Below are 71,201 nucleotides of genomic sequence, written 5' to 3' on the forward strand. Positions count from 1 at the left end.
TGGGCACCAGAGATTAAGTTCAGTTTATCTGGCTGGGTGGCAAGCTCCTTTGCCCACTGAGCCATCTCTTCAGTCATTTATTTATTTATTTTGATTTTGAGACAAAGATTTACCATGTAGTCCTGGGCTGCCCCGAAATTCTGTATGCACACTAGACATCCTCATGCTTGCAGAGATCCACCTACCTCTACTGGGATTAAAGTTGAGCACCACCATGCTCAGCTTTGATTTCGTTTTAAATTGAGTGTATTTATTTATTTTGTACATGCATGAGACATTCTGTGCATGGAAGAGTCGGTCGGCTTTTTTCGTTTTATCACATGGTTCCTGCGATGCAACCCTCATTGCCAAATTTGGTGGCAGGTGACTGAACACCCTGAACTATATCTTATCTCTCTGACCCTGTTTCAGTGGAGGTGAGGGTAGGATTGAGACAAGTTTCAGACATCCCAAATTGGCCTTGAACTTGCTCTACAGCTAAAGCAGATCTTGGGCTTCCTGAACGGCCTCCTCTTTCTGAGCACTGAGATCACAGGCAACACACCATGTGCACTTTATGTAACAGAGATTCAACCCAGGGCTTTGTGTGTGCTAGACAAACACTCTACCAACTGAATTATAGTCCCAGGAACGAGATTTATTTTTTTAATACTATCTTATTTTATGTATGTAGGTGGTGTTTTGCTGCATGTATGTCTGTGCACCACGTGCCTGGCTGATGCCTTCAGAGGCCAAGAGAGCCCCTGAAATTGGAGTTATAGATGGTTGTGAGCTGCTGCATGAGTGCTGAGGATCAAACCTAGGTTCTCTGGAAGAGCAGCCAGTACTTTTAACTGCTAAGAAAAGTGAACAGGAGGACACCAGGTCCAGGAATGAGGAAAGGGAAAGAATTTCAGAGAGGGTCCAATATGGGCATTGGGTAGCATGTGAGAAGTAACAAACCATACCTGACAACTATGAAGGTGTTCCATGCATACATGCATGTACACATGCATGTACACATGCATATATACATATATACATGTGTGTGTGTGTGTGTGTGTGTACTTGAACTCACAGAGACACGACTGTCTCTGCCATTGCCTGTTTTGTTTTTTTAATCTTGAACTTTCAATCCATCTGCCTCCACCTGCTAGGATTACAGTTGTCATCCCCATCCCCATACTTACTTTTTTTTTTTTTTTTTTTTGGAGAGAGAGAGTTTGTTTATTTTTGCTTTATTTATATGGATGTTCTGCCTGTATGTATGTCTGTGCACTATATGTGCGATACACACAGAAGTCAGAAAAGGACATTTTGGGTCCTCTGGAACTAGAGTTACATATGGTTGTGAACTATTGTGTGGGTGCTGGGACTCCGAGCTGGATTCTTCAGCAGAGCAGCCATGGCTCTTAACCACTGAGCCAGCTTCACCATCCTATGTTCTGCATGGTTTGCTAGGAATTAACCAGGGCTTCATATAGATGAGGTAATACGTTTCTTGATCATTGGAATTTCAGGAGTTCCCCATGACTGTCTTCAAAAGTGCATTTTACTTTTTTTTTTTTTTTTTTTTTTTTGAGACAGGGTTTCTCTGTGTAGCACTGGCTGTCCTGGAACTCATTCTGTAGACCAGACTGGCCTCGAACTCAGAAATTTGCCTGCCTCTGCCTCCCGAGTGCTGGGATCAAAGACGTGCGCCACCACTGCCCGGCTCAAAAGAGCATTTTAAAAACATTTGTTGTCAGTCACTTCCTGCCTAAAGAGGAAGCAGAAGGGTCCTCCCATCATGGACAGGAAGAAAAGTCTGGGCCAGGGCCATGAAAAGTGCAGGCCTGCTGGTTGAAGGTAGTTTGGTACAGGATAAAGAGCCATAGCTTTAAGAAATATGGCTTGTGCTAGAGCCAGGGATCTGAGCTTGATTCCCAGAACCCACATAGTAGAGAGAACTGACTTTCAGGCTGTCCTCTGACCTCGATACACGTGTGGCAAATGCATACCATCACATGCACGAAGTAAGTAAGATTCAATTTTGTTTTATTACTAATGCTGATCATGTGTGTGTCTGGGTATGGGTTTATGCATGTGAGTGCAATTGTCTTTGGAGACAAGAAGTTCAAATACCCTAGAGTTGGAGCTACTGGTAGTTGTAAGAAGTTCTGGGAATCCAACTCAGGTCCTCTGCAAGAACACTAGGTGTTCTTAACTCTGAGTCACTTCTCCAGTGCCAATAAGATGTAATTTTTTTTTTCAAAACAGGATCTGTAGCTTTGATTTTCCTAGAATTGGCTCTGTAGACCAGGCTGGCCTCTCCTACTGAGTGCTGGGATTAAAGGTGTGTACCACCACTGCTGGGCATAATTTTTTTACAATGGGGGTTGTACAACATGATAGGGGTGGGGCTTGGATTTCCTCCTGGGCTTATAGCAGAGGAGGAACTTGAGCTGCACCTGCCCAAGCTGATTAAAGAGACAGAGTTGAGTCGGTTGACAGATAGCTGACTCAGCACATTGCAGTGACTCAGCCTACCTCCTTCTTATGCAACATTTTTTTTTCTTTCTTTGTCCAACCTTTACTCCTTCCTTATTTCTCCCCTGCAATACACACGGCCAGGAGTCTCCTAGATCCCAGTTCTAATCTGAGCTCTTAATGCCTACACAGTGAGTTCCAGGCCACTCAAGGGTACATACTGAGACCTTGTCTCAACATACACCCTCATAAAAAGAGAAGACAGCCACAAAGTTCAGGATTCTATTTATATGGAATACTATACTGAGGGCTGAGAGAGAGATGGCGCACAGCCACACCTGATGACTTGAGTTTGATTCCAAACCTACGTGGTAGAGGAGAACTGACTCCTACAAGTGGTCCTCTGACCTCCGCACAGATGCTGTGCATGCCCCACAACCATAGGAACAAATACAATTATAGAAAATAAATGTCCAGAGCAAGCAAAGCCACAAATGCAGGGAGCTGGTGGCAGGGATAGGAACAAGATCCCTTTTTCAGGATAATGGAATGTCTTGGAGCTAGAGAGGTCATAATTACTCACAACTGAGAATATATTAAGTGGCACTGAATTGCAAACATCAAAATCTCAAATATGTAAATTTATATAATATAAATTATACCTCAACTTAAAAATAATCAAGAATTAGGTGTGAGCCGGGCGTGGTGGCGTACACCTTTAATCCCAGCACTCGGGAGGCAGAGGCAGGTGGATTTCTGAGTTCGAGGGTAGCCTCGTCTACAAAGTGAGTTCCAGGACAGCCAGGGCTATACAGAGAAACCCTGTCTCGAAAAACCAAAAAAAAAAAAAAAAAAAAAAAAAAAGAATTAGGTGTGGTGGTGCACAGTTATAAACCCAGAACTCAGGAGGCCAAAGCAGTTGGATCTCTACGAGTTTGAGGCCAGTCTGATCTGCACAGCTAGTCCCTGGCCAGCTATGTGTGTGTGTGTGTGTGTGTGTGTGTGTGTGTATATATATATATATATATAAAATATTTTCTTCATTTACAGTTCAAATGCTATCCGGAAAGTCCCCTATACCCTCACCCCACTGAGAGTTCTACATCTTGAGTTGAAGGCAGCAGAAGGAGACTACACACTACGGGCAAAGCATGAGCATAGGAGACCTCAAAAATGGCCCCACAGTGACACACTTCCTCAAACCAACAAGGCCACACATGTCCTAATGGTGCCACTCCTTATGAACCAAACACTCAAATACATGAATAGGGGGCTATTCCTATTCAAACCACTACACTGCGCTTGGCAGCACATGCCTACAGTCTCAGTATTAGGGAGTTGGAGGTATGTTCAAGAACTCAAGGTCAGTCCGGACTACACTCTGAGTTCAAGGGGAGTCCAAGCTGCATGCAAAGACCCTGTGCCAAAACAAGGGGAGTGGCTGATTTGGTAGAGTCGATATACTCGAGGCCCTAGGCAACATCACAGCACTATAAAATAAATAAACAGAGCCGGGCGTGGTGGCGCACGCCTTTAATCCCAGCACTCGGGAGGCAGAGGCAGGCGGATTTCTGAGTTCGAGGCCAGCCTGGTCTACAAAGTGAGTGCCAGGGCAGCCAGGGCTACACAGAGAAACCCTGTCTCGAAAAACCAAAAAAAAAAAAAAAAAACAAAAAACAAAAAAACAAAAAAACAACAACAACAACAAAAAAAACCAGAATATTGAGAAAAGAGGAAGAAAACTTCACCAACTCAGCCCAAGCCATGAAAGTTTAATACCACCGATACTAGGAAAAGATGGCAGGTACCCTGATAATATGCCCTGGGAAGGATGCAGGGATTCTGCCAAAGACGCATGAAGTTAATCTTGTAGAACTTGCAGGTCATTGGTCCGAGAGGCACTCTTTCAAACAACTGACCTCAAACTAAGGCAGAGGTGAAGATCTGGGAATCCAGTCCTTGGTCCACAAAGAAGCTATAAGGGATGTTATTCGGAATAACCATAAAATGTTGAGTACAAACTTGGGTGAGGACTGGGGATGTGGTTACATGGTAGAGTGTCTCCCTTATACACTGGAAACCCCAGGTTCTGGCCCCAGCATCACAAAAACCATGGAAGCACATACCCATAATTCTAGCACTGGGGAGGCAAAGCCAGAAAGATTGGGACTTCTAGGTCATTCTGGTTTCAGTAAGTTCAAGGCCAGTCTGGGTTGCATGAGACTCTGCCTGAAAAGGAGAGGCCCCCAAAGTAGGATAACAACAAAGTGGGCCTGAAAGACTGTTCAGTTGTTAAGAGAGCATGGGGCAGCATCACGAGGATCCGATTTCAGATTCCAGTTGTCTCATGTAACAAGCTGGCTATTCCACAAATGACCATAACTCCAGCTTTGAGGGGTGCAGTGCCTTCCCTGGTCTGTGTATATGCATGTACTCACACTAGCATGCACACACACACACAGAAACACACACACACACACAGAAACACACACACACACACAGAAACACACACACAGAAACACACACACACAAATAAATCTTTAAAAAGTGTATCCGTGGCTGTCCTGGAATTTGCTAGGTAGACCAAGCTGGCCTTGAATTCACAGATCTGTCTGCTTTTGCCTCTGGAGACCGTGTGAACCATGACACCTTCCCCAATTAATAAAAATACACTTATTTATTATGTATCCAGTTGGGGGGGGTGGTGGCAGGGAGGGGAGATGGGTCCTCTACAATGTAGAGATCAGAGGACAACTTGTGGAAGTTGGTTCTGTCCTCCCACTACAGGAGTGTCTGTGTATGCCCTTCCAGGATTATATGGGTCCTCTGTTCCAGTCCTTTGGTCTCCTAGTGATGGAGATGTTCAAGAATGGCACCCTTCACCCGACTCTTGAGATTTCCCCTGAATGCACCTCTAGAGCTTCCATTCTCACTTCAGACAGAGGGAGCGTTCAGAAGCCTTTGCAGGTCTCCTGGATGTAAAACTCAGTGAGTGGCAACGAAATGATAGGCCTCATGGTAAAACCATGTAGAGTGTGGGATGTGCTAGGAGCTGGTGTGGATTTTTTTTTTTTTTACAAAGTATTTTATCTTATTTATTGTGCGTATAAGCGTGTGTGTGTGTGTGTGTGTGTGTGTGTGCGCGCGCGTGTGAGTGCGCGTGCAAGCATTCGAGCACAGTGTGTGTAGGAGTGCATGTGTATCACCGGGTACATGTGGCAGTCAGAAGACAATGTATGTATGTGTTGGTTTTTTAATTTTAGCATGGGAGGCCCAGGAATTGAACTCGGGTGTCTGTGATTGGCAGCAAGCACCTTTCCCTCTTCGGTAGACCTTTGTGATCGTCACATTGTAGGAGAGCTGCACACAGGTACATGAGACTCATCCACGAAACTCCTGGCCAGATTGTAAATGCTGCCCGCCCGGGTTTGGGGCGCAGTTGGAGCCTGAGTTTTGAGGTGATTGATGTTTCGTGTCCCCATGAAACTTCTATACGGTTTGCATGGGTGCGGCTACGTTCGTTCATGGGCCTCTCTACACCCAGGTTTAGAGGGTTTGGAGTTAGGGGTGTTTGCGTTTGTGTCATGGCTGTGTGTGTGAGCCCTGGCTTTGGTTCTGTGCTGGAGGATAAAGATGGATGTGCTCACGAGCTGGATACCTGTCACCTCACGCAGGTTAAGCCCGCATCTCTGTGGCAGACCTGAGTGTACCGTGGTCTGCAAGTCCCAGGCTTGGCGGGTAGAAGGGTCGGACCCCAGGAGGCCGGGCAGGGGGCGGGGGCGCTCAGAGCCGGCCCCGGGGCGGGGCGAGCCGCCCAGGCCTGGGGGCGGGGCAGTCCGACAGCCTCACTTCGGCGAAGTTGGCGGCGCGGAGGCTGGCCCGGGACGTGCCCGGAGCCCTGGGAAAGAGGGAGGAGGGAGGAGGGAGGGTCGTGGCCGGCCGCCATGGGGCTGGGGGCCCGGGGCCGCCGCCGCCGTCGTCGCCTGATGGCCCTGCCACCGCCACCACCGCCCATGCGGGCGCTGCCCCTGCTGCTGCTGCTAGCGGGGCTGGGGGCTGCAGGTGAGGGATCAGGGACTCGGAGGGTGGGACTGGGGTTGCAGGGGCGGGGAAGCAAAAAAAAATTATATATATATATATATATATATATTCTCCTAAGTTTGGAATTTAGAGGACCTGCCCCCCAGGATTAAAGCCGGGGCAGAGATGCAGCAGCTGGGGGTGTGTATCAGTCATGGGGTTCGCACAGATTCATGATGGGAAGGCAGGATCCTAGAGGCCCAAGGAATCGAGACCCTTGAATGAATCAGGAGTCCAAGAGTAGGAGCTGGAGTTGTGGGAATCTGGGGTTGAAATTCGGAGGCGAGGTGTACCAAAAGTTTCAGGCTCACCCCATCCTACTTCTGCCTGGAGTCCTGAGAAGGTTAGGATGGGGGCTCAAGGACCCCCAAGGCCTAGGACCCCTTGCACAAAAGCGCCTCCCCTATCCCGGGCGGGCCGTGAAGGGGGGGGGGGGTAAGGAGGGGGCGCGGAGTTCTCAGAGCTCTGAACTCGGAGAAAACGTCTCATGTTGGAGAGCTGCAAGACCCGGCGCTGGAGCGCGAGAAGCAGGAGCTGGAGCCCTTGTGAAGCCCGCGCCCCCTCCCCCGCGTGCTGCCCGATCCCTCTTCAGGCCGCCGGGATCCCGCAGTCTCGGGACCCCGCCTCTGTGCCGGGAGGAGAAGGGGCGAGGTCCACGTGCTCATCTCTGGCTTCTGGGCCCCCTCCCTGTGGCCGGAGCCCCTCCCCAGCATGCCTGGGCCCCCCTCCCCTCTTCCTCCACTCTGAGCTCCCCTCCCCCGCTCGGGACAATGGCTTCGCCGTCTAGACACCCCCTCCCCCCGGCCGGCCTCACGCTTTCTTTGCCAGACAAAGCGGGACCCACGGAGGGCCTGAGCGGGGACTGAGGGGGCGCCCCCACCCCTGCCCCGGGAGGCCTGATTAGCGGGGGAGGGGCATAGGCAGTTGGCTGTGGCCAGGGGTTCTAGGGCTCCTATGGTGGGACTCAGTGCTGGGCCGGGTGAGAGTTGCATAGAGAGTGGCTTAGCCTCTAGGCTCAACTAGGCAGGACTGGGCAGGAGCCACCGCCCCCGCGGGGCCAGTGCAGACTCATGGCCTGTCACACATAGAAAGGGAAAAAATGCATGTGCACAGGTTTAGTGCAGCCATAGATGCACACTTGGCACACACAAGACACACCTATGTGTTTGCTGCTCACATGTTGATGTGCATTCAGGCAGAGGTCACCCAAGACCTGCTAGGCATTCATGTTCAAGGTCACATTTATAGCTGCCAATCCATGACCCATACAAGCACACCAGTGGTCACACAGCTGTATGCTTGAATACTGCTGTTCATATAGATGGATGCACAGTGCATGCAGCTTGTGTGCACATGGTGTACAAAGCTATGCTGTTTGAAGATACCAGCATGGTACCAAGCACATGCACTATTAGTCACTATTAGTCATATAGTGGTCTAATACTCACACAGACTGTCACACAAACTCACAGGCATATGTACATACATACATACATACATACATACATACATACATACACAAACACACACACACATACACACACGGCTCACATGGTTGTGTCTCTACCCCCCCCCCCAATACAGCTTCTAGTGTGATGTCACAAAATTGAATAGGTTCTTCATTCTTAACTCATCCTTCTACTGTCTCTCTGGTTTTTGATTTTTGGTTTTCTCCTTTCAGTTTCTGTCTGTCCCTGTTTCTCAATTCTCCCCCAATCCCCTTTCCTTCTCTCTCTGAGGAGCAAAACTTCTACAGGGGCCCACACCTGTCTGAGCACATAATTCTCCACCAGCTCAGACCTGGCCACACCTCTCACCATCTGGCAAGACTGCCACACCCAAAGCGGGATACAACCCGGAGGGATGGGGACACTGGACAGGGCGGCACATATCTTGCACCAGTTCTCTCCCTTAAACTCCATAGCCCAACCATCTAGTACCCCAAACCATCTCTCTATGGCTGCTGTGGGTTCCTCCTAGGTGTATGCTTTGCCTACTCTTTCAAGAGCTAGCAGGGGTTACAGTAGACACAGGCTCAACACTGCCTGCCTTCTCCATCTACCCAAGACATGGGCTTGAAGCTGCAGATCCCCTTTAACACTCAGCATCTTTCTTCACTTCCTACTCTGTGCCTTTTCTCTGATGTGCACATCCTAGTCAAGGCAACTTCCTGAGCCCACACATCTGGCACAAGTCAACTCCTCCTTCTCACCCCTGCCTTGTGGTTCCCAGGGCTTGAGCTGGCAGGGACAGCTGCAGCCCCAACAGCTGGGGCTGGGGTGGGGGGCCGTGGGAACTGTAGATAGGGGGCCTCTTAGTACCCACACAGATACCCTCCTAGCCCAGTGCAGCTGTTGCCTGGCAGACAGGACAGGAGGGTCTGTCCTTATATGATTTGGGGTTCTGTGTGCCTGTCTGACCTCCCCACCTTCTTTTGCCCCCACACAGCACCCCCTTGTCTGGATGGAAGCCCATGTGCAAATGGAGGTCGGTGCACCCACCAGCAGCCCTCCCTGGAGGCTGCTTGCCTGTGAGTGTCTGGCCCAGTGCCATCAGTGGGCCCTGTGTGGGGAGGGAATAGGTCCTCTTCCTCTGCCTCCGAGTCTCCTGGGGGATGCTGGTATCACTTCCTCCATGTGTGTGGCTTCGGTAACCTCTTGTGTTTCCCCATAGGCAATCAGACAGCTTTAAGAGCAGAAGCTCTGGTGTCTCTCTGGCTTGGGTTCAAATCCCACATCATCTTGCTAAGTGTCTGAGACTTAACCAGTTAGTTAAGTCACAGTGCTCTGGAATAAAAAATTGATTTCCAAGGCCAATGACAGTGGCTTGACAGTGACGAGGACATCCATGCCCTCCCATATGTCAGAATACAGGAAGCACCTAGGAGACTTATTTTAGAGCCCGGTTTTATTTTGTTCTAGTTTGTATGACCTTTGGTTAGTCATTTCTCTTTTCTGAACCTCACTGCATCTGTGAAGCAGGAGTGCTTTCCCTGGCCTGTGACTGTGCAGGAAGGGACCCAAGAATTATTTGGGAAATGCAGAAAGTTAGGGAAGAAGAGGAGGGTTTGGGAATGAACTACCAGAGGCAGACAGAACTCTAGATTCTGGGACATCTCGAGCAAGTGCTGGGGACCTTCCCAGCCACTTTTGCATCTACAATGGCTTTTCTTTCATGAGGTTGACTGTAAAGATTTGAAAAGAACCTTTAACTGGGCTTACGCTTGTATTTCCCAGCAGAAGCAGGAGGTCATTCTGTACAGTTCCAGGGCAGTCTGGGCTCTCACAGAGTGAGGTTGTCTCAATGTTTTGTTTTCTAAAGGGGGCTGGGGCAGCTGAGAGCTTAGTAGGTAAAGGCACTTGCTGCCAAACTGGACAACCTGAGTTAAATCCTGGGGACCCAAAAGATGGAAAGAGAGAACTAATCTCGGCAAGTTGTTCTCTGGCCTCTGCATGAATACATACACACACAGATAATGTAATAAAAATTAAAACTATATTAAAAATAAGAGAAACTTTTGAAACCTTTTGACGACTGGAGATGTTCAATGGTGTTTGCCCAGTACATACAAAGCCCTGGGTTGGAGGGAAAGGACCTCAAGGTCTGTGGGCTTATTGGTCTTGTTTTCTTTTTAATAGTAATAGCATTTCATTCAGCAGCTATTAATTAGTTCGTTCATCAGTGTATTCATTTCCTCAATACCGTGTGGGCTAGCCAGTGGATCGGCCTCAAGCTAGGTGGGGCCAGGATGACTTCCGATATAGAAAAAAGAACCTTTAAAATTAAATGGCTGGAATCTCATTTAGCTTTATTGGGGGTCACTGGCCGAGGCTGAGGGTTGGGAGGGCAGAGTGTGTCCTTACTTGGAAGCAGTCGCTTGGAAGGGAGGCTGAGGTTTGGGGCGGGGCGCCTGCGCAGTAGAACTACACGCCTGGACAGCTGCCGACAGGTGAATACGCCTGAGGCTGCCCCGCCCCTCGACAGGTGAATCACCGGCTCACGCGGCCTCCGGGAGCCCGGATCGCGCGGAGTGGAGCTCGCTCAAGGCTCCAGAATAGAGATTTGGGGGGACCTCAGCCTATGTTCTTCTAATCCCAACCCACTCCTTCAGGTTTCTCAAATCCTGCTGTCCTCTTAGGAGTGACCGCTCCCTCCCCAATGACACTCCCCCCCCACCCCCACCCCCACCCCCGCCCCAGTCTTCCGCCCGGGAGAAGGCTTCGGAGTTCTCCGTCGCTTGGTCCTTGTCTGTCTTGCTAGTCCGTTCCCTCCTTGGAAGCTGCTCCCCCGTCCCCCCTCCCGCTCCGCTACGTCTCCCCTAAAGCTAAGGCGGCGAGGCGGGTCCGGGGCTGGAACCGGCCTGACCGGTCGGCGGGGGCGCGAGGCGCAGAGCGTGGGAACCCGCCCGCGGCGCAGGGAGGGTGCCGCGCCCAGCTTGGCGACGATACCCGTGGTCCCCAGCGCTCTGCACGCAGCGCCCCCTCCTGGCGTGTCATCGTCGCTGCCTTGCAGGACTTTGGGTAGGGGGCTGAGAGCATCACCTCCCAGGTTCGAATGTCCACCACACCCTTGCAGGGTTGAGCTTTGACACGTTTATCTAGGAACGGAATTCGGGGCGGGGGTATTGTAGGGTGACGCTAAGAAATGAGTCACCTGCTTTGAGTTCTGCCCTTGGTATTTGAGACTAGACTGAGCTAGGGGATCCTCGCTGGGAGCCGGAAGGGTAGGGTAGAGGAGAGGAGGGTTGAAGTAGGGGTGATGTAAGTTGTGTCTTTGCATAGTTGCATAGCCAGGTTTGTTTGACTACTCCAGTCCCCATCCTTAGCCCTCCTCACCTCTGTCCGTGGAAAGGTTACAAACTTAAGTTGTCTTTTAGTTTTTATTTTCTATCACTCAGGACTTTGTTTTTTTTTTCGAGACAGGGTTTCTCTGTGTAGCCCTGGCTGTCCTGGAACTCACTCTGTAGACACAGGCTGGCCTCGAACTCAGAAACCCGCCTGCCTCTGCCTCCCAAGTGCTGGGATTAAAGGCGTGTGGCACTACTGTCCAGCTACTCAGGACTATCTTGATGGGTTTGGGGAAGGGGCCGCAGGCCTCGGTCCAGATTGAGGGCTGAGGTGCCCATCCAAGCCCCACCCGATCCATGAGAGGAGGATTGCACGCTCATGGGAGAAAGGAGTTTATGATTTGTGGCTATCTTCCTGCCTCTCCATGTGAGTGAGAGTTTCCCATATTCGCGTGGGAGGCTGTGGCTTCGTGTCTGTGTTTGCCAGGCCAGTATGCCCAATTGTATGTGTCTGTGCGGTTTCTGGGTCTTTCTGGGTGTGTCTACCTCTTGGAGTCTGAGGCTTTTCATTTGTTGTTCCCAGTACCTGGAATGCCCTTCCCCATATCACCCTTTGGCTCACCCTTTTTTTTTTTTTTTTTTTTTTGGTTTTTTGAGACAGGGTTTCTCTGTGTAGTCCTGGCTGTCCTGGAACTCACTCTGTAGACCAGGCTGGCCTCGAACTCAGAAATCCGCCTGCCTCTGCCTCCCAAGTGCTGGGATTAAAGGCGTGCGCCACCACGCCCGGCCCTTTTTTTTTTTTTGCCTTTTTTTTATTGTTTGAAAATATAACACCCACTCATTCTATCACCCTTAGGCTGCTTGTGAGTTTCCTGTGGTTGCTGTACCAGATTACCACAAACAGGGTGGCTTAAAACAACAGAAATGTACTCTGGAAAATCCTGGAGGCCGGAAGTCTGAAATTAAGGCATTGCCAGAACTGGCTTCCTTTACTGACCATCCAGGGGGAGAAGATTTTCTTATGTCTTGTCCAGTTTCTGATTGGCTCAGGCTTATGGCTGCCCCACCCTACTCTCTGCCTTTGTCTGCACATGACCTTTCTTCTCTCTTTAGTTTCTATCTGTCTCTCTCCCGTGTCCTGGGAAAGGAAGCTAGGACCCTGCACATACCATACAAGAACTACCACTGTGTCATATCCCTGGCTTTTCTCTTGTAAAGATACTGTATGTTGGGGCTGGTGGCACGACTCAATAGTTTAGAGCAGAGTTTGGTCCCTAGCTCTCATATGGTTACTCACCTGTAACTCCAGCTCTAGGGGTTTTGGCCTCTGAAAAAGGACACTGTACTCAGGTGCACACATACTCACACACAACCACACATGCATTCAATAAATAGGGGCTGAAAGTGGCTCCACAGTTAAGAGCGTGTATGATTCTCTCAGAGGACTTGGATTTGGTCCCTGGAATCCGCATGATAGCTCACAACCATCCTTAATGGCCAACGCCCTCTTCAGACCTCCATGGGTATCAGGCACGCACAGCATGCACATACATACATGCGTGGAAAACACTTATCCACATAAAAGTAAAATAAATCTTTTAAAAAATGGCTTGAAATACAAAGTGAACTTGTCTTAGTATTCTTCACAATTACATTGGCAAAAATTCTTCTTCCCTTCCTTTTTCTTTCTTTTTTTTTTTTTTTGGTTTTTCGAGACAGGGTTTCTCTTTATAGCTCTGGCTGTCCTGGCGCTCACTTTGTAGACCAAGCTGGCCTCGAACTCAGAAATCCGCCTGCCTCTGCCTCCCAAGTGCTGGGATTAAAGGCGTGCGCCACCACGCCCGGCCCCTTCCTTTTTCTTGTGTTGAGAATTGAATCTAAGACTTTATGCACCCTAGGCAAGTGCAATACCACTGAGCTATATTCCAAATCCTCTTGTTATTTGTTTAAAATATATGTATTGATCTTGAGACAGTGTCTCATGCAGTCAAGGCTAGCCTCAAACTTGCTATGTGGCCATAAAAAGAAATAAAGTGATAGTCACAGCTTCTGGGACATGGGTGTGTTCTTCAGTGTACCACGCCCTTTGTGAGCTTGTGGCATATACAAGCTGTGTTTGGCATGTTCGTATTAATGTGTTACATGTCTGTGTTTTCTTTGCCTGACCTGGCTATGAGGACCAAAAGGGTAAGAGTCACTTTTATTTTGCTTGCTGCTGTGTTTTAGTATGTAGTAGGTGTCAATAATATTTGTTGTCGGAATAAATGGGGATGGCTGGGAATGATGGCACTTGCCTTTAAATCCAGTGCTAGAGGCAGAGAGGCAGAGAGGCAGAGAGGCAGAGAGGCAGAGAGGCAGAGAGGCAGAGAGGCAGAGAGGCAGAGGCAGAGAGGCAGAGAGGCAGAGAGGCAGAGGCAGAGAGGCAGAGAGGCAGAGAGGCAGAGGCAGAGAGGCAGAGGCAGAGGCAGAGGCAGAGGCAGAGGCAGAGGCAGAGGCAGAGGCAGAGGCAGAGGCAGAGGCAGAGGTGCAGAGGCAGAGGCAGAGGCGCAGAGGCAGAGAGGCAAAGCAGAGGCAGAGGCAGAGAGGCAGAGGCAGGTAAATTACTGTGAATTCCAGTCTAGCCAGCGATATGTAGTGAGGCCCTGCCTTAAAAAACAAGAAAGGAGGGCTGGTGAGATGGCTCAGTGGGTAAGAGCACCAGACTGCTCTTTGAAGTTCCGAAGTTCAAATCCCAGCAACCACATAGTGGCTCACAACCATCTGTAATGAGATCTGACTCCCTCTTCTGGGGTGTCTGAAGGCAGCTACAGTGTACTTACATATAATAAAAATAAAAAATAAAAAAAAAAAAGAAAGGAAGTAAGAGTAAATGGATTTGTCTGATAGTCCGTCTGGCACCGGTGTTGTTTGATGAACGCATCTTGTGTTATCTGTCTGGCATTGCCATGCTTTATACTGTCCTGACCACACATCTTCCCACAGGTGCCTGCCAGGCTGGGTGGGTGAGCGGTGCCAGCTGGAAGACCCTTGCCACTCAGGCCCCTGTGCTGGCCGAGGCGTTTGCCAGAGTTCAGTGGTGGCGGGCACCGCCCGGTTCTCCTGTCGTTGTCTCCGTGGCTTCCAAGGTGAAGGGGTGTGTGTGGACGGGAACCCGTGGTAGGCGAGAATGTGGTCAGACCCAAGCTCACCCTCTCCTGGTTCTTCCAGGCCCAGACTGCTCCCAGCCAGACCCCTGCATCAGCAGGCCCTGTGCTCATGGTGCCCCCTGCTCAGTGGGGCCGGATGGCCGATTTGCCTGTGCCTGCCCACCTGGCTACCAGGGTCAAAGCTGCCAAAGTGACATAGATGAGTGCCGATCTGGTACGACTTGCCGCCATGGTGGTACCTGCCTCAATACACCTGGATCCTTCCGCTGCCAGTGTCCTCTTGGTTATACAGGGCTGCTGTGTGAGAACCCTGTAGTGCCCTGTGCCCCTTCCCCGTGTCGTAATGGTGGCACCTGTAGGCAGAGCAGTGATGTCACATATGACTGTGCTTGCCTTCCTGGTAAGTAAGTCGTGCCCAGGGAAGGCAGCTGGGGACAATAGGCTAGCCTCCTAGTGACCATTGTCACCTTGTCCTCCCCTACGAGGCTTCGAGGGCCAGAACTGTGAAGTCAACGTGGATGACTGTCCTGGACATCGGTGTCTCAATGGGGGAACATGTGTAGATGGTGTCAATACTTACAACTGCCAGTGCCCTCCGGAGTGGACAGGTGGGCATCAGGGCTGCAGAGAACCGGGGTGGCTGACCTCAGGTGGGCACACGGGCAACTTAGACTAACACATCTTTGTGCCCTAGGCCAGTTCTGTACAGAAGATGTGGATGAGTGTCAGCTGCAGCCCAATGCCTGCCACAACGGGGGTACCTGCTTCAACCTACTGGGTGGCCACAGCTGTGTATGTGTCAATGGCTGGACGGGTGAGAGCTGCAGTCAGAATATCGATGACTGTGCTACAGCTGTGTGTTTCCATGGGGCCACCTGCCATGACCGTGTGGCCTCTTTCTACTGTGCCTGCCCTATGGGGAAGACAGGTGAGTGGCCATTTTCTTTGTTGGCAACAGAATGGTTTCAGAATGAAAGGCAAGAACAGACTCTGATTTGAGTGTTAGAACGACTGGGGGCTGGGGATGTTTCTTCTTGGCAGAGTGTGAGCTTAGTGTGCACAGGCTCTGAGTTTAATCCTAAGCGTGAAGGAAGAAGATGGAAGAAAGAAAGGAAAGAGGGAGGAAGGGTATGCTGGGTCCTGGGTTTGGAAAGAAGCCTGAGCCTCTGTCCTATGAGGAGGCTGGTGCATAGTCCAAGGCAGAGACTGTTGGAATTGGGGAACTATTGAGAGGTCTAACTGGGAAAAAGGCAGGAACTATGGAAGCCACAAAGGTCTGTTTGTTCCTTACATCATATTTTGGTGGGGGTGGTCAGACTCTGGTTGTCAGGCTAGGTGGCAAGTACCTTAAGTTTATTGTTGTTGTTGATGTGTTGAGGCATGGTGTCACTATTTGTACATCAGGCTAGCCTCAAACTCACAAGAAAGGATCCTTGGGCTTCTGTGTTCTGAGCGGTGGGATGAAGGAATTTTGTTACTATGCCTGACTAGAGTCTTGATTTATCATCTTTTAAAATATTAAAAAAATGTGTGTGTGTGTGTGTTGGCTGCATTTATGTATGTTATATTATGTCATGCTACACACATGACTGGTACGCTGAGAGGCCGGAAAAATTCATCAGATCTCCTGAGACTGGAGTTACTGATGGTGGTGAGCTGCCGTGTAGGTGCTGGGAATCAAACTTAGGTCTTCTGGAAGAGCAGCCAGTATTCTTAGCCGATGAGCACCTCTTCGGGCCCTAGTGCCTTGTTTGTAAAACGTTTCTAAGTTATTTTCAAATGGTATGGAAGAAGCAGATGAACAGATAATACTGAACCAATATTCCAATGTGAAACGTCCTGAATGTTTCATTGTTTCATAATAAATGGCTTTTCCAGGACAGCCAGGGCTATACAGAGAAACCCTGTCTCAAAAAACCAATAAATAAATAAATAAATAAATAAAATAATATTAATAGATGGCTTAAAAATAAGAACAGATACTAATACAGTGCTGGTTAATATACATAAGAAACAGGAAGCAAGGGCCATCCCAACGGGGTGCTCAGGGCGTAAAGGCGCTCGCTGAGTTGGCCTGGCAAACCTATTTCTATCAAGGGAACCCACTGGTAGAAGGAGAAAACCAACCAAGTTTCCTCTGGCTTCTACACATGCGCTATGATTTGCACACACTCCCCAGATAAGTACATTAGGAATGATGATGATGATGGTGATGATAATGCAAGGAGCTGGAAGGGTAGCTGAGTGATGGTATTCATTCTTTGTATGCTCATGGTCCTGGGGATCCATTGCCAGTATCAGTCCTTCCTCAAACGCTAGGTCTCGGGGAACTTTGGGCCACCCCGAGGATCAGCGCTTCATTTCTGCTTACCTTTTCTCAGGCCTCTTGTGTCATCTGGATGATGCATGTGTCAGCAACCCCTGCCATGAGGATGCTATCTGTGACACAAACCCTGTGAGTGGCCGGGCCATCTGCACCTGCCCACCTGGCTTCACTGGAGGAGCATGTGACCAGGATGTGAATGAGTGCTCCATTGGTGAGAAGAGTACCTTCCGGAAAGGAGCCTGAAAACTGGGAGGGGTGGGGCCCTGGCTGGCCACGCCCACACTGGCTGTGTCTTCTCCCCCATATCCGCCCTTCTTGCAGGTGCCAACCCCTGTGAACATTTGGGTCGGTGTGTGAATACACAGGGCTCATTCTTGTGCCAATGTGGCCGTGGCTATACTGGACCTCGCTGTGAGACTGATGTCAATGAGTGTCTCTCTGGGCCTTGCCGCAACCAGGCTACATGTCTTGATCGAATTGGCCAGTTTACTTGCATCTGCATGGCAGGTGGGTGGTGGGTATGGCTTGGATGGGTCATGAAAGCTGGGGCCTGGGGTAAAACTTGGTTTATTGTTATTTACTTGAAAAAAAAAATGCTGGGCATAGAGACACATGACTGAAGTCCCAGCACTTGTGAGGCAGAGATAGGCTCATCTCTGTGAGTTCGAGGCCAGTTTGGTCTACATGGTGAGTTCTAGGATGGCTAGGATTATAAAGTGAGACCCTGTTTCAAAATAAATAAAATAAAATAAAACAGAATAAAATAAAAAGGGGATAGAGAGATAGCTTAGTGGTTAAGAGTCCTCCCTGCTTTCTAGAGGGCTGAGTTTGGTTCTTAGTACCATATGGGGCAGTGCACAACTATCTAGCTCCAGGAGATCTACAATGCTCTTTTGGCCTCTGAAGATACCCATGTGTTTGGGACACACACACACACACACACACATGCATGCAAATAAACAAAACTAAACAAACTAATAAACAAAATACATTTCAAAAGAGCTGAAGTGGCACAGTAAGACTGTCTGGAACTCACTGTGTAGACCAGGCTGGCCTTGAGCTCACAGAGATCCACCTGCCTCTGCTTCCCAAATACTGGATCGAATGGCATGTGCCCTGGGCCTAGTGCACTTTAACCATGAGGGTTCCAAATTGTCAGGCTTGGCAGCAAGCATCCTTATTTGCGCCATCTTGCTTGCCCATGACTGGGTTTAAAGTGAGACTTCCTGGCTGGAGAAAGAGAGAGAGAGTTATGTGTGTTTAGGATGAAACCTTGTAACCCTCGATAAGGTAGGTGCAGGGCCAGAGCGGAATTTTACCAGATAATATCAAAGGGGAGCTTCATAAACCTTAGTCCATGAGGGGCCACAGCTGGATGAGGATCCAGCTTGTTTGAAACTAAATCTAAGCCTGAAGGTGTTGGTGCACACCCGTTATCCCAGCGCTTGAGCAGCTGAGGCAGGAGCATCAGTAGTTTGAGGCCAGCCTCAAGGCCATAGTAAGAATTTATCTCAACAAACCCACAACCAAATCAAAGCCCCCAAACCAAGTGAAGAGGCCTTCTAAGGGAACTTTCTGGGCCCTCATACCATTCCCTTCAGGCTTCACAGGGACCTACTGTGAGGTGGACATCGACGAATGCCAGAGCAGTCCATGTGTCAATGGTGGTGTCTGCAAGGACAGAGTCAATGGCTTCAGCTGCACCTGCCCATCAGGTGAGGACCCTGGGACAAGGAGCCTGGTATGTCAGGTTATGACAATGTGGTAATTAGTTACTTAATTCTTTTGTGTGTGTGGGGTCTCTCCTTCTACTATGTTATGTACATTTTGGGACTCGAACTCAGGTGGTCAAGCTTGACTGGCAAGCATGTTTATCTTCTGAGCCATCTCTCTGGGCTATTCTGTATTGAAATTAATTTAAAACAAAGCCAAGGGGGTTTCCCACTCAAATAAGGCAGGCTGCCTGCTTTAACTGTTTGTGTCACCTTTCATCCACTACTCACTTCCAGGATTCAGTGGGTCCATGTGTCAGCTGGATGTAGATGAGTGTGCAAGCACTCCCTGCCGGAATGGTGCCAAGTGTGTGGACCAGCCTGACGGCTATGAGTGTCGCTGTGCAGAGGGTGAGGGCGGACCGTGAGACTGTGGCAAGAGTCAGAAGGTGGTGGACTGGTGGGCCAATGGGTGTCAAGGACCAATAACAGACTTGGGGATGCCCTCAGCTAGGCCAGGTCAGGGCCAGTGACGCTGATGATGGAGGTAGGCAGAGGTTTTGGCAAGATTCAGGGTGCAACTAGCAGTGAGATTTAAAGTGGGAGGTTCTGGGTCAGGAACAGAGCTTGGAGCTGGGCAGAATGGAAGGGAGTAGGGGTGAGGTCTGAGAGCTGAGCTGGAATTGGGCTGAGATTACAGCCATGGCGAAGTGGGCAGACCCTGACCTCCCGTTCTTGCAGGCTTTGAGGGCACTTTGTGTGAGAGAAACGTGGATGACTGCTCTCCGGATCCCTGCCACCACGGGCGCTGTGTCGATGGCATTGCTAGCTTCTCGTGTGCTTGTGCCCCAGGCTATACGGGCATACGCTGTGAGAGCCAGGTGGATGAGTGCCGCAGCCAGCCCTGCCGATATGGGGGCAAATGTCTAGACTTGGTGGACAAGTACCTCTGCCGCTGTCCTCCCGGAACCACAGGTGGGGTCTGGGGCTGGGCTATAACAGTACGTGGGCGTGTGTGGATGTCTGTGATGAGTTTATAAGTGGTGCTTGACAATAGTAGGTACTCCTGCCATAGTTCTTCCCTCCCTGTAGGTGTGAACTGTGAAGTCAACATTGATGACTGTGCCAGTAACCCCTGTACCTTTGGAGTTTGCCGCGATGGCATCAACCGTTATGACTGTGTCTGTCAGCCTGGATTCACAGGTGGGTAGGTGGCTGCCATGTAGTGGGGGGGGGCTTTGTAAGGTAGGGATTAAGACACAAGTCTCTTGGGTGTCCCCACTTTATTTTTTAAAAAAATAAAATATTACATTTCATTTATTTTGTGTATGTCTGGAGGTCAGAGGACATCTGGGTGGAGTCATTTCTCTCCTTAAAGGTCTCGGGGATCCCACTCAGGGGCGTCAGGCTTGGGGGCACGTGTGCTTTTTCCCCCAGTTAAGTTCCTTTCTTCCCTTTATCAAGATTATCTCCAATACTCAGAAGGCCAAGGTTGGAGGATTAGTGCATGTTTGAAGCTAGTCTGAGCATCATAGTGAGCACTAGGCCAGCCAGGGCTGCATAGCAAAATCATGTTTCAAAATAAAAACAACATATAGAGAGGGCTGGAGAGACGCCTCAGCAGTTCCAAGCACTTGCTCTTGCAGAGGACTCGGGTTTAGTTCCCAGCATCAACACGCTGACTCACACGTGCATAGTTTTGTTTTTGTTTTTTAAAATAATAAAGTAAAATAAGATAAAACAAAGCAAAAAAACAAAACAAACAAACAAACAAAAAACCACATCAGAAATGGACAAGACAAAACAAAAGCAGGAGGGAAAAGAGCCCGGGAGAAGACACAAGAATCGGAAACTCATTCATTCACACACTCAGGAGTCCCACAAAAACACCAAACTGGAAACTATAATGTATAGGCAGAGGGCCCGGGGAGGGCCTGTGCAGGCTCCATGCATACTGCCCCAGTCTTGGTGAGATTGTCTGAGCTTTGATAATGTTGATTTAGAGGGCCTTATTTTCTTGATTTCCTCCATCCCCTCTGGCTCCCAGTCTTCTTCATCGGGGAAGGGGTTTGAAGGAGACACCCCTTAGGTTTCTTAGTCTCTCCCTCTCTGTGTACAGTCTAGGAGCGGGTCTTTGTCTTTGTTCCCATCAGCTGCAGGAGGAAGCTTCTGCAGTGATGGCTGAGCAAGGCGCTGGTCTGTGAGGTATTAGGCGTCATTTTATCGTCACCTTTTTCCCCTTAAGGCTGGTTCTACCCTTGGCCTCTGGGCTATCTAGCCACAGGTTCTTGGTCACTGAAGCAATATTGGGTATGGGCTCTGTCTTGTGGAGTGGGCCCTAAGTCACATCGGATATAGGTTGGTTACTCCTGCAAGCTCTGTGCCACCACAGCCCTAGCAGATCCAGAGGCAGGACACCACTGTAGATCAAAGGGTTTGTGGTTGGGTTGGTGTTTATGTTTCTCTTTGGGTAGCATGCAGAAAAGCTTTCTGCACCAAAGACCCTAGAATATAGAAGGCTCTATGTAGGCGCAAGTTTGACTTCTCCATGTTCGGCGAGTCTCACAACTGCTTATAACTCCAGTTCCAGGAATCTGACATTCTCTGCTGGCTTTCATGGGCACCAGGAATGCACCATGATGCACTATTATACATGCAAGCACTCATATAAAATAAATAAATAAATAAATAATCTTTTTAAAAAGCAGAGAGAGATGGAGAGAGGGAGGGAGGAAGGGAGACAGGTGCGCATGTGTGCACGCACACACACACACACACACACACACACACACACACACACAAAGTGGGGTGGGAAACCCACCTTATACTATCCTGAGCTTGTTTCCTCACTGGAATGGAGCTGTCGTTCTGTCAGCAGAGTGAGGTCAGGATCAGCTGTGTGATAGAGAACAGGACGTCCCTTTCCTTCAGTTGGCACCACTGTCTTCGTTCTGGAATGAAGTTGCCTGTATGCTTCCCAGGGCCCCTCTGCAACGTGGAGATCAATGAGTGTGCATCCAGCCCATGTGGAGAGGGTGGCTCCTGTGTGGATGGGGAAAATGGCTTCCACTGCCTCTGTCCACCTGGCTCCCTGCCTCCACTTTGCCTACCTGCGAACCATCCCTGTGCCCACAAGCCCTGTAGTCATGGAGTCTGCCATGATGCACCAGGCGGGTGAGGCCCTTTCCCAACTCCCGACCCCTCTTCTGCTGTCTCCAGCCACCTGTCACACCTCACTGCCTCCCCCACCAGGTTCCGCTGTGTTTGTGAGCCCGGGTGGAGTGGCCCTCGCTGTAGCCAGAGCCTGGCTCCAGATGCCTGTGAGTCCCAGCCCTGCCAGGCTGGTGGCACCTGCACCAGTGATGGAATAGGCTTTCGCTGCACCTGTGCCCCTGGATTCCAGGGTGTGTGACCCCATATTCCTCCCCCAGGGCACCCAACACCCTTGTTTCTTATGTTTCTTTCCTGCTTTTTTTGTTTTTAAAGCTTTGCTTAGTACCTTTTGTTCTGTGTGTCTCTGTTACATATGTCTGTGTGTGGAGGCCAGAAGCAGAAGAAGGCATATGTGTCGTCTTTTACCACTCTCTACCCATTCCTCTGAGGTGTGCAGGGTCTCTCCCTGACCCTGGGGTTTGTGCTTTCTCAGATAGGCTGGAAGCCACTGAGTCCCTGGGATGCTCCTGTTTTTCTTTCACCTTGCAGCTGGGGCTACTTGTTATAGAGGTGGGAGGGTCTGAGTTCTGGCCTGAGGTGCTCTTAACTGCTGAACCATCCTTCCAGCCCCATCTGCATTTCCTTCCTTCCTTCTTCATTCCTTTAATTTCTCTCCTTTTTTGTCTTTTCTAAATATCAGGGTGGGGACTCCAGGGATGAGGGGAGTTGGGAGCAGTGAGTTTCAAGACTATCTAAACTATCTGCTTCTAACAGGCCATCAGTGTGAGGTGCTGTCCCCCTGCACTCCAAGCCTCTGTGAGCACGGAGGCCACTGTGAGTCTGACCCTGACCGGCTGACTGTCTGTTCCTGTCCCCCAGGCTGGCAAGGTACACCAATATCCTCCTCTTCTTCTCTTCTCCCTTCTCTCTTCTTTCTCCTCCTCTTCCTCTTCCCCTCTTTCTCCTCTTCTGCACTTTGCTCCATGTTGGACAATGCCAGGGAGCCCAAAGAGGACTCAATCCTGGCCTGCCTTTGGAGGGAAAAGACAGCTGGATCCAGACATTCACAGCCCATCTGAGCCAGCTCAGGAGAAGAGGGAAGCCATATGGGACTGAGGATACTGGGATACCTGAGATTTGATGACATTTTTGATCGGGTGACTTCAGAGTGTGTATTCAACATCTAAAGAGACAGGCAGAATATATTTCAGGAGTGGCATGTGCCAAACGCCCAGGGATAGCGGCTGGTCTTTGCTTTCCTTGCCTCCACCAGTGGGTTCTTGAGCTGCAGGCATCCTCAGACCCCTCTTTACCCCTGTGACCTTAATTGCTTCCCCTCTCACCTCCAGGCCCACGATGCCAGCAGGATGTGGATGAGTGTGCCAGCGCCTCACCCTGCGGCCCCCATGGTACCTGCACCAACCTGCCAGGGAATTTCAGGTGCATCTGCCACAGGGGATACACTGGCCCCTTCTGTGATCAAGACATTGACGACTGTGACCCCAGTAAGTGCAGGGATCTTTGGGATGCTTCCTTCCCCAGGGAACCCACCCATCAAGTCATACCTCGTCCTGGCACTGTGTTGCTGTTTCCTGACAACTATTACTCCCCTCGTTCATGAGGGTCTTACTTCCATCCCAGCACCACTGTAGAAATGGGCAATGGGCTGCTGGGATGACTCTGCAGGGAAAGCCACTGCCTCTAAACCTGATGAACCTAGGTCAGTCCTACAAGTTGTCTTCTGATCTCTACATGCCTGCTATGCACACACACACACACACACACACACACACACACACACACACAGAGAGAGAGAGAGAGAAAGAGGGGGGAGAGAGAGAAAATAAATAAATAAATAACAATAATAACCCAAAATGGAATAAAAAGTTAAAAATATGTTTTATTTAAGCCAAAATAGAAAATATTTTCATTTTCACATATAAGCCTTCAAAAATTTAAATTTTGCTAAATGTATTTTACATTTGCAGTTTGTCTCATTTGGCCTGGACTCATGATTTCACGGGCCTATTAACCTCATGTGGCTAGTAGTAGCTACACTGGTCACCGCAGGCTGTGCTGAGCTTATGAATCAGAGCAGGCAGTGGCACTACAAGTATTCCTTGGTTCTTTGAGGTTGGTCCCACAGCCTCCATGGGTTACAGACTCTATGGGTGTTTAAGTCCCTTATTGTCGAGTGGCTTAATGTTTGCAAATAACCTCTACATCTCCTCCCAGATTATTTAAATCATCTCCAAATAACTTTTTTATTTTAAAATGTGTACATTTCCTTGTTATTGTGTGCATGTGTGTGAGCGTGTATGGACCACGTGTGGAGGTCATAGGACAGTATAGTCCTTCTACCTTGTAGGATCTGGTGTTCCAACTCAGGATGTTGGCCTTGGTGGCTTTACCCATGCTGAGTCCTATCATCAACCCAGACTTCATTTTTAATTGAACTGGAAGGAGGGAGGGGCAGGGAGGGAGGGAAGGTGAGAGAGAAGGGGGGGCGGGTGGAATGCAAACCTGCTACATTAGATTGTGGGAGTTGATTTTCTTCTTCCACCATGCATGTTGCAGGGATTGAGCTCAGGCAGGCAGTCCTGGGTGGGCAAGCACCTTTACCTACTAAAGTCATCTTGCCAGTCCCTCTAGATGGCTTGACACACCAAGTACGATGTTCATAGCATGTATATGTTTGCTATACTCTATTGTTTAGAAAATAACAAGAAAATAGTGTGCATGTTCTGCCCTTGGGTAATCTCTGATTTTCCCTATTGTCCATCTACTGGTTGAACCCACAGATTCTGAATTTCAGAATAGGTAGGGCCAGTTCTATAGCTCAAAGGTTTTTTTTTTGTTTGTTTTTGTTTTTGTTTTTTTTTTGAGACAGGGTTTCTCTGTATAGCTCTGGCTGTCCTGGAACTCACTCTGTAGACCAGGCTGGCCTCGAACTCAGAAATCCGCCTGCCTCTGCCTCCCGAGTGCTGGGATTAAAGGCGTGCGCTACCACGCCCGGCACTCAAAAGGGCTTTTTTAAAAGGATATTTTAAAAATGTATTTATTTGTCTATGTGTTGCACACCAAGTGAGCCATGACATTCCCGTGGTGGTCAGAGGACATCTTGTAGAGGGAGGTTGACCACAAAAGGGGACTAACTTTGATCTCTGACCAAGAGTGTCTCTTGTAGTCTGGGACACACACATACCTTTAATTTCTGCACTCAGAAGACAGAGTGCAGGCTCATCTCTGGACTATTCAAGGCCAGCCTCATCAGCATATTGAACTCCAGGCTAGTCATGGCTACGTAGTAAGACTATTTCAAAAACAAGCAAGCAAACAAAAAGGACTGTCCCCTCTGGCTTCTTCCTGAGTCTCCCTGTGAGTAAAGCATAGCTGGGTCAGGCCAGGCTGATGTGGGCATAGGCAGTGACCAGATTTCTTTCCTGCTCACTGCAGACCCGTGCCTCCATGGTGGCTCCTGCCAGGATGGTGTGGGCTCCTTTTCCTGTTCTTGCCCCGACGGCTTTGCTGGTCCTCGCTGTGCCCGAGATGTGGACGAATGTCTGAGCAGCCCCTGTGGCCCTGGCACCTGTACTGATCACGTGGCCTCCTTCACCTGTGCCTGTCCACCTGGTTATGGAGGCTTCCACTGTGAGATTGACTTGCCAGACTGCAGCCCCAGGTGGGTGGAGCATGGGCTGGAGACTCAGGGGCCAGAGAGGGCGTCCTGGACTCGGCATCTGTTGGAGGTTTGGGATGATGCTGGCACATGGCTGAGGAATGGGCAAGGCTGCTTGGAAGTCACAGACTCCAGTTCTTTTGAGGCCGAGACTGAGGCAGGGTCCATAGGCGAAGGAGCTGGGTTAGATCTTCATACTGCTACGGCTTGTTGAGGATAGCAAGGGTCTGAAATTGGGAAGCACTTAGTTATAGAAGGATTGGGGTGTCTTTAAGATCTTGACCTTCTTGTCCTGTTCTCCAGTTCCTGCTTCAATGGAGGGACCTGTGTGGATGGCGTGAACTCCTTCAGCTGTCTGTGTCGCCCCGGCTACACAGGCACACACTGCCAATACGAGGCTGACCCCTGCTTTTCCCGGCCCTGTCTGCACGGGGGCATTTGCAACCCCACCCACCCAGGATTTGAATGCACCTGCCGGGAGGGCTTCACTGGGAGTCAGTGTCAGGTGGGTGGTGTCTGAGGTCCTTGGAGGAAGAGTCCTAAGACAAGGGGGACCTGTGGGGGGGCATCCTGAAGGGATAAGGCCATCTAGTTTCTAGGGTCTCTCCCAGCACTGACCTTGAAGATTTCTTTTGCAGAACCCAGTGGACTGGTGCAGCCAGGCACCCTGTCAGAATGGGGGTCGCTGTGTCCAGACTGGGGCTTACTGCATTTGTCCACCTGGATGGAGTGGCCGCCTGTGCGACATACAAAGCCTGCCCTGCACGGAGGCCGCAGCCCAGATGGGTGAGGGAAGCATGTGGTGTGTGTGGGGCTGAAGGGTGGTGGTGCATCCCTCTTGCTGGCATGAGCCAGATGAGAGAGCCATATAACATATGGGACTAATGAGGTGTGTGGCTCAGTATGTGTGTGACTGGAATAACTGGCCAGAATGTGACTGTATCTGTCACAGTGAGACAGCTGGGTGTGTGTGTGTGACTGAGCTGATAGAGTCATCAAAGTGGTGCTGTGGAAAGAGACCAGGTTAGCTGACAAGTGGCCTGACAGCCTTTGGATGTGGGTGAGACACTTGGGATTGATGCCAGCAGGGATGTTGGATGAATGTGTGATGTGGCCTGAATAGGAAAGGTGGCATGGCCACCTCTGAGTCTGATGTCACCCTCTGCTTTTCAGGGGTGAGGTTGGAGCAGCTGTGTCAGGAAGGTGGACAGTGCATAGACAAGGGCCGCTCCCACTACTGTGTGTGTCCAGAGGGCCGTACGGGTAGTCACTGTGAACACGAGGTGGATCCCTGCACAGCCCAGCCTTGCCAGCACGGGGGCACTTGCCGTGGTTACATGGGGGGCTATGTGTGTGAGGTAAGAGAAGTCAATCATGCTTGTCTGTGTTTCTGTGTCCTGGTATGGGTCCTTCCCCCACCCCACCCCCTCTCTCTTTCTTTCTTTCTCTCTCTCTCTCTCTCTCTCTCTCTCTCTCTCTCTCTCTCTCTCTCTCTCTCGGTGGGAGAACAGGGATGTTTCATGTGTAGTAGGTTAGCACTCTGTATCGCTCAGCTTCATCCATAGTCTGCATGGCTGTTATAGAATTTTTTTTTTTTTTTGGTTAGATTTTTGAGACATGGTCTCGTTATGAAGCTCTGGCTGTCCTGGAATTTGCTATGTAGTTCAAGCTGGCTTCCAAGTCCAGCAATCCTTCTGCCTCTGGCTCTATAGTGAGTGCTAGATAACAGGCATGAGCCATAATACTTGTCTGTGTGTCTTTTCTTTCCTCCTTATCTTTCTCTTTTCCTTTCCCTTCTTTCCTTGTTTCCTTCCTTTTCTTTCTTTCTTTCTTTCTTTCTTTCTTTCTTTCTTTCTTTCTTTCTTTCTTTCTTTCTATTTTGAGACAGAGTCTCACTATGTAGCTCTGGTGGGCTTAAACTATTAAAGATCTACCTTCCTCAGCCTCGTGAGTGCTAGGATTAAAGGAGTGAGCAACCAGGCCTGGCCTAGCAGTCCTCTTATGGATATATGTCTGTGTGTGTGCACTGTGTGTGCACAGGAGTGTATATGCAGAGGTCAGGGGCAGGCATCAGGTGTTCCCCTCTATCACTATATTTTGTTCCTTTGTGGTTCTCTCACTGAACCTCAAGTTAGGCTGTAGATGGTGAGCCCCAGTGATCCTCCTGCCTCCCCTACCGCACACCTGGGTGACACACATAGAAGACCACACCTAGCTTTTTTTTTTTTTTAAGATTTATTTATTATATGTAAGTACACTGTAGCTGTCTTCAGACACTCCAGAAGAGGGCGCCAGATCTCATTACGGATGGTTGTGAGCCACCATGTGGTTGCTGGGATTTGAACTCAGGACCTTCAGAAGAGCAGTCAGTGCTCTTACCCGCTGAGCTATCTCGCCAGCCCCACACCTAGCTTTTTAAGTAGGTACTGAGGATTTGAACTCAAATCTTCACGCGTGTGCAGCAAGTGCTCTTACCCACTGAACCATCTTTGCAGCTCCTAACCTTCATGCACTTGTGGATGGACTTGGGGCATGTGAGTTTCTGTCTCCAGTTCTGTGTCTCCCTCTGGGTATGAGTGACTTACCATTGTGTCTGGATACGTGGTCTGGGGTACCTGGGTATTTTTCCTGCGTGTTCTCATGAGCATATCTCCCTCTGTACTGAGTGTGCTGGTGGCCTTCCCAGTCTCACCCTGACCAATAGCAACTTGAGGGAGGAAAGGATTTACTTCAGCTTACAGGTTACTGTCCATCATTGAGGGAAGCTGTGAAAGAAGCCCAAGGCAGGGAACTATAGTCCAGAACTGAAGCAGAGACCATAGAAGAGTGTTGCTTTCCCGGAGTGGTCTGGGTCTTCCCACATCAATCAGCAGTCAAGATAATGTCCCCACAGACGTGCTATAGGCCAATCTGAAGGAGGCAGTTTCTCAAGCAAGATTCCCTCTTCCCAGATATGTCTAGGTTTGGTTCAAGTTCACGCACACACACAAATAACAAGTATGTGCACAGTGTGTTTCCTTGTACTGGGTAAGTCTGCCCCCTACACTGGCTTTGTGTTGGATGTCTATGTGTGTCCTTTTGTGGTGAGATTCTGTGTGCTCACAGGTCTGCCGAGGCACGTCTGTGTCCCTCGGGGCTGAGTGAATTCCTTTCTTGCCTCAATACAGTGTCCAGCTGGCTATGCTGGTGACAGTTGTGAGGATAATATAGATGAGTGTGCTTCCCAGCCCTGCCAGAACGGAGGCTCCTGTATCGATCTTGTGGCCCGCTATCTCTGTTCCTGTCCCCCTGGCACACTGGGTATGTTAAGGCCAGGGTTGGGGGGCAGGATAAAAGGATGAGTTTCTAGCCTCCACTGACCATGCTCCTACACCCTAGGAGTTCTCTGTGAGATCAATGAGGACGACTGTGACCCAGGCCCATCCTTGGACTCAGGCGTCCAGTGCCTACACAATGGCACCTGTGTGGACCTGGTGGGTGGCTTCCGCTGTAACTGTCCCCCAGGATACACAGGTCTGCACTGTGAGGCAGACATCAATGAGTGTCGCCCGGGTGCCTGCCATGCAGCGCATACTCGGGACTGCCTACAAGATCCAGGTGGGCATTTCCGCTGCGTCTGCCATCCTGGCTTCACAGGTAAGAATGACAGAGAGCCTGGCCAGAAACCTGATGTGGTTCTGCTTCTGTAGTTGATCCTCCTGCATCTGTTTGTCCAGGGCCTCGCTGTCAGATTGCTCTGTCCCCCTGTGAGTCCCAGCCATGTCAGCATGGAGGCCAGTGCCGTCACAGCCTAGGCCGTGGAGGTGGGCTGACCTTCACCTGTCACTGTGTCCAGGTAGGTGTGATTGGTAGGGGTTGGAACCCTTGGGGAAAGAAAGGCCTGTGGCTTTAGGCAAGCATATGTCTATACGGAAAAAGTAGAAGGAAAAGAGGTTCTGAGATGCTGAATTATGGTTTGGAGTGTAACTTAGTGAAATTGTGACGTGGCTTTGTTGCCTCCTGGGAAGGTATGGCTTATCTTCAAAATGACGTCAGTAGAGGAAAGGGGAGGTTGCTGGAATTGGAGGGGTGGGGATGGGGGTGTCATAATTTCTCAAGTCTTGACCTTCATTCTTTTCTCTCTTTTCCACCCTCCTGTTTCTTCTCACTACCAATTTTTTCTTTTTCTGTCTCCTCACTTCACCATTAGCCATTCTGGGGTCTGCGTTGTGAGCGGGTGGCACGCTCTTGCCGAGAGCTGCAGTGCCCAGTGGGTATCCCATGCCAGCAGACAGCCCGTGGACCACGCTGCGCTTGTCCTCCCGGGCTGTCCGGGCCCTCCTGCCGGGTTTCTAGGGCGTCACCCTCAGGAGCTACTAACGCCACCAGCTGCGCCTCTGCCCCTTGTCTGCATGGGGGCTCGTGCCTACCTGTACAGAGTGTCCCTTTCTTCCGCTGTGTATGCGCTCTGGGCTGGGGCGGCCCGCGTTGTGAGACCCCTTCCGCAGCAGCCCCTGAGGTCCCTGAGGAGCCACGGTGCCCGCGAGCGGCTTGCCAGGCCAAGCGAGGGGACCAGAACTGCGATCGGGAGTGCAACAGCCCAGGCTGTGGCTGGGATGGCGGTGACTGCTCACTGAACGTGGACGACCCCTGGAGGCAGTGTGAGGCACTGCAGTGCTGGCGTCTCTTCAACAACAGCCGGTGTGACCCGGCCTGCAGCTCTCCAGCCTGCCTCTATGACAACTTTGATTGCTACTCTGGTGGCCGCGACCGCACCTGCAAGTGAGCCCCTTGACTCTGTTCTTCTATCCATCTATATGTTGCACTGTCAGTGAGCCACATCTGTCCCAGTTTGTCTGTCAGTCTGTTTTTGGCTCGTCTGATGGGCTGTCCCTTCCAGCTGCTACCACCAGGGCACTGGTGGTTTCATCCGCCTGTTTCCACCCATGTGCCTCATCTCTGCCCATTTATATTTTCACCTACATATCTTGGCCATTTGCTTCTGTCTGCCTGCAGTTACACATCCCATCTGTCCACACTTAGGACTTGTTCATTTGTCTTTCTTAAAAATTTAAAAATTAAACTGGGTCTAGTTGCACACACATTTTAACGCCAGCATTTCAGAGGCATAGACAGGCAGGTCTCTGTAGAGATTCAAGGCCAGCATGATCTACATAGCGAGTTCTAGGCTAGCCAAGGCCACACAGTGATACCCTGTCTCAAAACAAAAACAAACAAACAAACAAAGCAAAACAGGAGTCCCCAGCAGGTGCTCATTCAATAGCATCCAATAGTGATACTGGTGGAGCATCCCAAATCCCAAACCTGAATTCCTGAGTCATGTGGGGCATGGGCATGTTGCCACGGTAGAAAATTCCATCCTTTGCCCCATTGATAAGTTACAGTCAAAATTCAGACACAGGTTGGGCTGTAGTGGCAGAGCACCTTCCTAGATGGCATGTGGCCCTTGGTTCAATCCCCGCCCAGCATGGAAATAAAACAACCACCAAAGGCAGGCACACTAAAAATATATAGTTACTTTTGGGTATGTGTATTTTTGTCTTTAGACTTGGGCCTCATCCCAGAGGTGCCTTATATAAATTATGTATAGAGGGCTGGGGATGTAGCTTACTTGATGGAATGCTTGCCTAACATCCACAGAGCCAGGCTTGGGTCCCCAGCACCACCTAAACTGTGAGAGGTGCTGTGTGCTTGTAATCCTGGCTCTCAGCAGGTGGATCAGGAGGATAATAAGTTCAAGATCACCCTCAGCAACATAGTTTTGTTTTCTTTTTTAAAAATAGGGCTTCAGCGGGGCGTGGTGGCGCACGCCTTTAGTCCCAGCACTTGGGAGGCAGAGGCAGGCAGATTTCCAGGCCAGCCTGGTCTACAGAGTGAGTTCCAGGATAGCCAGGGCTACACAGAGAAACCCTGTCTTGAAAAACCAAAAAAAATATATATATATATATATATATATATATATATATATATATATATATAAAAGAAAAATAGGGCTTCACAATTCCTGGCTGGAATTGGCTGTGTAAATCAGGCTGGCCCTGTACACACAGAGATATCCTTGTCTCTGCCTCTGGAGTATTGGGATTAGAGGTATATGCCAGCCTGTCTGACTAACATAGGGAGTTTGAGGCCAGCTTGAGATACATGAGATCTTATTTTAAAATATTTATAGAAAGATATCTCATTGCATTTATTTGCATAAATAATATTTAAGCATATGTGTAAATATTCTGAAACTCTAATTTGAACTCTGAAATAGTTTTAGTCCCAATTATTTCAAATTAGGAACACAGAACTTGTGGTTATGCAGCCAACTACTGCATTTGCAGAAAGCATATGCAAGAACATCTCCCACCACCACCATTCCCAAACCCATCCCAGCACTGTCCACTACTGCTATTCGCTGTGTGTGCATTTAGGTGACCTGAAGAATCTCTGACTTTGTGTTCTCTGTCCCCAGCCCCGTTTATGAGAAGTACTGCGCGGACCACTTTGCAGATGGTCGTTGTGACCAGGGCTGCAACACTGAGGAGTGTGGCTGGGATGGGCTAGACTGTGCCAGCGAGGTCCCGGCCCTTTTGGCCCGAGGGGTTCTGGTCCTCACAGTTCTTCTGCCTCCTGAAGAGTTGCTGCGCTCCAGTGCCGACTTTCTGCAGCGACTCAGCGCTATTCTGCGCACCTCACTGCGCTTCCGCTTGGACGCACGTGGCCAGGCCATGGTCTTCCCCTATCACCGGCCAAGCCCTGGCTCTGAATCCCGGGTCCGTCGTGAGCTGGGTCCTGAGGTGATCGGGTGAGTGACTGTGGCTCAGGGCTGGGTACAGCGGTTAGAGCACCCGTGATCCAGACTTTCTGTTTCATGTTTCTTGGTTGAGAGCTCTCTTGGCAAGGCGCCTTCCACAGGTTTTTCCGTGTCTGTTGGGTTGACATCTTTGCTATGGGTGGGGTTCATCCTGTGTACACTACAGGGAGCCTCACTGCAGCGCTGAGAGTTTACTCTTCAAATGCAGGTGACAGCACCTTCTTGTGTGCATGATGTGTGTGTGTAGGTCCCCAAGTGCCATGACACTTATGACACTGCATGCCTGTAGAGGTTAGAGGACAGCAGTGTGAAGTCAGTTCTCTCTTCTCATCAGGATGACAGGCTTGCATGATGAGCATGTTGCCTGTGAGCCATTGCGCTGGCTTGTTTGTTGTTTTCTTCTTGTTGTTTGCTTTGTTTGTGTTTTATAGGCACTGGCCTGAAATTCAGTCTGTAGCCCAGGTTGGCTTTGAACTCATGGTTTTCCTACTTAGCCCTTCCAAGTACTAGAATTGCAGGCATACACTATCGCCCCTGACACTCACTTTCTTTCCTCCCCACTCTCTTCTTTCCCCTTTCCCCTCATCTCACGAAAGTTGTAGAACTTGCTCACTGGTGACCTGGTAGGGGGAACCTGAAGAGGGAGAGGCATTTGTTGAGGGTGGACCAGGGCCTGAAGATTGGGCCCTGACAAGGAAAGGAGGGCTGAACTTTAGAGATGCTGTGGTTTGTGGGTTCTGATTGGATGCAGGCAGAAGTCAAGTAGATGGGTGAGGTGACACATGGCCCCTATCTTGGCTAAAGTAGCTTAGTGATGAGGATATAGGGCTAAGCAGGGGACACCTTGGAACTTGCTATTCTTAGGGGGTCTTGAGGTATGGGGAGGAACCCCAAGAGATGACTGAGGGCTGAAGATGCATACAAGACAACTGGGCATTGGAGGCCATTGGAAGGAAAGAAGGGAGAGTCAAGGAAGCAGGAGAGAAGGAATTGAAGAAGGAATCTAAGGACTCTCAGAGACCTAAGGATTGGGGGACAGTAGAGGGTGTGGTTCAGTGGTAGAGAACCTACCTTGTATATTCAAGGCCCCAAGTTCATCTCCAATACCACAAAGAAGGATAGAGGAGAAAAAGCAAGCTTTTAGAGAAACTGTGACATGGTACACCATCCCAGCAAAGGGCGACACCAGCAGACTCCACCAGGGCAGCTTTGAGACACTGTGACCAATAAGATCTGTTGGGAGAGACAGTGGAGTTGGATGCCAGCTGAGAGCTGGGTGGGTGGTAGAGGCATAGAGAGTAGAGACGGATGTGGCTCTCTGAGGTTGGGTGTCTAGGATGCTGTAGACCAGTGTTGAGCCTTTGGGTCCCTCTGCTCTGTTCCCACAGCTCTGTAGTGATGCTGGAGATTGACAACCGGCTCTGTCTGCAGTCAGCTGAGAATGACCACTGCTTCCCTGATGCCCAGAGCGCTGCTGACTACCTGGGAGCCTTGTCGGCAGTGGAGCGACTTGATTTCCCATACCCACTTCGGGATGTGCGAGGTGAGCTGGGAAGTACATTAGAGGGTAGTACATTAGAGCATGTAGCCCCAGAGATGGTTGAATCCTATAGTGTGGTTGAAGCCCTGTGAGTAAAGCCCCATCTTCTGGCTGAAGCTGTCCCATAGCTAAGCCAACCCCATGAGTAAGAGCCACTTAAAATTGAAACCTTACTTGTAGTCCTGCTCCATGGCTACAGCCCTGCTTATAGCTGAGCATCGCCCATGCCTGAAATCTGCTCACTTGTTCCTGCCCTGATACTTGGCTGAAGGCCCATCTGCTGCTTCCATCCTACAGGAGAGCCGCTGGAGGCCCCAGAGCAGAGCGTGCCACTGCTGCCACTGCTGGTGGCAGGGGCTGTCTTTCTACTCATCATCTTCATCCTGGGTGTCATGGTTGCCAGGCGCAAGCGAGAGCACAGCACCCTCTGGTTCCCTGAGGGTTTTGCATTACACAAGGACATAGCTGCTGGCCACAAGGGCCGGAGGGAGCCTGTGGGACAAGATGCACTGGGCATGAAGTAAGAACCTCATTGCTCTACATCCCCAACTGTGGGGCCCTTGTAAGCTCTAGACCATACCCACCTCGGTCACATTCCAACCTCTGACCCCAACCTAACCTTAACTACAGACTCCATCTGGGCCTTCAGTGTTAATCCTCTTGACCTATGACCCCATGATCCCTGGGGATTGCCCCAACCCCTATCCCTTGACGTGATTTTCTAATTCTATACATTTCCTGACTCATATCTTTCCCTGACGCTATCCTGAGCTAACCTCACAAAAATCATCCTTATTCCCGCATGACTGCTGACCTCAAGACTTTTGTCATTTCAACCTGTCCCTGACCACGACTGGGTCCTTGATGACTCCTGAATCATCTCTGGCTTCAACCCACCTGTACCTTTGACCTCACCTCAGCCCCCTGTTTCCACCCAATCCTGTGTTAATTCCCTTGTGAGCCTCAATCCTAAGCCTTCAACTTGACTTATTCCTCAACACCAATAGCCATACTCTGCTCTTAACCCTTCCCTATGACACCAGGACTCCTGACTCCTCATCTTGATGTTTCAAGCCTGGCTATCTATCCCATTTGTCACGAGAGAGTAACTACTCTTCCATGAGCTTTGATAACTCCTTTATCAAAGTTATGAGAGGAAACTTCCTCTGCCCCTGCAGTTTGTCTCATCTACCCTCATGCATCCATGTTCCATTGTGTGTGCCACTCTCGACTCTGAGTTCACCTTAAGATTCTGGCCACCTCAGATGTGAGGTGTGGGGCAGGTGTAAAGACCATTGTTTGGATCCCTAGAACCTGTATAAATGCCATAAAATCCTTAAGTGCTCAGTGGGCCCCGCAGCCTGACTTAGAAGATGGAGTCCTGGTCCCTAGAGCAAGCTGACTAGTGAGTCTAGTCATATCAGTGAGCTCTTGGTTTGACTGAGAGACCCTTCCTCGATGACCAAGACTGAGGAGAGATTCCTCTTTATCAACCTCAGACCTGTGCACCCAAAACACATACCTGCACTCACAGGTGGAAAGAGAAAACATTTTGATTGCCACCTGACATGCTTCCTGCAACTTCATCTCTATCCTCCTATCCATCATTGGAATCTTTGTCAACAACCCAGGACCCCTCCTCAGTTCCTGACCCCTTACCTGCCTCTATGACCTCTGCTTGAACCGAACCCTAAACCCTCCTCCCAGGCCAGAGTTCTCTAGTGTACTTTCTCACATCTTTTTCTTCTTGTTTTCCTCAAGGAACATGGCCAAGGGTGAGAGTCTGATGGGGGAGGTGGTCACAGACTTGAATGACTCAGAATGTCCAGAGGCCAAGAGACTGAAGGTATTACCTGCTTCTCTGACTCTTTCCTTCAGGGTTCCAAGTTGGGATTCCCTAGTCAGCTGGAGAGACCAGGGAAGTCTCTCTTCTCCCTATTGCCTCAGCCCCAGACAGTTTCCACATCTGTGTGACCTCACTTTCTCCTTAATGTGACTCTGTTGCTGTGTTGGGAGGAACAGAGATTTACCATGGGTTCCCTGGGTGGGTGGGAGTGAGTTCCCCTTCTTCATATGGTTCCTCCTCACACAGGTTCCTGCTCCCAGGTCTGCCTAGGGTCACCCTAGAGCAGCAGCTCTTAACCTGTGGGTTGTGAACCTATTTGGGCTGTGCTCTTCAGTTTCAGATGGCTCAGTCGGTAAAGAAAGAAAAGAAAGCCAGGCATCTTGTGGTATACAGGTAGTCCCAGTGAACAACCTTTCCACAGAGGTTACCTAAGACCATTGAAAACCACAGGTTTTTACATTATGATTCATAATAGTAGCAAAATTACAGTTATGAAGTAGCAGTGAAAATAATTTTATGGCTGGGGGGGGGTCACCACAACATGAGGAACTATATGAAAGGGTGGCAGCATTAAGAACAGTGAGAACCATTGCCCTAGAGGGAACACCCTAGCCCACAGAGTGATTGGCTTTCTGTTCTTTGTCCAGCATCCCCAGCCTGAAAGTGTCCCCAGCTGGTCTAGGGTTCCATCTATCTTTAGGAACCACACCCATTTATTTGGGCTGTGCTCTTCAGTTTCAGATGGCTCGGTTGGTAAAGAAAGAAAAGAAAGCCAGACGTTCTGTGGTACACAGGTAGTCCCAAGTGCTGCTGAGGTGGCGAGAGCAAACTCCTGGCTGGTTAACTAGCCTAGCCTTCTTGGCAAGTTCTTAGAAGAACCCCTGTCTCATAAAGGAAGATGGATAGTGCCGGAGATTGATGGCACACACCTTTAACCCCAGCACTCGGGAGGCAGAGGCAGGTGTTTCTCTGAGTTCGAGGCCAGCCTGGTCTACAGAGTGAGTTACAAGACAGCCAGGGCTACACAGAGAAACCCTGTCTCGAAAAATGACACAATAACAAAAAGAGGGAGAGTGCTACAGAGCAATGACATAGGAGGTGGTTCTTTGGCTTCCATACACACAGACACACTCATGCACACACACACAAGCTTGCACACTCATGCAACCTGAGGGCTGGGTAATGTATGAAGGAAAAAGGTCTTCCTGCCTCAGCTTCTCCAGTAGCTGGGACTGCAGGTTTGAGTCACAACATCCAGTCTCCATATTTCTTTTACCAGGGACCTGAAGTATCCAGGGTTGGAGGACTGCATTTAATTTTTTAAAATTCCAAATATTTTGCTCTTTTTATTTATTTATATTTATTTTTAAAAATTGGAGACTAGAGAGATGGCTCAACAATTAAATGCTGGCTGCTCTTCCAGAGGACCTGTGTTTGATTCCCAGTACCCACACAGTGGCTTACAGATGTCTGTAACTTCAGTTCCTATAGATGTTTGACGTCTTCTGGTCTCCCACCAGGCATGCATGACAGGAGTGTGCCACCGTGACGGCTATAGTTTGTTAATTTAAAATTTTGCATTCACTTATTATTTATTTATTTTGTGTGTGGGCCATGTGAGCTACATTATGGGGGAGGGAGGTCAGAGGACAACTGTGGGAGTTATTCTCTTTCCACTGTGTGGAGTCCAGAGATCAGCTCATTGGGCTTGGTGACAAGTTTTTGTTTGTTTGGTTTTTGGTTTTGTTTTTTTTTTTTAAGATTTATTTATTATTCTATGTAAGTACACTGTAGCTGTCTTCAGACACACCAGAAGAGGGAGTCAGATCTCATTACGGATGGTTGTGAGCCACCATGTGGTTGCTGGGATTTGAACTCTGGACCTTCGGAAGAGCAATCGGGTGCTCTTACCCACTGAGCCATCTCACCAGCCCGACAAGTTTTGATAATTTAAATAAAATATCTTTTTTCTTTTAAAAAATATTCGTTTGTTTTTTTGAGACAGGGTCATTGGGTTTGGTGACAAGTTTTGATAATTTAAATAAAAATATCTTTTTTCTTTTAAAAAAATATTCGTTTGTTTTTTTGAGACAGGGTTTTTCTGTGTAGCCTTGGCTGCCCAGGAACTCACTCTGTAGACCAGGCTGGCCTCGAACTCAGAAATCCACCTGCCTCTGCCTCCCAAGTGCTGAGATTAAAGGCGTGCGTCACCACCACCCGGCTTAGATCTGCCTACTTCTGTCTCTTGAGTCCTGGGATTAAAGGTGTGCCCCACTGCCACCCAGCTAAATCTTTATTTTTGTGTATATGTGTACACGTTGGTGTGTGTGCCATGGCAATGTGTGGAGAAGCACATTTAATCTGCAAGTACGTTTACCTGCCGAGCACTCTCCCCAACTCTGTTTTATTTTTGTGAGACAGCAGGTTGCTTTTGGTCTCCTACACCTGATACAGCTTTATCAGCAACACAGGTGGGAATGCCCACCTTTTTTTGTTACTGCCTCTCCCACAGCAAATGAGAGGTGAGAGCCTGTATCTGTTTTACTCCAGGTAGAGGAGCCGGGCATGGGTGCAGAGGAACCTGAGGACTGTCGCCAGTGGACCCAACACCACCTGGTTGCTGCTGATATCCGTGTGGCACCAGCCACAGCGCTGACTCCTCCTCAGGGAGATGCAGATGCAGACGGAGTGGACGTCAACGTCCGAGGGCCTGGTGAGTGCCCTCCCAAAGAGGCCCTCATTGGTCCTACCTGCTGGATCCCATGTGGGGGTTCTGGGAGCCTCTGGGCCTCTGGGCCTGCTGCATGTGTTCTAAGTGATTGGAATGCCATGCAAGGTGAAGCAGAAGGTGGGCTGGCTGCAACTGAGAACCCTGAGGCTGTGTGGACCCTGGACTCTTTCTTTTATGACATTAAGACTTCCTTCTTGCCGGGCGTGGTGGCGCACACCTTTAATCCCAGCACTCGGGAGGCAGAGGCAGGAGGATTTCTGAGTTCGAGGCCAGCCTGGTCTATAGAGTGAGTGCCAGGGCTGTACAGAGAAACCCTGTCTCGAGCCCCCCCGCCCCCCAAAAAAGATTCCCTTCTTTTCCTTATTTTTTCTTTTTCTCTTTTTTTTTCTTTTAGATTTATTTATTATTATATCTAAGTACACTGTTGCTCTCTTCAGACACACCAGAAGAGGGTGTCAGATCTCATTATGAGTGGTTGTGGGCCACCATGTGGTTGCTGGGATTTGAACTCAGGACCTTCAGAAGAGCAGTCAGTGCCCTTACCCGCTGAGCCATCTCACCAGCCCTCTCTTTTTGTTTTTCAAGACAGGGTTCTCTGTGTAGCCCTGGCTGTCCTGGAACTCATAAACCAAGCTGGCCTGGAACTCTGAGATCCGCCTGCCTCTGCCTCTTGAGTGCTGGGGTTAAAGGTGTTTGCTCCCTCAACCCCAGCTCTTTCTTCCTGTGTAGCCCTGGCTGTCCTGGAACTTACTCTGTAGACCAGGCTGGCTCCAAACCCACAGAGCTCCACTTAGCTCATCCTCCCGAGTACTGGAATTAAAGGCTTGTTCCAGCACCACCATTACTTCTCTCTCTGTCTCTGTCTCTGTCTCTGTCTCTGTCTCTGTCTCTGTCTCTGTCTCTCTCTCTCTGTCTCTCTCTCTTTCTCCTTCTTCTTCCTCCTCCTCTGCCTCCTCTTCCTCATCCCTCTCCTCTTCTTCCTCTTCTTCCTCTTCCTCTTCCTCCTCCTCTTTCTTGTTATCCTTTTATATAAGATTTCACTATATAGCTCTTTCTATCCTGGAACTCATAATGTAGATCAGGTTGTGAAGTCACAGAGATCCTCCTGCCTCTGTTCACCAAGTGCTGGAATTAAATGTGTATGCCATCATATCCAGCTGGGATTTATTTAAAAATCACATTTATTTGTGTGTATTAGTGTACTCGGAAGTCAGAGGACGCCTTACTGGAGTTGATTATCTCCTATCTCGGTCCGAGGGATCTCATTCACGCTGTCCAGTTTCTCTGTAGTTTCTTTATCCATCAAGCTCCTGGATCCTGGATGTTCAATCCCTCCTCACCCCTTTAGCCCTCTTAGCTTCAGCCATATGGCTTGTCAGGAGAGTCTCAGATTAATACTGACAGGGTGAACTAGAACCTCGTACTTATTCTTGGGCCAATCAATGTGGCTAGGGCCTATAATATGCAGATAAACCAGTCCCCATCTGGTCTAAGTAGGGCTTGCTATTAGGGAATTCGTGAGAAGGAGAACTAGGAAAAGGTGGTACCCTTCCCCTTTATTCCAAGTGCTCGGCTTCCTGGGATCGCTTTTGCGGTCCATCATGTAATCTTCGTGGGGTGGCTTTGCAGTTGGGAGAATTTACCTCTGTCTGTGGTGCTGTGTGTCACAGTGCCCCTGACATTTGCCCCAGGAAGACCCCTATGCCTGTGACACACTACTGATTCCTGCAGATGGCTTCACCCCACTTATGCTGGCCTCCTTCTGTGGGGGAGCCCTGGAGCCGATGCCAGCTGAGGAGGATGAGGCGGATGACACATCAGCCAGCATCATCTCAGATCTGATCTGTCAAGGGGCCCAGCTCGGGGCACGGACTGACCGCACTGGCGAGACCGCCCTGCATTTGGCTGCCCGCTACGCTCGAGCGGATGCAGCCAAGCGTCTCCTGGATGCTGGGGCGGACACCAACGCCCAGGATCATTCGGGCCGCACCCCTCTGCACACCGCAGTGACAGCTGATGCCCAGGGTGTCTTCCAGGTGAGACAGGCCTGTCTCTTCAGACTGCAGAGCTGGTGGGAGGGGATCAGACACACCTAGATTGGAGCCCCGGTCTGTCTTGCAAGGCTTTTGTCATTTGGAAATAGGAATAGGTAGTGTCTCACCTAGATTTTTTTTTTCCCCCAGGACAGGGTTTCTGTGTAGTCCTGGCTGTGCTGGAACTCACTCCATAAACCAGGCTGGCCTCGAACTCAGAGAAATCCACTTGCCTCTGCCTCTGGAGTGCTAGGATTAAAGGCTTGCACCACTAACACTGGATAGAATTTTTTAAAAAGTATCATTAAAATTACATTTATTTGGGGTGTGTGTGTGTCTGTGTGTGTTATGCTGATTGGTTTGTGTGTGTTTGTGTGGCGTCTGTGTACCTGGGTATGTGCACTGCCCAGCTTGCTGAAGCTAGAGGAGGCTGTTGGTTGTTCTGCTCCATCGTGCTCCACCCAATCTTTTGAGACAGAGCCCATCAGCGAGCCTGGAGTTAAGCTGGTGGCCAGAAAGCTCTCTTGATCCTCTTGTCTTCTTCCCCACAGCCCTGGGGCACTCATGACCAAGACTGGCTTTTTACGTAGACTTTGGGCTCTGACGTCAGGTGCTTGTCCCCTGAGCCATCTCCCTGTCCTTCCATATCAGACTGTTATTTAAATCCATTTTGGATGAGCATATTTTTGATTTATAATGTGCTTAGCAGGAATGGCACCTCATCTTAAGTCAGGAAATACCTGTAGCTCCTGGGTTCCAAAGCTGTGGAGTTTGGGGCTCAGGGTGTGGTATACTCCTCCCTTGGCATAATGTCCTGCCATGGCTTTTGTTGTTGTTGTTGTTGTTAGATTCTCATCAGGAACCGCTCCACTGACCTGGATGCCCGAATGGCGGATGGCTCTACTGCACTGATCCTGGCAGCCCGCCTGGCAGTGGAGGGCATGGTGGAAGAGCTCATCGCCAGCCATGCCGACGTCAATGCAGTGGATGAGCTTGGTAAGTGCTGCGGAGGGGGTGGGGAGGGGCTGTGGTGCCGCTGCCCTCCTAATGTGAAGTCACACCTATGTGGACAGCAAGGCGTGCGCGCCAGGGCTCCCAAACGGATGGAACAGGACCCACGGGGTGTTCTGGTTCAGAAAAGATGTAGACGCCCTTCTCCTCCCCTCCCTTCCCTTTTTCTCCCATTCCCTTCCTTTTCCCTCCCCCATCTTCTTGACCCCATCCCCCACTTTCACATTATGATACTCCTCTTCCTCCCCTTCCTCCCGGGCTTCTTTCTAGCGTCCAAATCGTTGATCAAACCCAAAGTGCTTGTCTTTGAGTCTGACTTACTTCACGTACTGTGATGATCTCCAGTTCTATCCATTTCTTGAAGATTGTTTAATTTGGCTCCCCTGACTTTTGAGACAGGGTCTCATGCAAGTTGGGCTCGCCTCCAACTTACTGTGTAGTCAACGACCTTGAAATCTGGACCCTCCTGCCTTTGTTTCCCAAGTTAGGCATTCGTCATCACATCCAGCTCAATTTCTTTCTTTGTTTTGGTTGAGTAGCACTTCATTGTATGCCGTGTGGGTGGGCACCTAGGCTGAGCAACTCCATTGTGTGCAGTGTGGGTGGGCACCTAGGCTGACTCCATAGTGTACTGGCTGCGAATAGCAATGTGGGTGCCACAGTTGGCATGGGCATGCAGACGTCTCTTATTGTATGCTGACTTAGCCTTCAAGTATAGACCCAGGGGCACAGGAGGGCCATACCTGAACCTAGGGTAGTTTTTTTTTTTTTTTAAAGAATTATTTATTTATTATATGTAAGTACACTGTAGCTGTCTTCACACACTCCAGAAGAGGGTGTCAGATCTCATTATGGATGGTTGTGAGCCATCATGTGGTTGCTAGGATTTGAACTCAGGACCTTTGGAAGAGCAGTCAGTGCTCTTAACCACTGAGCCATCTCTCCAGGCCCCTAGGGTAGTTCTACATTTAGTTTTGTGAGGACCCTCCATAGCATTCTCTATCCCGGCTACTTCCTCTATTAGTTACTTTATCACTAACAGTGCATGAAGACCCTTTCTCAGGTACTTATATTCTTTCCTTCTTCTTCCCTTTTTTGGGCTGTTTTCATGATTGAAGCCATTCTGGTAGCATCTAAGTATAGTTTTTGTCTGTTTTTATTTTTATTTTTTTGTTTTGTTTTGAGACAGGGTTACTCTGTGTAGCCCTGGCTGTCCTAGAACTCACTTTGTAGACCAGGCTGGCCTTAAATTCAGAGATAACCACCCTTTGCAAGTCTCTGCCTCCCAAGTGCTGGGATAAAGATGTGCACAACCACATCTCAGTTTAGTTTGGTTTATATGTATGTACTTTTTTTTTGTATTTTGTAAGTTTTCTTTATGGCTAAAAATGAATAAGGGGTTTTGTTTGTTTTTGTTTTTTTTTAATAAATATATATTTATTTGTATATATACATATATACAAGTACACTGTATCTGTCTTCAGACTAGCCAGAAGAGGGCATCGGATCCCATTACAGATGGTTGTGAGCCACCATGTGGTTGCTGAGAATTGAACTCAGGACCTCTGGAAGAGCAGTCGGTGCTCTTAACCGCTGAGCCATCTCTCCAGTCCCCATTTGTTTGGTTTTTGTTGCTATTGTTGATGATGTTGTTTTGTCTAAGACAAGGTCTCACTATGTAGTCCTGGGTGGCCTGGAACTTGCTATGTAGATCAGATTGACCTCAAACTCACAGAGATTCACCTTCCTTTGCTTGGATGAAAATTGCCTAGCTAATTGGTTTGCTTATTAATTGTGTTATTTATTCTTTCGGTGTATAATATTTTAAGTTCTTTATATATTCAGATTATTGATTCTCTGTTAGATGAATAGCTGGCAAATTTTCCCCACTCTGTGACAAGGAAACTATAGAAGTATTCGGCTTTTCTATGCCCCTCCATCTTGTTGAATAATGACATAGACACTTTTATATTTATTAAACGCTTCAGGCACTATGGCTGGGCAGACACTCAGCTATTTTAACCTGACTATGCTGGCCCTGGGCCACTTCCCAGCCACGTGGCCTGTTACCTGCCATTCTAGGCTTGCTCTGCCACCTTTATTTGTATCTCACCTGAGACCCTCTTTTTCTGCCAGGCACAGAAATGCCACCTTTTGCCCTCCTGCCCAGCTATAGGCTATTCAGCTCTTTATTTAACCAATCAGGAAGCGATGGAGAACATTGTTTTACAGAATACCAAGTTAGACCAAAGTCTGGACTGTAACCAGATCTCCGGGAACAGAAATCAGCATCTGAATGCACAGTGCACAAAAACATCCCCCAACGGGACTTCATCACCAACTGGGGATAAGAGCTCATGCTTTGCCCACACTGACCAAGCACACGAGCTTGCTTCTTAGTGTGCTGTACCCGGAGTCTGTCTAGATGCTTTGTTAAGGAAACAGACTCTCCTGCTACCTGCTAGACAGTGGGATAAACTTGCATGTGGTGATCTGTGGGGGCAGCTGCCTGGTAGTGGCCTGCTTGGCTTGGGTATGTCATGAGCAAGGATCACAGCAAGGGTTCTTATATCCACAGGCCTCACAGCTGTAGACACTCTAAGACACACACATTTGTTTGATGTACCCTTGGTTCTTCATCAGCATTGACATCTATGGTTGGGTAATTCTTGGTCTGTGTGTTGGATGAAGGTCTGGGCTGTGCACTCCGGCCTGTGGAGCAGCATCCCACCAGGAGCATCCCACCTTTACAGCGTTACTGAGTAGGGTGGGCCTTTGTTTCAACAACAAAAGGATTTAGAAATGGTCTCAGAAGGAAGCTCAAACACAGTTAGACTAGAGTTTGATAGCAAAGCAACAGATCAAGCAAGCTGTCAGTCTCCCTGGAATAGAGAGATGGAGAAGATGCATCCGTGTCTTTTGAGCTGTGGCTGGAAAGCCGCAGCCTGGTGGGAGCTGGGGGAGAGGTGAGCTTCCAAGGACAAGTGCGGGCTCATGTCCAGGCTTTAGCCAGGATCTGAAAGAAAAGGAATTGAGAAGAAAGAAAAGGGGTGCAGTGGCCAATGCATTTGCTATGCAAGGGTGAAGACCTGAGTTCGAATCTTCAGAAACCTATGTAAATGCTAAGTGGGTGTGATGGCCACCTATAATTCCAGACACACACACACACACACACACACACACACAAAACGATGTACACACAGAAAAAGAAAAATATATTCAGAAAAGCTGGCAGGGTGCATAGTGGTGGCTCCAATGTGCTGCCTGCCTGATGGATGTCCTGCAAGTAGCTGCTTTGAGGGAGAGGCTCCTAGGAAGGGAAAATACAATGTCATTAAGGGGATAATTAGTCCTTTCCTGTCCTTAGCATGTCTTCAGATGACTCAGATTTTTTGGCGGGACAAAGGCAGACTCCTGGACAGATAATTGACAGGCTCTATTGGGATACCTTTAAAAATAGTCTATTTATGTTTTCTTTATGTGTAGGGTGTTTTGCCTGCATGTATGTCTGTGTACCCCAGGCATGCAGTACCCACACAGGCCAGAAGAGGAGAGGGCATCAGATCCTCTGGAACTGGAGTTACAGACCGTTGTGAACTGTTATGTGGATGCTGGGAACTGAACCTGGGTCTTCTGGAAGATCAGCCAGTACTCTTAACCACTGAACTATCTCCCAGCTCCCCGAATTAACTCTTAAAAGGAGACAGTCATAAGTAGCATGTTGGGTTCCACCAAGGATTGGAACTAGAACTCAGATTCTATTTAAGAAGCAGCTTTGCATTAAGTGGGCCTCAACAAACTCAGACACTCCCAGCTTTTTATGGCAAGTTGATGTCTCTCCTAAGTAGTCTTAGTCCTGTAAGAGCTACTGTAACAGGCCATTGACCTGGGGGGGAGGGGTGCACGGGGGAGGAGGGGGGAGGGCGGTCATTCATGGTTGATGAATGGTAGCTAACTTTTAAAAGGCAGCAATAGAGAGGCCAAAGGTAGAGAGAAAAGGGCTTGATCTGATTTAAGGTGAGACTTGGGGCATCTTGTGTGGATGCCAAAATGCTTACAGGGGAAGATGGGATGTGGCCTCTTATAAGGTAGGACTCCTGTAGTCCACAAGGGAAGCTGGGAAGTGTAGTCCTTCAGCAGGAAACTCGGTCCCAATTCTGAGAGGATATAAAAAGACGCAGGGCAGGATGTTATAGCTTTTTCTTTTCTTTCCCCAGAGGAGAGTCTTTATTGGAGGGGTTAGCTCTGGGTCCAGTAAAGGGCTACTCTCTGGCCATGTTGTATGCTAGAGTCTTGATTAGCTGTGATGGATCAGGCCATTGTCACTCCACATTCCTGAGGAGAGCTGGAAAATATTTATTAGAAGGCCACAAGCAGATGATTTGGTTATAGAGTAGAACTGAGAGATTTTCTGGGAAGGTTGAGGGAGGGGGAGGAGCAAGAGCCTAGGCAGAAAAGACAAGAGTGGGACAAAGTGGGCAGAGGCAGGTCCCAGGGTGACAGTGACTGGTCCCATGGCCAGGACTGCTAGAAAAATGAGCTAGCAGAAGCAGCAGGGGGCTACGAAGCAGCAGAGGACAGGAAGAGGGGTCAAAAAAGGGTTAATGTGAAGAACTGAATCTGGCCTGTGGTGGAAGAGATGACAGTCCCTTTTCTATTCAGCATCTATCGTTTCATAGATGTGTCAGGAACAAATGGAGCTGTTGTGGGGCGAGAGCCACTGAGTTCAGTAAGCAAAACATGTAAAGACACGGTAAAAATGTAGGTGTTAGGATAAAGAAGGGAGAAAGCGTGAGGCAGGGGAGGAGACAGAGTGGGAGGAAGCCAGGAGGAACTTTTGTCTGGTCCCTGTGCCTTTAGGCCCCATTTCAAACCAGACAGCATTTGTTGGTGTGGAAGCAGCGCTGATCAAGGAGGGCAGCAGTCAGAGCTAGTCCTTTTGAACTGTGGAGTACCGGATCTGTCAAGGAGTTGACCTGCTCCTAGAGGGTGTTACGCTGATCTGAGCTGGTGACACAGAGTTCACTGATGCAGCGAAGGCTCCAGTCCAGCTGTGACACAGAGAAGTTCACTGAAGGTGTCAGTCCAGCTGTTTCAGTCCAGAGTGGCAAGAAGAGGGGTGGCTTGGCTCATTCATGGCCCATTATCCCCTCTTAGATGTCATCCAAACTGCTCTTAGGGGCCTGGGGTGTTGATCTCTCTGTAACTTCTTTAAGGCTGATAGAAATGGGACGAGGGGAGCAGCCGTCAGAGTGTCTCAGAAGACGGTCCATCCAAGGGGTCATGATAGAACTTAAGAGTTGGTAAAGATCCAGAACATAAGTCCCAGGGTGATAATACACAGCTGAATGGAGACAAAGTCATAGAAGGAAAACTTGGACAACCAGTTGAATACAACTGGACAACTGACTGCACCAGAAGGATACGGTAGCTGGAAGTAGCTCTGTGTGCATTAGAATTCTGCCAGCTAAGAATGACTGTGGCTCAGTGCTGGTCACTAGAGCTTTCTCTGAGGATTGGAAGGAATATTTGTTGGCCCAGTCTGTTTTGGCTGCTACTGGCCTCTTGTGGCTGATGGCCACTTGAAAACTGGCTTGGACCAATGAAGAGCTGTTTTCTTTAGTTCATCCAATGTTTACAATATTGGGCCAGGGATATAGCTCAGTTGGTGAAGTAATCCTGCTAGGTCCATTCTCTACTACCACATAAAATCAGGCAGGTTACTCTTAGGCAGGCCCGGGATCCCAGTGCTCAGGACCCATCTGCAGTCAGGAGAATCAGAAGTTTGTCTGCAGGTGCACAGTGAGTTACAGGCCAGCCTAGGATACTTGAGTCCTTGTCTTTTTGTTTTGTTTTGTTTTGTTTTGTTTTTAACTATTTAAAAAATATTTATTTTATGTATATGAGTATACCATAGCTGTCCTCAAACACACCAGAAGAGGGCATTACAGATGTTTGTGAGCCACCATGTGGTTCCTGGGAATTGAACTCAGGACCTCTGGCAGAGGATAACCTTTTAACCGCTGAGCCATTTCTCCAGCCCCTGAGACCTTGTCTTAACAACAACAACAACAGTTAAAATTTGCACATGGTGTTCTTGCAGAGGACCTGACAGGGGTTCTTACCACCTAAGTTGGGCTACCCACAACCATCTGTAACTCTAGTTCGAGGGAATCTGATGCCCTCTTCTGGACGCTGCAGATACCTGCACCCATATGCACCTCCCCTGTGCAAACACACATATACACATAATTAAAAACTATAAAAATAAATAAATCTTAAAAGGAAAAGCCCAACCTGAACAGGCAATCTAGAATATAAAGACTGAAATCATATCGACAACTGCCTAAAGCTTGGGATGGGAGGAGACTGATCAATGATGCGTAATTAAAGTGATGGAAATGTTGTAAAAACTGATTAATTGTAAATTATGACTCAACAAAAATATAGTCTAGTATATATACAAGAAAAGATATTAAGCCGGGCGGTGGTGGCGCACGCCTTTAATCCCAGCACTTGGGAGGCAGAGGCAGGCGGATTTCTGAGTTCGAGGCCAGCCTGGTCTACAAAGTGAGTTCCAGGACAGCCAGGGCTATACAGAGAAACCCTGTCTCGAAAAACCAAAAAAAAAAAAAAAAAAAAGAAAAGATATTAAAAACAAAAATTGAGACATAGTCTTAGCGTCAACTGTCAACTTGACATAGCCTAGAGTCTCTCAGAAGTGTGTCTCAGATCAGCGTGATTGTCTTGATTGTTAACTGTGGGCAGCAGTGTTCTGGGGCATGTGATCCTGAGCTATACAGGAAGGTTAGCTAAGGATGAACCTGCAAGTGAGCTGGCAGCACCGTCCTGCATGGTTTCTGCTGTGCTTTGACTGGGAAGTGAGTTCCTTAGTTGGAGCTAATGCTGTCAAACCTGCCTTCAGGTTACTGCCTTACTTCATTCACTCATTGATGGATTGTGATCTAAGAGTGTAAGCCAAATAGGTCCCAAGTGCTGTGTGTGCCACCACCACAGGGGTGCTAGGGATTAAACCCACAGCTCCATGCACGCTAGGCAAGCACACTACTGACTTATCGACAAGCCCAGCACATGTTCTAAATATTCTATATTTTAAAAAGCTTTATTATATAAAAAAAAACATGCAAGAAAATGAAAATACCACATATCATGCTGGAGACATGGCTCAGTAGTTAAGAGCACTGACTGCTCTTAGAGAGGACCTGAGTTCAGGTCCCAGCATATACAGAGTGGTTTATAACTTCCTGTAGCTCCAGATCCAGAAAGACATGATGTCCCCTCTGGCCTCCTTGGGCACTACAGTCACATGCACGTACCCACACACGTACATATAAATAATAAAAGAAAATTTTTTAAGGACTGGAGAGATGGCTTAGCAGTTAAGAATACTGTCTGCTCTTCCAGAGGTCCTGAGTTCAATCCCTAGGAACCACGTGGTGGTTCACAACCATCTATAATGGGATCTGATGCCCTCTTCTGGCACGCAGGTGTACATGCAGATAGAGCACTCATACATAAAATAAATATTTTAAAAAATCATATATCCAAATTAACCAGACCCAAAGTCTATATAACTTTTTTTTAATTTATTTTTTATTAGGCATTTTCCTCATTTACATTTTCAATGCTATCCCAAAAGTCACCCATACCCTCCCCCCCAATCCCCTACCCACCCACTCCCCCTTTTTGGCCCTGGGGTTCCCCTGTACTGGGGCATATAAAGTTTGCAAGTCCAATGGGCCTCTCTTTGCAGTGATGGCCGACTAGGCCATCTTTTGATACATATGCAGCTAGAGTCAAGAGCTCTGGGGTACTGGTTAGTTCATATTGTTGTTCCACCTATAGGGTTGCAGTTCCCTTTAGCTCCTTGGGTAATTTCTCTAGCTCCTCCATTGGGGGCCGTGTGATCCATCCAATAGCTGACTGTGATCATCCACTTCTGTGTTTGCTAGGCCCCAAAGTCTATATAACTTAATGAATTTATTTACAGTTAGAATTGGCCTTCTGGAGAACCTATGAAACTTAACATTAAATTTTATACTTTTAGTACTGAACAAATTTTAGATTCTCTCTTTTTTTTTTTTTTTTTTTTTTTTTTTTTTTTGGTTTTTTTGAGACAGGGTTTCTCTGTGTAGTCCTGGCTGTCCTGGAACACACTTTGTAGACCAGGCTGGCCTCGAACTCAGAAATCCGCCTGCCTCTGCCTCCCGAGTGCTGGGATTAAAGGCATGTGCCACCACGCCCGGCTATTTTAGGTTCTTAGGTTCTTATCCACTACCAACCCCAAAAGACCGTGGCAGAATCAGAACTAGAAGAACACCTAAGTTTTGTCATCATTCACAAGTGTCTAGTGCCTGCACTCAGTCCTTCCTCCTCCCATACATTAGCCTTTCTTGTTCTCTTCTCTGTGTTATGCTGTACCCACGTGAACATTTGTGGCTTTAGCTTGCGTTTCCCGAGTGGGAAGTGAACCTGACTAACTTTTCACCTGATCATTGGTCATAAGTAGATCTTCTTTGAGGAAATAATTATCTGGAACTTATTTTGGTGGTGCTGGAGATCAAACACAGGCTCTTCTGGATGCTACTCAGAGTTCCAGTGCTCAGCTGCACACCTAAGCACTGAGATTATCATTTTCTCACTGTTATTAGACTTCACATAGATGTTAGAATTGTATATGTGAGCTGGGCAGTGGTGGCGCATGCCTTTAATCCCAGCACTCGGGAGGCAGAGGCAGGCGGATTTCTGAGTTCAAGGCCAGCCTGGTCTGCAGAGTGAGTTCCAGGACAGCCAGGACTGCACAGAGAAACCCTGTCTCAAAAAACCAATTAAAAAAAAAAAAAAAAAAAGAATTGTATATGTGTGTGTGTGTGTGTGTGTATACACATACACAGATCCCATTACAGATGGTTGTGAGCCACCATGTGATTGCTAGGATTTGAACTCAGGACCTCTGGAAGAGCAGTCAGTGCTCTTAACTGCTGAGCCATCTCTCTAGTCCTTGCCAGGTCATTTTCTATACACTTCTGCCTGTTCTGTAATGGAGAACCTGACATGTGCCTGACGCTGATGTTTATCTCCTTACAGGGAAATCTGCCTTACACTGGGCTGCAGCTGTGAACAACGTGGAGGCTACCTTGGCTCTGCTGAAAAATGGAGCCAACAAGGACATGCAGGACAGCAAGGTGAGCCATTGGGGGCCTATAGTGCTACAGCCCCTGAATGTGACAAAGCAGAGTCAGGGAGGGATAAGCCTTTTAGGGGCATCCATCTTGCTTGCAGTCAGCTCTCAGGAGTGGGATTCTGGCCTGAAGGCTGTGAGAGCAAACTGTTGGAAGTCACTGTGTGACATCGAACGCAGTTGTCCCCATTGTGACAGGGGAAGCAGCAGCATCTACTCTAGCTGAGCTTGAGCAAGCCTACTTTTCTTCCTTCCTTCTTTCTTTCTTTTTGAGACTAACTTCCTACCTCAGGTTGGCCTTGAACTCACAATTCTCATATTTCTACGACCTAAATGCTGGTATATGCTCTCATGCCTGGCTTTTTCTTTTTCAATGATATATTTTATTTTATTATTATTATTATTATTATTATTATTATTTTTTTTGGTTTTTCGAGACAGGGTTTCTCTTTATAGCTCTGGCTGTCCTGGAGCTCACTTTGTAGACCAGGCTGGCCTCGAACTCAGAAATCCGCCAGCCTCTGCCTCCCGAGTGCTGGGATTTAAGGTGTGCGCCACCACACCCGGCTATATTTTATTTTTAAATAGTGTGTGCGTGTAGGTATGTGGACATGAGTTGCAGGTACCCTTGAAGCAAGAAGAGGGTGTTGAATCCCCCTAGAGCTGAATCTATAGGCAGTTGTGAGCTGCCCGTGTGGATACCAGGGATGGCACTGAAGTCACCAGGCTGAGTGACAAGTGTGGTTTCCCACTGTGCCGCCTTGCCAGTCCTTACATTGTTTCCTTCTCTTTTGGAGAGCATGTCTTACTGGTTAATTTAGCAAAAGCTGACCTCAAACTCTTGGTGAGTCTTCTGCCTTAGCCTCTCAAGTGCTGGGGTCATAGGCTCAGGTTCTCTCTTTGTCTGTCTCCATCTCTGTCTTTCCCTCCCTCTTTTCCTTTATTTATTTATTTATTTTTAAGACAAGGACTCACTTTGTAGACCAGGCTAGCCTAGAACTCAGGCTTTTTGCCTTTGTGTCCTGGATGGTAGGATTGAAGGTGTGCATGACCACCAGAACACCAACAACTCGCTTTTTAATCTTTTTTTTTTTTTTTTTTTTGTGGTTTTTCGAGACAGGGTTTCTCTGTATAGCCCTGGCTGTCCTGGAGCTCACTCTGTAGACCAGGTTGGCCTCCAACTCAGAAATCCGCCTGCCTCTACCTCCCGAGTGCCCAGCTTGCTTTTTAATCTTTTATAACTCTTTTTTAAAGTTTTATAACATCACCATGCAGTTTATTTTGATGACTGGAAGTTTTGATGCCCCTTTAAATTTTGTGCCTAAGGTAAGTCCTGGCCAGATGTGCCTGCTACAGGGACATGCTACAGGGAGAGCTTGTTTCTTCAACAGAGCTGGAATCCAAACTCAGGTCCATCTATTTCCAGGGTATCAACTCTTAGTTCTCAGGCTGCCCTAGAGATTAGAAAGCTAGGTGTTGGTCAGAGTGACTGACCTCCGTGGGTTCTGCTCCTCCCCCGCCTCAGGAGGAGACGCCGCTGTTCTTGGCCGCTCGGGAGGGCAGCTATGAGGCTGCCAAGCTGCTGCTGGATCATCTCGCCAACCGGGAGATCACAGATCACTTGGACAGGCTGCCCCGGGACGTGGCCCAGGAGCGGCTGCACCAGGACATTGTGCGGTTGCTGGACCAGCCCAGTGGACCTCGCAGTCCCTCTGGTCCCCATGGCTTAGGGCCATTGCTCTGCCCACCCGGGGCCTTCCTTCCTGGCCTCAAAGCAGTGCAGTCTGGGACCAAGAAGAGCAGGAGGCCACCTGGCAAGACCGGGCTGGGGCCACAGGGAACTCGTGGTCGGGGCAAGAAGCTGACACTAGCCTGTCCAGGACCTCTGGCAGACAGCTCTGTCACATTGTCACCGGTAGACTCGCTGGACTCACCACGGCCTTTCAGTGGGCCCCCTGCTTCCCCTGGAGGCTTCCCCTTGGAGGGCCCCTATGCCACCACGGCCACCGCGGTGTCCTTGGCACAGCTAGGCGCAAGTCGGGCGGGTCCTCTGGGGCGCCAGCCTCCTGGGGGCTGTGTGCTCAGCTTTGGTCTGCTCAATCCTGTAGCTGTTCCCCTCGACTGGGCCAGGCTGCCACCACCTGCCCCTCCAGGGCCCTCATTCCTACTGCCCCTGGCTCCGGGACCCCAGTTGCTCAACCCAGGAACCCCAGTTTCTCCCCAAGAGCGGCCTCCACCCTACCTGGCTGCTCCAGGACATGGAGAGGAATATCCTGCAGTAGGAACCCGCAGTAGCCCCACCAAGGCCCGCTTCCTGCGGGTTCCCAGCGAGCATCCTTATTTGACCCCGTCTCCTGAGTCCCCAGAGCACTGGGCCAGCCCGTCCCCTCCATCCCTCTCAGACTGGTCTGACTCAACACCTAGCCCAGCAACTGCTACCAGTGCCACAGCCTCTGGAGCCCTGCCTGCTCAGCCACACCCCATATCTGTTCCCTCCCTCCCTCAGTCCCAGACTCAGCTGGGACCCCAACCAGAAGTTACCCCCAAGAGGCAGGTGATGGCCTAAGTTCTTGGATTTGAGGGGTGCTGAAGTGACACTCCTCTATGACTTCTTTCTTCCTCCTTTTTAATCTTACTCTCATCCCTTTACCTCTGTTCCAGCCTTCCTGCACCTCTCTGTCTTGTAGTGTGACCAAGTTGGTCACCAGCCCAGACCCCCAGTCTTCCTTTATTTATAATGGGTAGGGGCTGACCTTTCACCACCTTGGCCCCCTAAGGGGTCTGGGACCTCCTTTTGATCCCTCTCCCTGCCTCAACTTCCTTTCTTCCTCCCCCCCCCCCTTTTTGCTTCTCATTTTCTCACACTCTGACAAGAGTGAGTTACTTTTTTTTTCTTTTTTACATTTTGTATAGAGACAAATTCATTTAAACAAACTTATTATTATTATTATTTTTTACAAAATATATATATGGAGTTGCTCCCTTCCCCCCGCTGCAAATTCCTCCAGCGCCCCCGTGGGGCTGAGTCTGTGGGCCCATTTGGCCAATCCGGACTCTGTGTACTGAGTACACAGATATGACTAGGGCTCCACGTACTGAGTATGTGGCCCTCGTATGTACCAAGTAGCCAGCCTTGGGCACACCCTCCCCTGGGGTCAGGGGACATTTGGGAGCCTCCTTCCCCTCCCCATCCCCCTTCCTCACTTCACTGCATTCCAGATAAGACTTGTAGACTCACTGGGAAAGGGGTCTTGTCTGATCAAAGCCTCTACTCCAGGCTCACCTCCCAGAGCCTGGCTCACCTTTTAGGGCCTGGGCTTGGGGGTGGGGGGGCATGTCAGGGGAGATGTATTTTGTATGCATTCCACTTGTAATTGTAAATACAGGGCAGAAAGTGGGAGTGGCTCTCCCTCTTACTGTTGTTCCCTTGGCTCAGCCTGCCTAATAAAAATGTTTTTAGGCTGTTTTTGTAATATGGCACCTGGTCACAGTCCGTTGTAGCTGAATTCCCAGGTCCTACACTGTACAACCCTCACCTTCCCAGTTCCCTTACCACCTAATAAAGGAATAGTTAATACCCAAGTGTCTGGTTTCTGTGCAAGGTCCAAAGTGGGGGTTTCTGGGTCTCTGCCTCCACAGGGCTAACTTGAACTCCCATCTTGGGGCAGAGCCATGTGCTTTGCCAGTCCACCCTTGACTCCTTTTTTGGTCAGGTATCTAGCTTCATTTCTGTTGCTTTAAGCAAATACCTAATAGAAAAGAAACTTCGGGGACAGAGGGACTTTTTCCTAACTAAAAATTCCAGGTTACAGTCCAACATTGTGAAGAAGAGGCAGGAACTTAAAATAGTTCACCACATCACACCACAGTCAAGAGCAGAGAAAGAAGTGAGTGGGTGCTTGCTTGACCACATCACACCACAGTCAAGAGCAGAGAAAGAAGTGAGTGGGTGCTTGCTTGACCACATCACACCACAGTCAAGAGCAGAGAGAAAGAAGTGAGTGGGTGCTTGCTTGACCACATCACACCACAGTCAAGAGCAGAGAAAGAAGTGAGTGGGTGCTTGCTTCACCACATCACACCACAGTCAAGAGCAGAGAAAGAAGTGAGTGGATGCTTGCTTCACCACATCACACCACAGTCAAGAGCAGAGAAAGAAGTGAGTGGATGCTTGCTTGACCACATCACACCACAGTCAAGAGCAGAGAGAAAGAAGTGAGTGGATGCTTGCTTGACCACATCACACCACAGTCAAGAGCAGAGAGAAAGAAGTGAGTGGGTGCTTGCTTGACCACATCACACCACAGTCAAGAGCAGAGAGAAAGAAGTGAGTGGATGCTTGCTTGACCACATCACACCACAGTCAAGAGCAGAGAAAGAAGTGAGTGGATGCTTGCTTCACCACATCACACCACAGTCAAGAGCAGAGAAAGAAGTGAGTGGATGCTTGCTTGACCACATCACACCACAGTCAAGAGCAGAGAGAAAGAAGTGAGTGGATGCTTGCTTGACCACATCACACCACAGTCAAGAGCAGAGAGAAAGAAGTGAGTGGGTGCTTGCTTGACCACATCACACCACAGTCAAGAGCAGAGAATGAAGTGAGTGGGTGCTTGCTTGACCACATCACACCACAGTCAAGAGCAGAGAAAGAAGTGAGTGGGTGCTTGCTTGACCACATCACACCACAGTCAAGAGCAGAGAAAGAAGTGAGTGGATGCTTGCTTGACCACATCACACCACAGTCAAGAGCAGAGAAAGAAGTGAGTGGGTGCTTGCTTCACCACATCACACCACAGTCAAGAGCAGAGAAAGAAGTGAGTGGGTGCTTGCTTGACCACATCACACCACAGTCAAGAGCAGAGAATGAAGTGAGTGGGTGCTTGCTTGACCACATCACACCACAGTCAAGAGCAGAGAAAGAAGTGAGTGGATGCTTGCTTCACCACATCACACCACAGTCAAGAGCAGAGAAAGAAGTGAGTGGATGCTTGCTTGACCACATCACACCACAGTCAAGAGCAGAGAGAAAGAAGTGAGTGGATGCTTGCTTGACCACATCACACCACAGTCAAGAGCAGAGAATGAAGTGAGTGGGTGCTTGCTTGACCACATCACACCACAGTCAAGAGCAGAGAAAGAAGTGAGTGGGTGCTTGCTTGACCACATCACACCACAGTCAAGAGCAGAGAGAAAGAAGTGAGTGGATGCTTGCTTGACCACATCACACCACAGTCAAGAGCAGAGAAAGAAGTGAGTGGGTGCTTGCTTGACCACATCACACCACAGTCAAGAGCAGAGAAAGAAGTGAGTGGATGCTTGCTTGACCACATCACACCACAGTCAAGAGCAGAGAGAAAGAAGTGAGTGGGTGCTTGCTTCACCACATCACACCACAGTCAAGAGCAGAGAAAGAAGTGAGTGGGTGCTTGCTTGACCACATCACACCACAGTCAAGAGCAGAGAAAGAAGTGAGTGGATGCTTGCTTCACCACATCACACCACAGTCAAGAGCAGAGAAAGAAGTGAGTGGATGCTTGCTTGACCACATCACACCACAGTCAAGAGCAGAGAGAAAGAAGTGAGTGGATGCTTGCTTGACCACATCACACCACAGTCAAGAGCAGAGAATGAAGTGAGTGGGTGCTTGCTTGACCACATCACACCACAGTCAAGAGCAGAGAAAGAAGTGAGTGGGTGCTTGCTTGACCACATCACACCACAGTCAAGAGCAGAGAGAAAGAAGTGAGTGGATGCTTGCTTGACCACATCACACCACAGTCAAGAGCAGAGAAAGAAGTGAGTGGGTGCTTGCTTGACCACATCACACCACAGTCAAGAGCAGAGAAAGAAGTGAGTGGATGCTTGCTTGACCACATCACACCACAGTCAAGAGCAGAGAGAAAGAAGTGAGTGGGTGCTTGCTTCACCACATCACACCACAGTCAAGAGCAGAGAAAGAAGTGAGTGGGTGCTTGCTTGACCACATCACACCACAGTCAAGAGCAGAGAAAGAAGTGAGTGGATGCTTGCTTCACCACATCACACCACAGTCAAGAGCAGAGAGAAAGAAGTGAGTGGATGCTTGCTTCACCACATCACACCACAGTCAAGAGCAGAGAAAGAAGTGAGTAGATGCTTGCTTCACCACATCACACCACAGTCAAGAGCAGAGAAAGAAGTGAGTGGATGCTTGCTTCACCACATCACACCACAGTCAAGAGCAGAGAAAGAAGTGAGTGGATGCTTGCTTCACCACATCACACCACAGTCAAGAGCAGAGAGAAAGAAGTGAGTGGATGCTTGCTTGACCACATCACACCACAGTCAAGAGCAGAGAAAGAAATGAGTGGATGCTTGCTTCACCACATCACACCACAGTCAAGAGCAGAGAGAAAGAAGTGAGTGGATGCTTGCTTGACCACATCACACCACAGTCAAGAGCAGAGAAAGAAGTGAGTGGATGCTTGCTTCACCACATCACACCACAGTCAAGAGCAGAGAGAAAGAAGTGAGTGGATGCTTGCTTGACCACATCACACCACAGTCAAGAGCAGAGAAAGAAGTGAGTGGATGCTTGCTTCACCACATCACACCACAGTCAAGAGCAGAGAGAAAGAAGTGAGTGGATGCTTGCTTGACCACATCACACCACAGTCAAGAGCAGAGAGAAAGAAGTGAGTGGGTGCTTGCTTGACCACATCACACCACAGTCAAGAGCAGAGAAAGAAGTGAGTGGGTGCTTGCTTCACCACATCACACCACAGTCAAGAGCAGAGAAAGAAGTGAGTGGATGCTTGCTTGACCACATCACACCACAGTCAAGAGCAGAGAAAGAAGTGAGTGGATGCTTGCTTCACCACATCACACCACAGTCAAGAGCAGAGGGAAAGAAGTGAGTGGATGCTTGCTTGACCACATCACACCACAGTCAAGAGCAGAGGGAAAGAAGTGAGTGGATGCTTGCTTGACCACATCACACCACAGTCAAGAGCAGAGGGAAAGAAGTGAGTGGATGCTTGCTTCACCACATCACACCACAGTCAAGAGCAGAGGGAAAGAAGTGAGTGGATGCTTGCTTGACCACATCACACCACAGTCAAGAGCAGAGAGAAAGAAGTGAGTGGGTGCTTGCTTGACCACATCACACCACAGTCAAGAGCAGAGAATGAAGTGAGTGGGTGCTTGCTTGACCACATCACACCACAGTCAAGAGCAGAGAAAGAAGTGAGTGGGTGCTTGCTTGACCACATCACACCACAGTCAAGAGCAGAGAGAAAGAAGTGAGTGGATGCTTGCTTGACCACATCACACCACAGTCAAGAGCAGAGAAAGAAGTGAGTGGGTGCTTGCTTGACCACATCACACCACAGTCAAGAGCAGAGAAAGAAGTGAGTGGATGCTTGCTTGACCACATCACACCACAGTCAAGAGCAGAGAGAAAGAAGTGAGTGGGTGCTTGCTTCACCACATCACACCACAGTCAAGAGCAGAGAAAGAAGTGAGTGGGTGCTTGCTTGACCACATCACACCACAGTCAAGAGCAGAGAATGAAGTGAGTGGGTGCTTGCTTGACCACATCACACCACAGTCAAGAGCAGAGAAAGAAGTGAGTGGATGCTTGCTTCACCACATCACACCACAGTCAAGAGCAGAGAAAGAAGTGAGTGGATGCTTGCTTGACCACATCACACCACAGTCAAGAGCAGAGAGAAAGAAGTGAGTGGATGCTTGCTTGACCACATCACACCACAGTCAAGAGCAGAGAATGAAGTGAGTGGGTGCTTGCTTGACCACATCACACCACAGTCAAGACAGAGAAAGAAGTGAGTGGGTGCTTGCTTGACCACATCACACCACAGTCAAGAGCAGAGAGAAAGAAGTGAGTGGATGCTTGCTTGACCACATCACACCACAGTCAAGAGCAGAGAAAGAAGTGAGTGGGTGCTTGCTTGACCACATCACACCACAGTCAAGAGCAGAGAAAAGTGAGTGGATGCTTGCTTGACCACATCACACCACAGTCAAGAGCAGAGAGAAAGAAGTGAGTGGGTGCTTGCTTCACCACATCACACCACAGTCAAGAGCAGAGAAAGAAGTGAGTGGGTGCTTGCTTGACCACATCACACCACAGTCAAGAGCAGAGAAAGAAGTGAGTGGATGCTTGCTTCACCACATCACACCACAGTCAAGAGCAGAGAAAGAAGTGAGTGGATGCTTGCTTGACCACATCACACCACAGTCAAGAGCAGAGAGAAAGAAGTGAGTGGATGCTTGCTTGACCACATCACACCACAGTCAAGAGCAGAGAATGAAGTGAGTGGGTGCTTGCTTGACCACATCACACCACAGTCAAGAGCAGAGAAAGAAGTGAGTGGGTGCTTGCTTGACCACATCACACCACAGTCAAGAGCAGAGAGAAAGAAGTGAGTGGATGCTTGCTTGACCACATCACACCACAGTCAAGAGCAGAGAAAGAAGTGAGTGGGTGCTTGCTTGACCACATCACACCACAGTCAAGAGCAGAGAAAGAAGTGAGTGGATGCTTGCTTGACCACATCACACCACAGTCAAGAGCAGAGAGAAAAAGTGAGTGGGTGCTTGCTTCACCACATCACACCACAGTCAAGAGCAGAGAAAGAAGTGAGTGGGTGCTTGCTTGACCACATCACACCACAGTCAAGAGCAGAGAAAGAAGTGAGTGGATGCTTGCTTCACCACATCACACCACAGTCAAGAGCAGAGAGAAAGAAGTGAGTGGATGCTTGCTTCACCACATCACACCACAGTCAAGAGCAGAGAAAGAAGTGAGTAGATGCTTGCTTCACCACATCACACCACAGTCAAGAGCAGAGAAAGAAGTGAGTGGATGCTTGCTTCACCACATCACACCACAGTCAAGAGCAGAGAAAGAAGTGAGTGGATGCTTGCTTCACCACATCACACCACAGTCAAGAGCAGAGAGAAAGAAGTGAGTGGATGCTTGCTTGACCACATCACACCACAGTCAAGAGCAGAGAAAGAAGTGAGTGGATGCTTGCTTCACCACATCACACCACAGTCAAGAGCAGAGAGAAAGAAGTGAGTGGATGCTTGCTTGACCACATCACACCACAGTCAAGAGCAGAGAAAGAAGTGAGTGGATGCTTGCTTCACCACATCACACCACAGTCAAGAGCAGAGAGAAAGAAGTGAGTGGATGCTTGCTTGACCACATCACACCACAGTCAAGAGCAGAGAAAGAAGTGAGTGGATGCTTGCTTCACCACATCACACCACAGTCAAGAGCAGAGAGAAAGAAGTGAGTGGATGCTTGCTTGACCACATCACACCACAGTCAAGAGCAGAGAGAAAGAAGTGAGTGGGTGCTTGCTTGACCACATCACACCACAGTCAAGAGCAGAGAAAGAAGTGAGTGGGTGCTTGCTTCACCACATCACACCACAGTCAAGAGCAGAGAAAGAAGTGAGTGGATGCTTGCTTCACCACATCACACCACAGTCAAGAGCAGAGAGAAAGAAGTGAGTGGATGCTTGCTTCACCACATCACACCACAGTCAAGAGCAGAGAAAGAAGTGAGTGGATGCTTGCTTGACCACATCACACCACAGTCAAGAGCAGAGAGAAAGAAGTGAGTGGATGCTTGCTTGACCACATCACACCACAGTCAAGAGCAGAGAATGAAGTGAGTGGGTGCTTGCTTGACCACATCACACCACAGTCAAGAGCAGAGAAAGAAGTGAGTGGGTGCTTGCTTGACCACATCACACCACAGTCAAGAGCAGAGAGAAAGAAGTGAGTGGATGCTTGCTTGACCACATCACACCACAGTCAAGAGCAGAGAAAGAAGTGAGTGGGTGCTTGCTTGACCACATCACACCACAGTCAAGAGCAGAGAAAGAAGTGAGTGGATGCTTGCTTGACCACATCACACCACAGTCAAGAGCAGAGAGAAAAAGTGAGTGGGTGCTTGCTTCACCACATCACACCACAGTCAAGAGCAGAGAAAGAAGTGAGTGGGTGCTTGCTTGACCACATCACACCACAGTCAAGAGCAGAGAAAGAAGTGAGTGGATGCTTGCTTCACCACATCACACCACAGTCAAGAGCAGAGAGAAAGAAGTGAGTGGATGCTTGCTTCACCACATCACACCACAGTCAAGAGCAGAGAAAGAAGTGAGTAGATGCTTGCTTCACCACATCACACCACAGTCAAGAGCAGAGAAAGAAGTGAGTGGATGCTTGCTTCACCACATCACACCACAGTCAAGAGCAGAGAAAGAAGTGAGTGGATGCTTGCTTCACCACATCACACCACAGTCAAGAGCAGAGAGAAAGAAGTGAGTGGATGCTTGCTTGACCACATCACACCACAGTCAAGAGCAGAGAAAGAAGTGAGTGGATGCTTGCTTCACCACATCACACCACAGTCAAGAGCAGAGAGAAAGAAGTGAGTGGATGCTTGCTTGACCACATCACACCACAGTCAAGAGCAGAGAAAGAAGTGAGTGGATGCTTGCTTCACCACATCACACCACAGTCAAGAGCAGAGAGAAAGAAGTGAGTGGATGCTTGCTTGACCACATCACACCACAGTCAAGAGCAGAGAAAGAAGTGAGTGGATGCTTGCTTCACCACATCACACCACAGTCAAGAGCAGAGAGAAAGAAGTGAGTGGATGCTTGCTTGACCACATCACACCACAGTCAAGAGCAGAGAGAAAGAAGTGAGTGGGTGCTTGCTTGACCACATCACACCACAGTCAAGAGCAGAGAAAGAAGTGAGTGGGTGCTTGCTTCACCACATCACACCACAGTCAAGAGCAGAGAAAGAAGTGAGTGGATGCTTGCTTCACCACATCACACCACAGTCAAGAGCAGAGAGAAAGAAGTGAGTGGATGCTTGCTTCACCACATCACACCACAGTCAAGAGCAGAGGGAAAGAAGTGAGTGGATGCTTGCTTGACCACATCACACCACAGTCAAGAGCAGAGGGAAAGAAGTGAGTGGATGCTTGCTTGACCACATCACACCACAGTCAAGAGCAGAGGGAAAGAAGTGAGTGGATGCTTGCTTCACCACATCACACCACAGTCAAGAGCAGAGAGAAAGAAGTGAGTGGATGCTTGCTTCACCACATCACACCACAGTCAAGAGCAGAGGGAAAGAAGTGAGTGGATGCTTGCTTGACCACATCACACCACAGTCAAGAGCAGAGAGAAAGAAGTGAGTGGATGCTTGCTTGACCACATCACACCACAGTCAAGAGCAGAGAGAAAGAAGTGAGTGGGTGCTTGCTTGACCACATCACACCACAGTCAAGAGCAGAGAGAAAGAAGTGAGTGGATGCTTGCTTGACCACATCACACCACAGTCAAGAGCAGAGAAAGAAGTGAGTGGATGCTTGCTTCACCACATCACACCACAGTCAAGAGCAGAGAAAGAAGTGAGTGGATGCTTGCTTGACCACATCACACCACAGTCAAGAGCAGAGAGAAAGAAGTGAGTGGATGCTTGCTTGACCACATCACACCACAGTCAAGAGCAGAGAGAAAGAAGTGAGTGGGTGCTTGCTTGACCACATCACACCACAGTCAAGAGCAGAGAATGAAGTGAGTGGGTGCTTGCTTGACCACATCACACCACAGTCAAGAGCAGAGAAAGAAGTGAGTGGGTGCTTGCTTGACCACATCACACCACAGTCAAGAGCAGAGAGAAAGAAGTGAGTGGATGCTTGCTTGACCACATCACACCACAGTCAAGAGCAGAGAAAGAAGTGAGTGGGTGCTTGCTTGACCACATCACACCACAGTCAAGAGCAGAGAAAGAAGTGAGTGGATGCTTGCTTGACCACATCACACCACAGTCAAGAGCAGAGAGAAAGAAGTGAGTGGGTGCTTGCTTCACCACATCACACCACAGTCAAGAGCAGAGAAAGAAGTGAGTGGGTGCTTGCTTGACCACATCACACCACAGTCAAGAGCAGAGAATGAAGTGAGTGGGTGCTTGCTTGACCACATCACACCAAAGTCAAGAGCAGAGAAAGAAGTGAGTGGATGCTTGCTTCACCACATCACACCACAGTCAAGAGCAGAGAAAGAAGTGAGTGGATGCTTGCTTGACCACATCACACCACAGTCAAGAGCAGAGAGAAAGAAGTGAGTGGATGCTTGCTTGACCACATCACACCACAGTCAAGAGCAGAGAATGAAGTGAGTGGGTGCTTGCTTGACCACATCACACCACAGTCAAGAGCAGAGAAAGAAGTGAGTGGGTGCTTGCTTGACCACATCACACCACAGTCAAGAGCAGAGAGAAAGAAGTGAGTGGATGCTTGCTTGACCACATCACACCACAGTCAAGAGCAGAGAAAGAAGTGAGTGGGTGCTTGCTTGACCACATCACACCACAGTCAAGAGCAGAGAAAGAAGTGAGTGGATGCTTGCTTGACCACATCACACCACAGTCAAGAGCAGAGAGAAAGAAGTGAGTGGGTGCTTGCTTCACCACATCACACCACAGTCAAGAGCAGAGAAAGAAGTGAGTGGGTGCTTGCTTGACCACATCACACCACAGTCAAGAGCAGAGAAAGAAGTGAGTGGATGCTTGCTTCACCACATCACACCACAGTCAAGAGCAGAGAAAGAAGTGAGTGGATGCTTGCTTGACCACATCACACCACAGTCAAGAGCAGAGAGAAAGAAGTGAGTGGATGCTTGCTTGACCACATCACACCACAGTCAAGAGCAGAGAATGAAGTGAGTGGGTGCTTGCTTGACCACATCACACCACAGTCAAGAGCAGAGAAAGAAGTGAGTGGGTGCTTGCTTGACCACATCACACCACAGTCAAGAGCAGAGAGAAAGAAGTGAGTGGATGCTTGCTTGACCACATCACACCACAGTCAAGAGCAGAGAAAGAAGTGAGTGGGTGCTTGCTTGACCACATCACACCACAGTCAAGAGCAGAGAAAGAAGTGAGTGGATGCTTGCTTGACCACATCACACCACAGTCAAGAGCAGAGAGAAAGAAGTGAGTGGGTGCTTGCTTCACCACATCACACCACAGTCAAGAGCAGAGAAAGAAGTGAGTGGGTGCTTGCTTGACCACATCACACCACAGTCAAGAGCAGAGAAAGAAGTGAGTGGATGCTTGCTTCACCACATCACACCACAGTCAAGAGCAGAGAGAAAGAAGTGAGTGGATGCTTGCTTCACCACATCACACCACAGTCAAGAGCAGAGAAAGAAGTGAGTAGATGCTTGCTTCACCACATCACACCACAGTCAAGAGCAGAGAAAGAAGTGAGTGGATGCTTGCTTCACCACATCACACCACAGTCAAGAGCAGAGAAAGAAGTGAGTGGATGCTTGCTTCACCACATCACACCACAGTCAAGAGCAGAGAGAAAGAAGTGAGTGGATGCTTGCTTGACCACATCACACCACAGTCAAGAGCAGAGAAAGAAATGAGTGGATGCTTGCTTCACCACATCACACCACAGTCAAGAGCAGAGAGAAAGAAGTGAGTGGATGCTTGCTTGACCACATCACACCACAGTCAAGAGCAGAGAAAGAAGTGAGTGGATGCTTGCTTCACCACATCACACCACAGTCAAGAGCAGAGAGAAAGAAGTGAGTGGATGCTTGCTTGACCACATCACACCACAGTCAAGAGCAGAGAAAGAAGTGAGTGGATGCTTGCTTCACCACATCACACCACAGTCAAGAGCAGAGAGAAAGAAGTGAGTGGATGCTTGCTTGACCACATCACACCACAGTCAAGAGCAGAGAGAAAGAAGTGAGTGGGTGCTTGCTTGACCACATCACACCACAGTCAAGAGCAGAGAAAGAAGTGAGTGGGTGCTTGCTTCACCACATCACACCACAGTCAAGAGCAGAGAAAGAAGTGAGTGGATGCTTGCTTGACCACATCACACCACAGTCAAGAGCAGAGAAAGAAGTGAGTGGATGCTTGCTTCACCACATCACACCACAGTCAAGAGCAGAGGGAAAGAAGTGAGTGGATGCTTGCTTGACCACATCACACCACAGTCAAGAGCAGAGGGAAAGAAGTGAGTGGATGCTTGCTTGACCACATCACACCACAGTCAAGAGCAGAGGGAAAGAAGTGAGTGGATGCTTGCTTCACCACATCACACCACAGTCAAGAGCAGAGGGAAAGAAGTGAGTGGATGCTTGCTTGACCACATCACACCACAGTCAAGAGCAGAGAGAACGAAGTGAGTGGGTGCTTGCTTGACCACATCACACCACAGTCAAGAGCAGAGAATGAAGTGAGTGGGTGCTTGCTTGACCACATCACACCACAGTCAAGAGCAGAGAAAGAAGTGAGTGGGTGCTTGCTTGACCACATCACACCACAGTCAAGAGCAGAGAGAAAGAAGTGAGTGGATGCTTGCTTGACCACATCACACCACAGTCAAGAGCAGAGAAAGAAGTGAGTGGGTGCTTGCTTGACCACATCACACCACAGTCAAGAGCAGAGAAAGAAGTGAGTGGATGCTTGCTTGACCACATCACACCACAGTCAAGAGCAGAGAGAAAGAAGTGAGTGGGTGCTTGCTTCACCACATCACACCACAGTCAAGAGCAGAGAAAGAAGTGAGTGGGTGCTTGCTTGACCACATCACACCACAGTCAAGAGCAGAGAATGAAGTGAGTGGGTGCTTGCTTGACCACATCACACCACAGTCAAGAGCAGAGAAAGAAGTGAGTGGATGCTTGCTTCACCACATCACACCACAGTCAAGAGCAGAGAAAGAAGTGAGTGGATGCTTGCTTGACCACATCACACCACAGTCAAGAGCAGAGAGAAAGAAGTGAGTGGATGCTTGCTTGACCACATCACACCACAGTCAAGAGCAGAGAATGAAGTGAGTGGGTGCTTGCTTGACCACATCACACCACAGTCAAGAGCAGAGAAAGAAGTGAGTGGGTGCTTGCTTGACCACATCACACCACAGTCAAGAGCAGAGAGAAAGAAGTGAGTGGATGCTTGCTTGACCACATCACACCACAGTCAAGAGCAGAGAAAGAAGTGAGTGGGTGCTTGCTTGACCACATCACACCACAGTCAAGAGCAGAGAAAAGTGAGTGGATGCTTGCTTGACCACATCACACCACAGTCAAGAGCAGAGAGAAAGAAGTGAGTGGGTGCTTGCTTCACCACATCACACCACAGTCAAGAGCAGAGAAAGAAGTGAGTGGGTGCTTGCTTGACCACATCACACCACAGTCAAGAGCAGAGAAAGAAGTGAGTGGATGCTTGCTTCACCACATCACACCACAGTCAAGAGCAGAGAAAGAAGTGAGTGGATGCTTGCTTGACCACATCACACCACAGTCAAGAGCAGAGAGAAAGAAGTGAGTGGATGCTTGCTTGACCACATCACACCACAGTCAAGAGCAGAGAATGAAGTGAGTGGGTGCTTGCTTGACCACATCACACCACAGTCAAGAGCAGAGAAAGAAGTGAGTGGGTGCTTGCTTGACCACATCACACCACAGTCAAGAGCAGAGAGAAAGAAGTGAGTGGATGCTTGCTTGACCACATCACACCACAGTCAAGAGCAGAGAAAGAAGTGAGTGGGTGCTTGCTTGACCACATCACACCACAGTCAAGAGCAGAGAAAGAAGTGAGTGGATGCTTGCTTGACCACATCACACCACAGTCAAGAGCAGAGAGAAAAAGTGAGTGGGTGCTTGCTTCACCACATCACACCACAGTCAAGAGCAGAGAAAGAAGTGAGTGGGTGCTTGCTTGACCACATCACACCACAGTCAAGAGCAGAGAAAGAAGTGAGTGGATGCTTGCTTCACCACATCACACCACAGTCAAGAGCAGAGAGAAAGAAGTGAGTGGATGCTTGCTTCACCACATCACACCACAGTCAAGAGCAGAGAAAGAAGTGAGTAGATGCTTGCTTCACCACATCACACCACAGTCAAGAGCAGAGAAAGAAGTGAGTGGATGCTTGCTTCACCACATCACACCACAGTCAAGAGCAGAGAAAGAAGTGAGTGGATGCTTGCTTCACCACATCACACCACAGTCAAGAGCAGAGAGAAAGAAGTGAGTGGATGCTTGCTTGACCACATCACACCACAGTCAAGAGCAGAGAAAGAAGTGAGTGGATGCTTGCTTCACCACATCACACCACAGTCAAGAGCAGAGAGAAAGAAGTGAGTGGATGCTTGCTTGACCACATCACACCACAGTCAAGAGCAGAGAAAGAAGTGAGTGGATGCTTGCTTCACCACATCACACCACAGTCAAGAGCAGAGAGAAAGAAGTGAGTGGATGCTTGCTTGACCACATCACACCACAGTCAAGAGCAGAGAAAGAAGTGAGTGGATGCTTGCTTCACCACATCACACCACAGTCAAGAGCAGAGAGAAAGAAGTGAGTGGATGCTTGCTTGACCACATCACACCACAGTCAAGAGCAGAGAGAAAGAAGTGAGTGGGTGCTTGCTTGACCACATCACACCACAGTCAAGAGCAGAGAAAGAAGTGAGTGGGTGCTTGCTTCACCACATCACACCACAGTCAAGAGCAGAGAAAGAAGTGAGTGGATGCTTGCTTCACCACATCACACCACAGTCAAGAGCAGAGAGAAAGAAGTGAGTGGATGCTTGCTTCACCACATCACACCACAGTCAAGAGCAGAGGGAAAGAAGTGAGTGGATGCTTGCTTGACCACATCACACCACAGTCAAGAGCAGAGGGAAAGAAGTGAGTGGATGCTTGCTTGACCACATCACACCACAGTCAAGAGCAGAGGGAAAGAAGTGAGTGGATGCTTGCTTCACCACATCACACCACAGTCAAGAGCAGAGAAAGAAGTGAGTGGATGCTTGCTTGACCACATCACACCACAGTCAAGAGCAGAGAGAAAGAAGTGAGTGGGTGCTTGCTTGACCACATCACACCACAGTCAAGAGCAGAGAGAAAGAAGTGAGTGGATGCTTGCTTGACCACATCACACCACAGTCAAGAGCAGAGGGAAAGAAGTGAGTGGATGCTTGCTTGACCACATCACACCACAGTCAAGAGCAGAGAAAGAAGTGAGTGGATGCTTGCTTGACCACATCACACCACAGTCAAGAGCAGAGGGAAAGAAGTGAGTGGATGCTTGCTTGACCACATCACACCACAGTCAAGAGCAGAGAGAAAGAAGTGAGTGGATGCTTGCTTGACCACATCACACCACAGTCAAGAGCAGAGAAAGAAGTGAGTGGATGCTTGCTTGACCACATCACACCACAGTCAAGAGCAGAGAGAAAGAAGTGAGTGGATGCTTGCTTGACCACATCACACCACAGTCAAGAGCAGAGGGAAAGAAGTGAGTGGATGCTTGCTTGACCACATCACACCACAGTCAAGAGCAGAGAGAAAGAAGTGAGTGGGTGCTTGCTTGACCACATCACACCACAGTCAAGAGCGGAGAAAGAAGTGAGTGGATGCTTGCTTGACCACATCACACCACAGTCAAGAGCAGAGAGAAAGAAGTGAGTGGGTGCTTGCTTGACCACATCACACCACAGTCAAGAGCAGAGAGAAAGAAGTGAGTGGATGCTTGCTTGACCACATCACACCACAGTCAAGAGCAGAGAAAGAAGTGAGTGGATGCTTGCTTCACCACATCACACCACAGTCAAGAGCAGAGAAAGAAGTGAGTGGATGCTTGCTTGACCACATCACACCACAGTCAAGAGCAGAGAGAAAGAAGTGAGTGGATGCTTGCTTGACCACATCACACCACAGTCAAGAGCAGAGAGAAAGAAGTGAGTGGGTGCTTGCTTGACCACATCACACCACAGTCAAGAGCAGAGAGAAAGAAGTGAGTGGGTGCTTGCTTGACCACATCACACCACAGTCAAGAGCAGAGAGAAAGAAGTGAGTGGGTGCTTGCTTGACCACATCACACCACAGTCAAGAGCAGAGAGAAAGAAGTGAGTGGGTGCTTGCTTGACCACATCACACCACAGTCAAGAGCAGAGAAAGAAGTGAGTGGATGCTTGCTTGACCACATCACACCACAGTCAAGAGCAGAGAGAAAGAAGTGAGTGGGTGCTTGCTTGACCACATCACACCACAGTCAAGAGCAGAGAAAGAAGTGAGTGGATGCTTGCTTGACCACATCACACCACAGTCAAGAGCAGAGAGAAAGAAGTGAGTGGGTGCTTGCTTGACCACATCACACCACAGTCAAGAGCAGAGAGAAAGAAGTGAGTGGATGCTTGCTTGACCACATCACACCACAGTCAAGAGCAGAGAAAGAAGTGAGTGGATGCTTGCTTCACCACATCACACCACAGTCAAGAGCAGAGAAAGAAGTGAGTGGATGCTTGCTTGACCACATCACACCACAGTCAAGAGCAGAGAGAAAGAAGTGAGTGGATGCTTGCTTGACCACATCACACCACAGTCAAGAGCAGAGAGAAAGAAGTGAGTGGGTGCTTGCTTGACCACATCACACCACAGTCAAGAGCAGAGAGAAAGAAGTGAGTGGGTGCTTGCTTGACCACATCACACCACAGTCAAGAGCAGAGAGAAAGAAGTGAGTGGGTGCTTGCTTGACCACATCACACCACAGTCAAGAGCAGAGAGAAAGAAGTGAGTGGGTGCTTGCTTGACCACATCACACCACAGTCAAGAGCAGAGAGAAAGAAGTGAGTGGGTGCTTGCTTGACCACATCACACCACAGTCAAGAGCAGAGAGAAAGAAGTGAGTGGATGCTTGCTTGACCACATCACACCACAGTCAAGAGCAGAGAGAAAGAAGTGAGTGGGTGCTTGCTTGACCACATCACACCACAGTCAAGAGCAGAGAGAAAGAAGTGAGTGGGTGCTTGCTTGACCACATCACACCACAGTCAAGAGCAGAGAGAAAGAAGTGAGTGGGTGCTTGCTTGACCACATCACACCACAGTCAAGAGCAGAGAGAAAGAAGTGAGTGGATGCTTGCTTGACCACATCACACCACAGTCAAGAGCAGAGAAAGAAGTGAGTGGATGCTTGCTTGACCACATCACACCACAGTCAAGAGCAGAGAAAGAAGTGAGTGGGTGCTTGCTTGACCACATCACACCACAGTCAAGAGCAGAGAGAAAGAAGTGAGTGGATGCTTGCTTGACCACATCACACCACAGTCAAGAGCAGAGAGAAAGAAGTGAGTGGATGCTTGCTTGACCACATCACACCACAGTCAAGAGCAGAGAGAAAGAAGTGAGTGGATGCTTGCTTGACCACATCACACCACAGTCAAGAGCAGAGGGAAAGAAGTGAGTGGATGCTTGCTTGACCACATCACACCACAGTCAAGAGCAGAGAAAGAAGTGAGTGGATGCTTGCTTGACCACATCACACCACAGTCAAGAGCAGAGAAAGAAGTGAGTGGATGCTTGCTTGACCACATCACACCACAGTCAAGAGCAGAGGGAAAGAAGTGAGTGGATGCTTGCTTGCTTCCTTGTGTCGAGCTGGAACGTTACGCTCTTAAACAGTTTAGAAACCCTTGTTTGGGGAATGATGCCACCTACAGTAGGCAGTGTCTTCCCACATCAATTTGACTTAATTACGACAATCTCCTAAAGACATCCTTTCAGGTCAACTTGATGTAGGCAACTTCTGTTACCAGGTGATTTGTAAGTTCCGTCATTGTGACAAAACTGATCATCATATCAGATGGTTTCAATTTTTGGATCTTGGGTTGGAACCAATAAAGGGACTCAAAACAAAACAAAAACAGGCAAACAAACCAAAAGGGGAAAAAAAAAAACCCTACAAAACTCAATAGTGTTATTTTGAGAACTTACTTTTTTCTTTAAAAAATTTATTATTATTATCATTGTTGTTGTTTTTTGTTTGTTTGTTTTTTGAGACAGGATTTCTCTGTGTAGCCTTTGTTGTACTGGAACTCACAAAATAACACCAAACCCAGTACATAGGAAGCGGCCGGGCTCACCTGCAGAACTGCCCGGACAAGGCAAGACAGCCTACAGGACAGCAAAACAGGGCACAAAGAATGAGAGCCCAGGAGAGAGAGCAACAGACATAAGAGACAAACAAACCCCTAGGTGGCACCAGAGAATGACTGCCCTGGAGGGGAGAAAGTGGGGTACTGGGTGCTGGGAACACGCCACACACACACTCTGTGTGCTGGTGTTTGCTTTGTGCTAAGCCACTGAGCTCGAGTGCTTGCGGTTTGCATCCAGAAACTCATCCAGTTGAGCCAGTATTACCACCAGAGCAATGTGATGGAAATCAGCAGTGGTTTTAATCCAGAAATATAAAAACGACACTTTTTTTTTGCTCGCCTATCTATTCCAGACTTCTGTGCACCAATATAGGTTCCAGGGTCTCAAATCCCTTAAAATTCTAATCAACTGTGATGAGCCAGGCTGGAAGTGGCGATGACACGCGTCCTGGAAACCCTGCCAAGCTGTCCTGTACCGCTGCTTCTGCATGTGTTGATAATTAATCCTTCGGAGCGGGCGCATGAATGTGAGAAATTGGCTATTTTCCGCTTCTGAATGATGGCTCTGAGCCACTACGGCAGCTTTTCCATTTCAAATCTGACTGTCAAAAGTGGTGTATTAATCAGTATTTCATACGTCAGTTTCAACATTCCCAGAATCCGCCTCCCCAAGTGCACATACAAAGCGCAGCCATCCTCAGC

At 48.9% G+C, this 71,201-nt stretch overlaps 1 protein-coding gene across 1 annotated transcript; it reads left to right on the forward strand.

Moving 5' to 3' along the window:
• Positions 1 to 6,320: 6,320 nt before the first annotated feature.
• Positions 6,321 to 54,138, forward strand: Notch3 (notch receptor 3). The gene is made up of 33 exons (XM_021186339.3): positions 6,321 to 6,510; positions 8,977 to 9,058; positions 14,297 to 14,439; positions 14,522 to 14,860; positions 14,946 to 15,068; positions 15,155 to 15,388; positions 16,842 to 16,997; positions 17,108 to 17,293; positions 18,388 to 18,501; positions 18,796 to 18,909; positions 19,240 to 19,473; positions 19,591 to 19,701; positions 21,480 to 21,672; positions 21,751 to 21,902; positions 22,426 to 22,539; positions 23,001 to 23,156; positions 25,108 to 25,333; positions 25,634 to 25,835; positions 25,969 to 26,116; positions 26,504 to 26,688; positions 28,498 to 28,630; positions 28,709 to 28,966; positions 29,047 to 29,165; positions 29,520 to 30,091; positions 31,791 to 32,123; positions 33,521 to 33,675; positions 33,970 to 34,192; positions 35,434 to 35,518; positions 38,069 to 38,231; positions 39,981 to 40,285; positions 41,131 to 41,278; positions 50,402 to 50,499; positions 52,021 to 54,138. The coding sequence occupies exons 1-33, from the start codon at positions 6,393 to 6,395 to the stop codon at positions 53,059 to 53,061; spliced, it is 6,963 nt and encodes a 2,320-aa protein (XP_021041998.1). The 5' UTR covers positions 6,321 to 6,392; the 3' UTR covers positions 53,062 to 54,138.
• The last annotated feature ends 17,063 nt before the right edge of the window (positions 54,139 to 71,201 follow it).

This window comes from Mus caroli, unplaced genomic scaffold, assembly GCF_978045245.1.
Source record: "Mus caroli unplaced genomic scaffold, Mus_caroli_1 scaffold_18, whole genome shotgun sequence".
In the NCBI taxonomy this organism is placed as follows: Eukaryota; Metazoa; Chordata; class Mammalia; order Rodentia; family Muridae; genus Mus; species Mus caroli.

Excerpts from the sequence above, each read along its gene's own strand:
- Notch3 (XM_021186339.3), top strand. The coding sequence starts at position 6,393 with ATGGGGCTGGGGGCCCGGGGCCGCCGCCGCCGTCGTCGCCTGATGGCC. Across the intron at positions 19,474-19,590 it reads CTGTCCTCCCGGAACCACAG|GTGTGAACTGTGAAGTCAAC; the intron begins GTGGGGTCTGGG and ends CCCTCCCTGTAG. Across the intron at positions 23,157-25,107 it reads CATTGACGACTGTGACCCCA|ACCCGTGCCTCCATGGTGGC; the intron begins GTAAGTGCAGGG and ends TGCTCACTGCAG.